The following is a 72,089-nucleotide window of genomic DNA, read 5'->3' as shown; positions in this document are numbered from 1 at the left end:
CTACTGTATTAAAAAAGTAACATTTTAGGTCTCAAGCAATGTAAGGTCAGAACTAAAAAATAGTTATGGGCAGCGTCCCCATTTTCTTTTTTATATAAGCTACTACATGGAAAGACTTTTAGAATGCATACCTTCATGTTGGAAAAAAAATATGAAACAAAAGGGTTTTTTTATAATTAACACTCTGAAACATTGTTAAATATATGTAAATTTGGGTTTTTTTGTCTATTGTGCATTCCAAAAAAGGTCAATGTTATTTCATGATAATTATTAGACTGGGAGAAAAATCCAAGGTCAATACCAGCATGATTCAAGGATGACTTCTGAGTGTCATCTTCAAAGAGCTGATCCTTGATATTCATTCAATGGTATTGGAGATACAGCTGTGTGTACATACAAGTCTGTGTGTTTATATCTGCAGCATGAAAGAAGCATGATTCATATGGAAGTTTTCAGTGGTGACTGGTAATAAATGACAAGAATTTATCTATTCTGTCATGCAAGGTTAGTTATTCTATAACAACTGTTCTTAATGTCTCTACAATTTTTACATAGGGTAAGGACCTCTTACTCTGTTTATCTTCATTCACTGTGAGAGGAAACGAGAACAAAGCTACTTTTAATATCATATTGTACCTTCAAAGGAATTAACTTCTGTTTGTAGATAAATAATGTCATTGCAAGACAATTTATACAGGTGCCTACTTTAGAAGTTCAGTTGTTGATTTTGGATGAACTTGTTTACTATCCTGTCAGAATCCAAGGCAACCAGTAAGAATCCTATTTTTTAGAAAGATAAATGTATTTAATGATTTTTTTCTTTGCTGCAAGGTAGACATGACTGTGTTTAAAGATCACAAATATATCAAGCTGAATAACTTAGAGCAACCTGAAAACCCAGAAGAATGGGGAAATGCTGCTGTGTGGATGAAATAACTCCCATCCTTTCCTTTGGAAATATAGGTGATAAGTCCTGATCATTCCATCCCAGCTTTCCTCTACGTATACTTCTCTGCATTATAGAATTGGATTGTGGTAAGTAGGCCATATATTACGTTGTAGGAAATACGTTTTAAGACACAAAGGAATATCAGGTGTTTGGTTTTATTTAATAAATTTCTCCCATGACAACTGCATTAAAAAAAAAAAACACAAAAAAAACCAAAAAAAAAAAACCAGAGTAGACAGAGTGACAAGACAAGCAATAGTGATAGGACTATAAGCGAGTAAATTAGATAGTAGATATTAGGAAGAAATTCTTTCTTGTGAGGGTAATGAGACATTGGCACAGACCCTCCTGAGAAGCTATGGATATTCCATCCCTGGAAGTGCTCAAGGCCAGGTTGAGTGGGGCTCTGAGCAGCCTGGTCTAGTGGAAAGCATCCCTGCCCATGGCAGGGGGCTTGAAACAAAATCATCTGTAAGTTCATGTCCAACCCAAGCAATTCTGTGATTCTGTTATTACAAGCAATTCTGTGATTCTGTTATCACAAGCAAAACAAACTAAGAAACCACCACAAATTCTTCTTTTGGCAGTGAAGTTCCAAGAATTCCAAATCTAAATCAGCTGAAGATGAATTTGACTTCTGTAGAAACTTAACGTTAATAAAGAAGACTCTTATGTCTTGTAAATCTGCATCATTTTGCTAAGAAAGATCTTTCTTAACAGTAGCTGGATGTTCATGATTGAAAAATCAATAGAATGTCACAGAATAAAAATCTGCAACACTATTTACTTAAAAAAAAAAACAGAATAAAAGAGCATACCTCGCTTGATACTTTGGTTTTGATTTTTTGGGTCTTTTCCTTTTAGGAATACACAATTTTTGATCCAACTTACTGCTCATTTCTCCCCATGTTTTCTATTTGATAAGAAAAATTACAGATCTTATCAAAGTCTGTGCTTCATAGTTAAAATCAATAGATCAAAATCAAGAGAAAGAATAATATTCTGCAGTGTGAATAGAAATATGCATTAATACACCTTTTATTAAAAGTAGATGGAAATAAGTATGTGAGAAAATTCACCTATTCTTTATATTGAATCTATTTGGAATTTCCATAGCAAGTTCTGCAACGCCTAACCATCAAAGTCCAGTAAAGGAAATTGTTATCATTTATTTGTTTTAAGGCCACTACATGAACTGATTGCTCACCTATATAATCATAATTTCTTCTCTTTGTTGTATGGCAGCTCTGTCTACAATTCCTTTTTTCCGTCATTCACAACCTCTATTTAATTTTTTTCTTGTCTGTACTTAGAAAACACTTTCCTTAGGTCATTGTTAATAGCATTTTTGAACAATGACACTTATGTGCACTTATAAAATAATACCAAAAAGCAATAATAGAGTGTTAAGATTAATATGAGAAACAGCTTTTCTTAAAATTCTGTCCTGTGCTGCTTTCCAAAAAGTGATAAAAGGATCAAAATTTTATCACTTGTTTCAAATTCCATCACCCTCCAAGATATATAAAAGTTGACTTACACTCTCTGCTTCCCATGTCATATCTAGCAGCTTTCTAAAGCATAACTCAGCAAGGGTTTCTCAGTGTAATGGCTTTTTTTTGTGGCTAATGACATTGAAACACATCCACAGAAACATATCAGTTTGAATTAAACTTGCACTGGTCAAAGTTACTAAAATGTTTTATTTGTAATAAAATAGTCCAGGCAATAGTGTGAAAGACAAAGGTTCAAGTGATCTTCACCTTGGTTTAAAGGAGAAATTTAAAATTTGATGTCTCACACTCTATGCAATTGCCCTGAACGGCAGTCTCTGGCTGTTCCAGAGTGAAATTCAGGCTGGGTGGAGGTGGTAAGAAGGGAGGAAATTATTTTCTTTTTCCACAGAATTGAATATTGCAATGTTGTTAAGAAAAGTCATCATCAGTTCTCTGAATCTTAACAATATCAGTGTTAATTATGTGGGAAGCTATGTGAATTCAGCCATAAAGAGAAAAAAAAATTGCAGGAGGTGTCGTCTCAGTGTCTTAATTTGACCAATGGATTGAATAGAGCAGAAGTGCCATGGAGGAATCACATATGAGGATCAGACATCTGTTCTTTGTAGTGCCCCAGTTTCCATAGGGTAATAACCCTCCATTTCCTGTATGTATTACAGCACTTGCTATACAATACAAGAATGTTAAGTACCATCCTGGGCTATGGAACACATTTATTCCAGCTGTGATAGGCTTGTTAGCTCTGCTTCCCTTTGCTTTCCATCCATTCCTTTGGCAATATCTCTTACCCCATACCTGTCACTCTTTTGACTCTCATCTCTGTCTTCCCTAATCTCTCTTCCCATTCTTTTCTGTGCCAAATTTTGTTGGCTCTGATATTCTCAAGGAAAGCATCTAGCTATTTTTAGACTTTGACTCTGAAAATATGTAAACAGAAACTTCTAAAATCCTGACTATTCAGTCATATTTAAGTAATTTTCAAAACACAGCAAAAGACAAATTTCTGAAATTATATTGGTTGTGGCCTTTCTCCCTCCCAGACAGATTCCAGGTACCTATCTAATCACACATTAAGGTGGTAGAGCTTCACAAATAAGCAGCTGTAAGGTTATCTTTAGATGGACAAGACTAGGTATTTTCAGAAAGGGAAGAGCTGATTTATGTTCAGAATGACAAAACTATTTATACTGAATACAAGGTTTCCACCACATAATGAGTAATTTTCAGAGATTAAGAATCATAAGACAGTTTTCATACTGAAAAGTTTTGTATAATATTAGCTACTAGCAGTTAATGGGTACTGATAAATCTTAAAGCCATATGTGAATACAAAGTGTTCTCTTTAGTGACATAAGTTCAGCTTGCTCAGTTTAGCAGAACAATTTATACCACAATATGTAAGATTAAATCAAGACTTTCGCAAAGACTTATGCAGCATCTTCAAAAAAATAATTGCAGTAAAGCAGTCTAAGAACAGAGTGACTGATCTAGCTGTGCCATTAGGTGTGGGAGAATACCTACAGAAACATGGCTCAAAGAGAATAAATTCAAAAAAGGCAGAACATCACATGTCAATAAGGAATGCTGTGCATGACAATGTTCAAAGGTGATATGAACTATTAATCTTGTGAAGACAATAATGCAGGATAAAGGAGGATGGTATAAAATTGTTTGCAGCCACCAGAAATTAATATAAATTTCTTCATTGAAATCTCCTTTATAATATGACTGCAAGCTGGGAAATCACTTTTACTGAATTATTCATTTTGATTAAAGAATTTCAGCTATCTGCACAGTGCACCTGTTACTTGTCAGGCCAGGGGTTATTGTGTATAGACTGGGGAATGAGAGCCTGGAGAGCAGTGCCATGGAAAGGGATTTGGGGTCCTGGTCAGCAGAAAGCTGAACATGAGCCAGCAGTGCCCTGGCAGCCAGGAGGGCCATCCCTGTCCTGGGGCCATCAGGGACAGCATGGCCAGCTGGGCAAGGGAGGGGATTGTCCTGCTCTGCTCTGCTCTGCTCTGCTCTGGGGCAGCCTCACCTCCTGTGCTGGGGGCAGCTCTGGGTGCCACAAGGTAAGAAGGGCATGAAACTATTGCAGTGTGTCCAAAGGAGGGAACAAAGATGGTGAAGGGCCCTGAGGGGAAGCCTGTGAGGAATGACTGAGGTCACTGGGTCTGTTCAGCCTGGGGGAGGCTGAGGGCAGAGCTCACTGCAGTTACAGCTTCCTTGGGAGGGGGAGAGGAGGGGCAGGCACTGATCTCTGCTCCCTGGTGACAGGGACAGGACCTGAGGGAATGGCCTGAAGCTGAGTCAAAGGAAGTTTGGATTAGATAGCAGAAAAAGGTTCTTCACCCAAAGGTGAGCCCAACCCTTTAACAAAAACGTGGCTGGGCTCTGGAACAGGCTCCCCAGAGAAGTGGTCACAACACCAGCCTGACAAAGTTCAAGAAGATTTTGAACAATACTTTTGGGCCCGTGGTGGGATTCTTGTGGGTGGTCCTGTGCAGGGCCAGGAGTTAAACTAGATGACCTTTGTGAGTCCCTTCCAACTCAGTGGAATCTGTGAGCTGCTCTGCATAAGGCTGCTCTGCATCACTAAGATGTGCAACAGTAGAAAAAAATAATAAGTATGTAACCATGTGATTCACCTTGTCCTAGTATAATGCAAAGGCGTATATCCTTCTTCACAGTAGAAACTAACGCAGTAATGAAGTTGTCAGAATCCCATTGGAGAAAAATATATGGTAAAACAATGCTATATTCTAACCTTGGGACCATACTCTCAGACATTACAAATTAACATCTATTTAACTAAATGCCTTGCAGTCATTTGAACCTCATGAAGGTTTCACAGGTGACATAATAACACTGGAGGTAAAATAGAAAATTAATATCAAATTTCACAAAAAAAAAAAAAGCCTGAAAAAATATTTCTGTTAAGTGTCCTTTTATCTACGTTCTCTGAATAACCTGAAGAAAAAATATAAGCTGGAATCTGAATAAAATTATACACAATATCTTGACATAAGGAGAATGAATGTTAAATTGACAAGCAGGTCAATAGTGAAGGCAAAATTTTATGGAAAATTAATACTTTCCCAGCAGTTCAGGAGTCATAAGGCAATCATAACCAGAGGTAACATGAATGAGAATGGTGTCTATTTATATCTAATTTGCAATGCCTGGGGTGAAGGAGGGTAAAGGAAGTGGAATTCTAAGAAGTATCAGTAAAAATAAGGCTCAAAAAATGTATTGAACCCACACTGAATCTATTTGCCAATTTGAAAAACTCCATGAGCCAGAAATGTTAGATAGGAAGTTAGTGACCCTATTTGTTTTAACAGCATTGGGTATGAAATAGCTGAATCTTGAAACCATGCAAGTGTATTATGAGACTGAAACATACAGCTGTGTTCAGCATTACTGTAAAAATAGCTGGACAATATCACACATGCCAAACAAAATTTCTTCCTCTCATATGTGAATTCTAGTTGAAATGAGATAGCAAGGCTGGATTGCACATAAAAATCAAAGAGACCACAACCTAGTATTTTATTTCCAAATTCATCCTACAGGTAATAACACTGGAGAGGAGGAAAAAAAATAGGTCTTATGTTACTGAAAAATATGTGCCTTTTTCAATGGCTTTCATCTGAAGATCTCAAAGGTTTTTATTAACACTAAGCCTGACTCCTCATTATTTTTATTTTGATGGTAATTGATATTAGTATTGAAATGTATAAAACATGCTACTATGATTCTTTGGACAAGAGTTTATATTGACTTTCTGTAGCTGTTGATAACTTCATGTCTCCCAAAGAAATCAGTGGAAACCGGTCCAGGACTCTTTGAATACTGTCATCACCTCTCCCACTCCCAAGGGAGAAGTGTCCTAATTGTGACCTTCCAGTCCCTGTAGGAGCCCTACAGGGTGGAGAGAGACTCTACAAGGCCATGTAGTGACAGGCACAAGGGGGAATGGCTTCCAAGTGATAGAGAGTAGTTTATATTATCTATTAGAAAAACTGCCTTCGCTGTGAGGGGGGTGAGGCATAGGAACAGGTTGCCCATAAATGCTGTGGCTGCCCCATCCATGGAAGTGCAGCCAAGGCCAGGTTGGATGGCACCCTGAGCAATCTGGTCTAATGGAAGGTGTTTCTGCCCATGGCAGGGGGGTTGGAGCTGGATGATCTTTAAAGTCACTTCCAAGCAAAATGCTGAGTCTATGATTCTATTCAGCATGTGCAGGTCTCCTAAACACATTAACTTTTACTGTGTGCAGTAACTGCTCCACCAATAGCATCCATTTCCTTGGATCTGGAAGCCTTTTCCCTTACACACACATCTTTGTAATGCTTTTTCATCAAACTATTAATATTACTGTTTCTCCTGAACTTTCCCTAGATTATCCCAAGATTATCTTAAGATTCAAACATGGACACTGTCATTTCTCGTTACAAGTTACCTCTTGACATCTGACAGAGTTTCTGCATTTTCCCACCAAAGGGGGATATAGTATAGCATTCCCAATTGCCCATGGTTGGTTGAAAGGGTCCATATTTGATGAGGACATATAAACAGATACTGTGGTTCAGGTGATCTGGAAATTGCTAATGTGGTAACTTTCTCAGAAGGACAAATAGGCCCTTGGCATGTTCAAGAGATAAATGTTATTTCAAATAAAGCTTTCTCTGCTGCTCTGATAAATTAAGCAAAACCATATTCAAAGGAGAATCAGACTTTTCTTAATGACATGTGCAAAGGCATCTTGCAGCAGTTAACATTTGCTAACCATGTGACCTTGAAAAGGATGATTGTTGTCCTTTCTTCTCTCACCATGTTTGACATGTCATGTTTCCTCTTGCTCATTGCACAGTGACTGCAATTAGTCTTTAAGCTCTTTACACCAAGGAGTCTCTTGTGCAGTTTTATTTGCTGTTTAATACCAATTAAGATGGATTTGTTCTTCTCTTGCCAAAGTTATCCAAGTCACTCTATAAATATTGGAAAATAAACATGCCATTCTCAGGGCTTCATTGTTTGCTCAGGACTGTTGTAACTGTTATTCAGGATGCTGTCTTAACTAAGGTTGAAAAAAAGTAAAATAAGGATTTTGGGCTTTGTGGAATTCTTACATGATGCCTAAATCATCTTGCCACTTAATCTTCTTGGGATGAAGGAGGGCTTCTTGATTGACTATTCTCAGCAGATTGACTTTCTCTCAATCTGTTTTTTTTTTTTCAAAGCTTTCCTACACTAGCAATATGCCTCTGATATCTAAACCACAGAGGAGATATTTTATTTATGCATATTCATAGGTGATTAAAGGAAATTGCACTTGTTTATTTTGCCCTTCTGAATTGTAATATTATCCATATTGATTCCTGCCTTAGAAAAAGCTTCTTAAAAGTCATGTGATAAAAGAGCAGGAATTCCCTAGGTCTCTTCATGGTTAATTCAATTTTGAAATAACTTTTATGCACAAAAGGCCCATTTTATTTGATACCATAAGAATAAAGATTCATACTTGTTATTATTTTACTGAAATGATTTTGTAATGCAAATTAAGCAGCTTTAGTATTCAATTACTTTTGTGCTAATATAAATTGTAAGACTAACATAAGCATACTATAGCTTCAGCAACTGGTATCATAAAAATGCAGCCAATTTGAACAGCTGCAGTTAAATGGTATCCTGTGGTCCAAATACTGAAATCAAGGTAGTAGTAATAGAAATGCTTCTTTTGGACACAATTGTGATAATTAGAATACCTCACAATTTTATTCATGTCACTATCATGAATAAAAAAATTTAAAAATAGGGTAAATGTACAGCAGATATAAGCCTTTGTAATGCTGTGTTCTCATTGCCGTGATGGATCAGGTCAGAGACCACAGGCAAAGGGATTCCTCTGCATCACCATCATGTCCACAGAGCTGTGGGTACTTGAACAATTCTGGGATCACCTTGTGATGAGGAGATGGATGGTGGAAAAGAAATCAGCAAGAGCTCAATGCCACCTGGAAGAGGTTCCTTAGGCGCTGTCCTTACATACTGCCTAAGCAAAATAGATGACCTGGATCATCCACAGGCCATATCGTTTTGTTTCATTTTACTTTGGTTTATTTTATTTATGCTATTTTTAACATCAGGGAGGACAAAAAAAAAGAGAGAGAGAAACATGGATTTGACTCAGAATCTCTAAATAAACATAGACTGCAGAGCATCTCAGCTAGAAAGGTCCAGAAGCATCTGGAACTAATAAGACAGCTACTGAGACTGCTCCTTATCTCATTCTGAAGCTCTCTGGGGAAAGTCTATGGTTGAAAAAAAAATGGCCCTCTGTCCTGGTTTAGGGCAAATTTGTTAAAGAATCTGCAAAGGAGGGCCCCTCCAGAAAGCGAAATCCACACTGCCCCTGCCCCCAGCCAGTTCGGGAAAAAATTCCTCGGAGAGAGGTGGAAAGAACCTGTTTATTTGACTGGCCCTGCACCCCCCAGCACACAAAATTAACAATACCCGATGACACCGCTTTGAGAAAGGTGGCAAAATCAGAAAGTCTCCATCGGGGGTGGTTGCTCTGTTCTCAGCCCCTCCGGTGCTGGGGCAGCTGCTGCAGCCGAACCTTCTGTGTTCCCGGGTCCCAGTCCGGAGCAGGTTCGAGATGGTCACAGAAACAGGAGAGGAGAAACAGTCCAGGAAGGAATGTGGACTGTTTAACTAGAACTAGCTAATAAGCAGAGGCAGAAAGCAGAGCAGAAGCAAGAGCAGAAAAAGAGAGCAAGCAAAAGCAGCAAGCTGAAGCTGGAAGTGAAAAAACAGCCTTATGTACCGCTTTTCTCTGTGTTCCTGATAAGAGAAACCCAAACAAAACTTCCACTCTTCAGAGCCGGTCTTAAAGGCACAGAACAGATGAACTGGGATATACAAGCATCATAACGTCACCCCAGGACACCCTCATTCTCCAATTTGCCAGAACTAGTAGAAGACAGAAGGAGTTAATTATAAAGACCCCAATAAGTGTTCATTCTAGAAACATTCACAGTGTAGTCATTAGCTAGCCAAGGTAACCACTGTGAGGGGCTGCATTACAGCTCTTTCCCCACTACTGATATAGTGGGATGCTCTTTAAGTAAAATTGCAGACTATTGAACCATATTTTATGGACCCATGTTGAAGCTGAGAGGAAAGCAATAACTGCCCTTATAGGCTTGACAGTCCTACAGCTTTTGGATTTAGCTATTAGCTCCTGTGTTTACCTGAGATAATGCCTCAGTTAAAGAGTTAGCAGAGCCAGGTCAGAATGAGAGTGGCTAAAGATCACATTATGGATCCTCCTAAGACACCACTCCAGCAGATCCTTGGATCTGCTGCAAGGATCATTACTCCACACAGAAAAATGCAGAATTTAAATTTTTCTCTATGTTTCTACCTCATGCTTTACACCTGTCTCCTCACTCACAAGTAAACATGCACATGACTCAAATGAGGTTTCAGTAGTTCAAATAATGAAAAATCTCCATCATGTAATTTGAGTGTTACCTGAAAATATCAGTTGCATGTACTCTCTTTCATAGTACATGAAATTTATATTAGTCTTCAAAACATTTGGGTAATTAGTTGCACATCATAGTTTTTAACTGTGTTATTGTTCTTGCGGTTTTAATAATTTAATGAACAATCAAATTTCACAAAGAATAAACTCATTTTATTTTAATTTTATACATAACTTTGACTGGGTTAAAGTACGAAGGATAATGATCTTTTCTATCATATCTTCTACATGATTTCTGTTGAAATGGAAACTTGGAAAGTTGGAAGATAGAAACTATTAAGGGTCTGAAAATTCATTCAAAATTAATTTGATTCCATATTATTCCATTTAAATGATCCTTCAACATAAAATAACTAGTTAGGTATCCTTGTGTTTTTCTTCATTTGCTATAGAAAATCCTTGATAAAACAAAGTCCCTACACTTGTCACTTTCTGTGGTACTGTCTCATCTCAGCTTGCCTGCTACACAATAGCACCTATTTCTTATTTCTGAATTATTCATTTGGCAAAAGGGGATTAACAAGGGAATTAAATATAAAGATGCCAAACTGTTGAAAAATTTGTGTTATATGCAAGATGTTAGTTTACAAGTTGATGAAGCATTTGAGTCTGAATTTCTTGGGATTAATTTCTCATGCAGGGAAGCTGCAAGCATTTAAGAAGTAAAATTCTTATAGAGACATTTTAAATCTCAGTCTAGCTCTGAATTTTGTACAAGTGAGCTGTCATGTGGGAGTGTTTTGGCTGGGTGTTTTAATCTGGTTTCATTGTGAGGAGTGCACACAGTTGCTTAGAAATGAGCCATGCTGACCTCACTGGGGTCAGCTCAGAAATCAATATAAGGCAGCCCTGTCTTGTGCTTCACAGTGAATGAAGAGCTTAGCACCAGCCAGCAGCACTGGATGGAGGCCACTTCACAACTCAGCTCTCACAGCCAAGCACAAGACTCTCAAAATCATGTCCACTGCATATACATCTGCCTCTTGTATTCACAATTGCATCATATACATCCATAGATTTCTAGCACAAGTGTGCAACAGAAAAAAAAAATGGGGAATTACCATTCAAAAGAATTATTCTTGATGGGAAGAGTGTTATGAATGAGGCTCAAAATATTACACCTGCAAGCAAAGACCATTCTACTTGCTGTCCAGTGCCAATAGTAATTCTAGGTTTAGAAAGACACTGGGGAATTCAATGGACAGCACTTGTATGACTGGATAAAATTTTGAGCAAATGAAGCTATAGAACTATGTGTGTTTATGCTCTAGTCTTCAAGCCTGCGTTATCCATTTGCTCATTTCAAGGCAAAATAGGAAAAATAATTATCCTTTCAGCAGAAAAATACTAGAGCTGTAAAAATTTCCATTGATTAATCCAGAAATTACCCAAGAACTTGAAGTATTTGTTCGTCATAACCTGTAATTTTGCTGATGGGCTGAGCGAGTCTCTAGGAGCCAAAAGGGTTCAGCTGAGGTGACACAGTAAGTGCAGAAACATGCTGCTCCAAAGCTGCAGAGAATTTCAACTCACATCGTTAGCTTCAAGGATAATGGCTTTGAACTCCAGGGCAAACTTTCCTCACAGAGAACTAACGAGGTTTTGCAATACCTCAGAACATCCTGTACCTGCTGTTGAGCTCTGAGTTAAACAAGCAGAGAGGAAAGTGTCTCTCTTGTCTTCTTCCAGTCCTGTGCTTATATATGACTATATGGTAAGTCATTTCACCTCCAGATAACAATTTACAGTTCTGATTCAAATTTCTCCTCTCCACAAATCTAAAAAAGAACAACTGAATTGAGGCATGGTGAAGATTTGGATGTTTTCTACGCCTTATATTCTTACTAGTTAATTTCAAATGTATGTTTGTAGTAAGAATGGGAGAAAATATTCAAGAGATGGATTTTTTATCAAACTACAGTTATATCAGAACAATAAAATAAAAAATGAATGCAGCTCTCTGTAAATAGGATTGAAGCCTTTTCATATTTCACTTCAATTTATTTGTTTCTTTTTCATTCTGAGTTGCATATCACAGCTAATTTTCAAAGTCAGATGCATTATAATTAAATTAATTCTTAGTGTGTCCTACTCAACATGCCAAAATGAGATTAACTGAAATTACAAAACACAGCAATTTGACATAATGAGAGAAAAGTGTACTAGTGATTTAATAAAAATGAATTCCTATTCTGTGGGAAACATCAAAATTTTGTCATTTCTGAAAGGAAATCTAATGCCTAAACTCTGTAATTATGCACCTCAGGGGTTGTTGTGGGACACAGATACATGTGATGTCAGTTTTCTAATAATCAGAACTTCACAACTTCATCTGTAGTTTTCCAACTTTGCTTGGGCAAAATGCACACACAAATTTCAATTGTCACAGCTTTAGGTTGATGGTCTTCAACAGAAATAAAATGCATTGGTCAAGGTTCCTCATGACTGCAGTCCCCATGCAAGCAAGATCTTCTTGCTTGTGTGAGGTGCATTTAGTGGGACTTTTACCTTCACGGGATGGTGACTAATGCCATTTAGTTTGGGGATAAAGAGACACCAGCATTTTCCAGGGGGTCTGGAGAAGGTCTCTTGCTCCAGACTCACAACCATGTGATACCTCCATGAATCCCACACTCGTATCTTTTGCTGTGCCCCTCACAGAGGCAGCAGATCTCCCCACAGCCTTCCTTTCTGGCTGCCTGCACACCTCACCTTCCCCCACTGCAGGCAACATCAGCAACTCCAGCTGGAACCTGCCAGAGCCTGGCAAAGGTAACAGAGACTGCACAAACTGCCAAGACCTCAGAGAAAGTGTGTGGAGCACTTAATTCACAATAATGCATAGGACACATCCAAGATTTGTCCTTGAAAATCACACCCAGATCAATTTTACAATATGACTAAGCACCTCAGAAATCTTAGGTTACAGCTACATTGGTAAAGCCTTCTGATGCACACAGTGATGTCTGGCATCAAAGCCTGGTGGCTCAGGATGGCTTGTGTCCACATGGGCTCTCTGAATTAGACTGGACATTTGGCCAGGGTCTTCCATACATCTCACAATGTACCTCTTGATACAAGTGTATATCTACCAAACTACCTTGTCACAAAGCTCTTTTCCTGGCCCCTAGAACTGGCTTAATTCTTAATTTTCTAACCTTTTTGTAGAGTGATAGCATCCAGGCTATTGGGAACAGAGCCCAGATGTGTTTCTGAACATTGATTAATAGTAATTTCTGTTAGCATTGGATGGTCTGAACAAAAATTGTGCAGGTGATTCTTAACTACTTCAGCACTCAAGATGATGAGTGCAAAACCTGGTCTAATCCCTTCACATTTGGTGCAATACCTGGACTTCTCCCTGTGTTGTTTAGTTTAAGAGAAGCTCTGAGAGACAAAATTAACCATTAGGGTTTTTACATTTGATTTCAAAATGCCTGCAGTAATGCCTGCAGTAATGGCAGGTCTGTTATTATTAGCTAGAGTGTTTTCTATATACTCTGATAACTTCTCACACATCTTGGGATGGGGCTAGAGAACTTGAGAGGGTGGCCACAGGTATGTTGTTGTCCTGCAGAAATACTGATGTGCTGGAGGTGAGGCGGCAATGTGTGAACAGGCAAATCTGGTTGGTGGTATGATCTACCCAACAGAAACAATCTCTGGACAAAACCATCACTGAATCCATGTGCCATCCATCTATTCATCACAGAATACATATTTCCTTCCTCTCCCAAGAAGAACTGAAGTACACTAACGTAGATTAGTGTAGGATGCCTTTAGAGCCCTGACCTCCTCCCAGACGCAAATAGGAGAGGTCACTTGTTTGCCAGTACACCTCAGGCAAATTCCAGGCTAAATTAAAAAAGCAAGTTTGGAAGAATCTTTATCTTTTCCACAGCAGATTACAGAGATTTCTGTTTCCCCTCAGAGCATCAGAACAGTGATAGTGACATTAAAATGGTACATTTGTCCACAGTGTTTTGATGTGACTTTGTATTTACACTTTTGCCATGCTTTATAGAACCATTCCTAGATTACACAAGTCTAGAGAATTGCTGATTAAGCTGTACAGTAAATCTGAGCCTGAAATATGAATAATTAACCACTGCAGAGGCTGCCAATAACTGCAGGGCAAGAGCTTCTTTTAATTTTCCTTCAAAAGCTGAAGGAAGCAATGTTTGATTGTGAGATTTCAGCCAGCTACAAAAGAAAACAGAGTATAGTATTTCTTTGCTTTTGAAATAACATGACAAAAATTACCAGTGTCTGCTTTGTGAGACAGAGAGTTCTAAACGAGGATTCAAAAGATAAAGAACAAATTAGTGTGATATATATATATATATATGTTTCTTAGAATAAGAAACAATAGTTTGAAGACAAGAAAAAGTAGTTGGGGGTCAAAAGAGGACAGAACTGCAGGAGGACAGGGGGAATTCCAGCTTTGGTTCAGACAAAGGACCACTGTGGGATCTTGGAAAAGCCACATGCCTGAGAATTGCCTCAGTTCTTCATTGTATTCTAAAAGCTAATGACAATAAACTTACATAAAAGAATTATAAAATGTGCAAAATATACATTATTCTCTAAGGGCATCAGCTATTAAATATGGAAGCATGAGAGTTGGCAATATTTTTCCAGTATATGTTGCATTTGAGCCTGTAAGACTCATTTACTCAATGGATAAGCACTCGCCCCTCTGGCTCCTTTTTTACTGTGAGACCAAATCAAGAGGTAATTAAAAATGTCAGGGGTCTGCACTTTAGAGATATCTTTCAAACAGTGGACACGATGAGGTAGCAAAGGGAGACAGACTTTTCACAGGCAAATATAGATTATTAGCTACTAAACTAGATTGTTTAGATTTTCCTTAGATGGATATGATTTTGTTTACCTTCTGGAGTTCATAAAATGGCAATAGGTACTTTTTAAGATTTTTGCAATACAATGTCCAGATTTCTGGAAAGCCTTCTAAGTTTATCCTAGCATTATTGTACAGAAAACATACAGGAAGAGACTGAAAGTTCAAAGACTATATTCTCTTTCCTCTGGAATATATGTGATTTTATGTGATAAATTCCTATATAGAGTAGTGTGTAAATTAAGATTTGGTATGTTCTAATACTTAACAATATTTTTCAGTAGTCTCTTCAATTTACTGCTTTAAAATCCCTGCCATGATGCTTTCTAGTACTGCATATATATTAAGAGAAAGGCTCAGCTCACTCACATCAAATTCACAGCTGGGGCATGCCATGCCGTAGAACACAAAATTGTTTCTTCTCATCCAAAATCTTCTGTTATTACTACATTAAATTGTGCTAAACCTACATCTACAGGAAAGCTGAGGAGATCGTTACTTGCTCATGGTGAGACTAAGTTGTCGCTTCATATTTTGTCCAGATGGTTAAGTGACTGAAAGATGTTAATTGTTCAATATCCCACATGAAATCAGATGTGTGGTCTCAGACTGCTAGAGAAGTGTTTCACATTACAAGAACACCACCTCACTTGGCACTTGCTGGAAACTTTATTGTCAGCCTCAGCTGATATGCAAATAGAGATATGCAGAGACTGACCAAGCAGCTATTAGGATGATGATGGTGTGTACACAAAGAGGCCCTGAAAAAGCAAGAAGCAGAGGAGAATTAAATTGCTACTGTTTATTTTATATCTGGTTCATGAATTAATAAAAGGCTTCTTAGGGCTGGAAATCCACTATCTTTGACTAAAGGATAATGTGCTTCAGAAAGGAAATCCCATTTAGGAGAAAACAAAATGAGACATCAAAGCATTTGGGGAGATCCAGCTCTGGGACATGTCACAGAACTGAGTGAGAAAAATCCCCCTGTATGGATGAGGGAATTAATTTGGGAAATTGGATATTTTGGGTCACATTTACCCTTTAGCTATATAAAAAGTTGGTAATTAGTTGCAAACAAATTATTTGTGAACTCAACAGAGAGAGAGAGAGAAAGAGAGAGAGAGAGAAAGAGAGAGAGAAGAATTGAACCAGTCTTTTTATCATTAACACTCCTATTGTTTTATTAATTACAGAAGAAACCTAAATGATAATTCACTGTAGGTAGTCTAAGGGTTTGGATGAGTCATGTTTCCATGCCTAGTGTTGGGAGAAATTGCTATAAATCCTTATTTTCATGAAATAACATTTTTTTATCAAATTGTCTTTGCTCTCATTTGTCTTCACAGAATGCTGGAATTGTCCACTGGAGGACACTGAACCTTGGTCTGTCCCTGCCTTCAGGGACCCCAAGCATTTTGGCCATCAGGCTATGAAGGGGAGCAAGCCTGCTCCCACTGTAGTGCTAAGGGAAAATTATGAAGTAGAACTGGGAAAAATAAAATACGTAAAAAAAAAAAAAAAGTCAATTTCAAAAGTCTGTCCTATGAAGATGCTGTATTTTCTATAGATTGTGTAAAAAATTCACAGCTCATCTAAAAAAACAAGAGATATAAGAGTGGTTTTCATTTTTCCTAGTCATGACCCATGGTGGGGTGAACTCAAGAGTCTCTAGCTACTAGTGAATATAGAGAAAAATTGAAAAAATAAGACATGTATAAGGTGTCTGACTCTTGATCTGTTCTCTCAGCTACAGCAGCAACCAGTTTGAATATTTCCTGAGCCAGATATTGCATCTGGGTTACTTATGGATGTATTCCCATGAATTTCTCTAAAGTCTGTTTATGTCCATTTATATTTTTGGCATCCACAACATCTTGTGGAAAATTACCTCACAGTGCAGTTATGCAACAATACGGAAAAGTGTTTCCTTCTGTTTATTTTAAACTCACTACCTGATAACTTTATTGTGTATGTGTCCTCCTGAGTTCCCATGCTGCAAGAGATCCAAGTATTCCCTGTTCTCCACAACAAATTTATGCAACTGTCACATTTCTCTAAGTTGTTCTTTCCAAGAGGAAGAGATCCATTCAATTTAGTCTCCCTGCATATGGAAAACATTCTCTATATCTATCTACCTCATTGCCTTTCAGTCCTATTTTAACTATTACAATATGGTATTTTGGTAGGGGTTTTTTTTCCCACAAAAACAGCTAATACTCACAAATTGTGTACTGTTTCTATATTAGCACATCCCAATATTTTCATATGAATATGTTTCTGTTCAGCCAAAGCATTCAATAAGACTGAATCTTTAGTAACTGCATGTGACATACAGTAAGAGAAATCCATTTTTTCATCTCTCATATGACTGCAGTTGTATTTTATTGAAGATTTTACTTATAAGCATCTTTTAAAGTTTTTTACATGTTATGAAAATTATCAAATAGTCTTAAAACTTGATGTAGCCTTATGTATGCTCATTTTAGTAACATTTCAGTACCTTTTGATAGTGTATTGATTAATCCATATTTAAGTATAAATATGAGATCTGCAAGAGATGTTTATGCTAATATTTAATATTAGTGTATCCTCTCTACATCTCCACTCTGCTTAATGCATAGGAACAGCCAATTTTGTCAACCCATAAAGTGTCTTATCAGGTTCTATCACTTCCTGTGGTAGCAATGCTATTTATAAGTGAATTAGTGAATGCAGAAAAGAAAGAATTAAAAGGAAAAAGACAAAAAAAAAAAAAAAAAAGGAAGAAAAAAAAAGAAAAATAATCCTTTCATGTTATTTATCTGAAAGATACATTCCAGGGATGAAATATGTGCTGGCAAATGGACTAGGTATAGGATTTGTATCATTTACTGGAAACCTTCTAGTAGCATAAACAAGAACTTCATCTAACTCACACTTCAGAGTCTTAAGGCTGACCTCACATGCTCTTTGTATCAACAGATGGGTCTCTCTGACTCACACTTGTTCCGTGTGCTCGGGAAGCATTCTGCCTTAACAAGCCTGAGACCCTGAGGAACTACATAAACCACTCTCTGAGCTGGAATACATGTTTCTTTTTGATGTTTGTTGCAGATGAAAGTAACAAGTACATGGGATTTGGGGGAATGCTGCTGACGGAATTTCAAACAAACAAAAAGTGATAGAGAGTTCAGGAAACTTCTCTCTTGACATCTGATTTCTCAGATTTTGAGTTTATAGGGTGTGTCTGCTATAACTTTTGGTGTCAGTAAAGGTTTTTGTCAGTGATTTTTTTTTTCTTTCTTGAAAATTAGTTATTTTAATTCAGTGAGTTAATCACCAAGCCAGAGAAGGAAGATTAAAAACTTCAATATTGGCTTTTTGGTGACTTTTGTACTATATACAAAATATTTTTGTACAATTCTTATGTCTGAACAATGTGCTCCGGTATACTTTCTCATGACATTACCAACAAATTAAATAGAAAAAATTAAAATGAAAACAAATAGAATTCATATATCCGTGCAATTCTGACCTTTTTTCCACAGGTCAAGTGAATTTAAATAACAGAGACATTTTATATTATCAGAGTTGTGAAAAAAGATCTTGACATGTGTTCAATCTAGATCATATAACTACTTCCTAATTGCCAGTCATATGCTGGAGATCAGTTCCCTTGGTTCTTATCCTTGACTTAAGAATAAAAATTGTGGTTTAGTACTTAGAGATTCACTATGAAAAACATATTCACTCTGAGAGGCCATATGGATGATTTGTGAAGATTAAAACTTATTATATGAGGCCCTAGGTTCTGTTCCAGCAGCAATCCATGACCTTCCTTTTAGCTTATTTATAAAATATGATAGCAGTTCATACTCAAATGTCCCCAGCTTAGAAGGCAAGCATGGATTTATTCAGTACAAATGGTAAGTGCATGAAAATAAAAGCCAGGGTCACTAGATCTGACTAATATAAATCCATGCCCTCAAGAAGTTTTCCCATCAAGTAGGAAGGAGTAAGTATCACTGCCTTTCTTCTTCCTTGCTGCAGTGAGAAAGGATTCCCTAAAAAATACCATATTGCTCAGGTGAAAGCCCAGAATTTTAACAGGCTCACACAGGGCAGTGCGAAACAAATCACCCAAGTGGCACAGCTCTCTGCAAGCAGCACAGTGCCTGCTGCCCTCAGCATTTCCCACTCACTGGAAATGAGCCCTCCTGAGCCTCACAACAAATTCAGATAAGGAGGGACTCCCTACAAACTACTTCTGTCCTACCCTGAGCTATAAATTTATTTTCCTTCCCACAGAAAGAAGCAATTAAGTACTACTCAAGCAAGTCTTACTGTATAGAAGTTGCTTATACCTGATGAGTCTCAAAGGGCAGGCAGAGTGCAGTCAGTCAAGAATGAGATTCCAGAATTTCTCTTTCTGGAGAGGGAGGCAAAGAAACGAGGCATAGATCAAGGTAAATTCTCTAAAGGAATGACAAAATCTTGACAGACCTGCTTTGGATCTGCTTTTCCATTCTTAAGCACCTTAATGAGGTCTTAAATTTTACACGCCTACTGAAAAGGTATTCTTCATGTAGGAGCCTACGTGAAGAATATTTTCTTTATGCTTAATAAAGAAAAACAGGTACCTCAGGAGACAGATTCATTTTGCCTATCTTTAAACATTCTTCCTTACCTATATAAGCAATTATGTGATTTCCCTTACAGCCACCACTTTATTAGGCACTTTAAATAGTGCACAAGTTAGCTGACAAATTCAATGAGTTGTATCAGGAGAAATAGCAAATAATATTGAAATGTTAAGTTCCATAGTTTGGGAGCTGGGTTTCTTCCTTTACATTTAAACAAACAAACAAGCAAGCAAAAATGTGAAACACTTGTTAAACAGAAATCTTCTGCAACAACTTTACATGAAGTATTTAAAGTGCCTTCATGGTGATAAATGTGAGTTTTAGTCTGTAATAAATTTACTCACAGTGGACAGATTATCTCACTTACTATAGCCAGAATCATTCTCATCAGGACACAAGGTGACAGAGATTATGTGCTTTAGAAGTTCATTTTGACTGCTTTATTTTTATCTCTTAACAAATACAAGCCTATTTTCATGGATGTACTATTTCCTTTTGACCTCTTTTTTCTTCTTTAGTTTAGGAGTTACAAGAATTTTAAAAGTGTACTTTTTGCTTCAGAGTTTCTTTGACATCCCATAAAGCAAGTGCTGATTGGACTTTTAATTAAGTAGAATGAAGGCAAAACAGGCTCTAGTATTAATGGGAATCACAAGATATGCTTATAATAATGAATATCTAACAGGCTACAAAATTTGCTTTTTTACAAGAAATCTATGATGATTGTCTCGTCAAGTGAGTTCTACTGTTTGTTCAGTGTCAATTTTATAGTCTTTTAAACCCTGCTAGGATTTGAACCTAGAGATGCCAAACGTAGAGTGATAAAGATTACTTAATGATTCTAAACTTCTAGGTACCTTAAACCAGGGGTTGGATACAAGAAAATTGGCAGAAAGTAGATATGTTTGCAGTAGGGTCCTGAGATTTCTGCTGCTGAAGAGATGGACTGACTCTGTGTGTGTGTGTGTGTGTGTGTGTGTGTGTGTGTGTGTGTGTGTGTACATACACAAATTAGTGTTTTAGAGAATCTGGATCTGAGGCCTTTTTTGCCTCTGTCATCTCTCAGAAGATAGCTCTGCCCCTTCTCTTACTCAAACATATTTGTAGCTATTCATATTTTTTCTCACCACAACTAAGGAAGTACTCATTCATAGCACTAATTTTATATTTTCTTTTTTTCTTCTCACCTACCTCCATCTACTGTTGGAGACATGCCTGTTGCTTTTCCCACCATCCATCTGATGACTGTTATATTTGTACAGACCTTTATACACCAGTGTCATATTTTACAACTTCAGGTAATTAATTAAAATGCTTTTTCAGAGTACAAATAAGGTTGACTGTAATCCTCTCTACAATGGACAGAAAGCTGGTACCAATGTTTACCAATCTGAAATTTTGTTTTGGAGCCTGCAAAAAATTCTTTGTAGCCAATGATAAAATTCTCATCCATAAGTGGTTTTTTGAATAGTCATAAAATGTGAATTTTTTGCATGAAAGTCAATAGTTTCCTCTGTCACAGCGAAGTTCTGCATCATTTTAATCAGACGTGGTTTGAACAAGGAGCTCTTCAACTTCCAAAAAATTTCTACATAACCTGGTTAAGGCAAAATTTTTCATCTGTTTTGTAAATCCAGCTTCTTCTTCAGCTTCCAGTTTACAAAAACTGACTTAAATCTCTTTTGAACAGCACCCTTTGATTGTGCTTACATGCGACTGAGTGTAGCTCCTGCCAAAGCTGCTGCTCCCTGCTTTCAAGGATAAAAACTCTATGCTTTTTAAAAGCATAGTTCTTATCAGGGTTTCATTCTTTGTTTTTTTCCAACCCAACCTTGATCCAGTCAATGCAATGTCCCAGTTGTGAACTTGTTAGGTGATGTTGCCTATGTTTTCTGACATAAGAGCTTTAGTCTGGGAAAAAAAACATTCTGAAGGCATAATAAGAAAAATAAGCTTACAGTACAAGGGTCCAGTATTTATATTTATTTCTTATCTTCATTTTCACAACAGCAAAGCAGATGCTCCTTAAAACAACACGGAAGTTAAAGATGAATATATTTTAAAATGGGTGCTTTATTTTCTAAGGAGTGCTGCTGCTATTTTATAACTAAAAGCAGGACTGTGAAGGTGAAATTGCAGACATAAATATCCAGACGTAGCTCAACTTTATAGTACTTTCTTTACAGTCCCTCGATTGTTTCCTTTTTTTCCCCTTTGAAATATAGGACTACTATTGCCAGCATTGCAATAAGATTGTAAATATTTTTTAAATCCTTTAAGTTTCATGAACTACTGCAAAGGTGTTCAGCAAGTGAAGGAGGCCCTTTGAGCAAAGAGGGTTCTTGAGTTCCCAACTATATGAAATTTACTTTGAGCTTGTAAATAAATTCAAGTGGGAACCAAATTGAAGACACAAATCAATGTCCCCAGACTTTGTCACTTGAATGAAGAGCATATTAAGCACTTTAATAATTTTTACTGTTTCACCTGGTGTTATTAAAGAAGTGTCCTAAGTACAAAATCAGTAAACAGTTCAAAAAATGAAAAATTTTGATGAACTGTTATTTGGGTGAAAAAATTTTGAATTTCTACCCCACTCATAGTTCTGACATTCCACTGTTTTCTCCACATTAATTCCAAGTCATATTACAAAATTTCTGTGCAATGGGAATATATACATATATAAAGATATGCACACTTAAAATTGTTCCATTTAAATATTCAATAATATTATATTTTAACATTTCCTATTTAAAAAAAAAACTTTTTGCAAGTTTTTATTTGTTAAATAACTCAAAAATATTTCTCAAGCAATTTTAACATTAAACGTCCTTTCCTTATAGCCTAGAGAGCAAATGACTACATTTTCTTTAGCTGAAATATTCTTCCCTTAAGCAAGCAACATGTGTTTTCTATTGACCATGTATCTCAGACTGAAAATTGTTGTAAATACTTCTGGAATATTAAAATTCCTGGGAAGAATAGTAATCAGGAAAAACAGGGTTTAGAACCCTTACTTCTGCTAAGAATGTATTACAATCGGAAAAATTAGCTTGGTGTTTCACTGAACTAATTTAGACAATTAAAAAATTCTGGTTTACTTTGATAAAATAAAAGTGAATGGAATAATTAATGGAAATTTTCCTTCATTAAAAAGTTTTAAAAAAATGAGATACATGCAAGATTTTCTAGGTTATTTTGATTTTTTAGAAACGGCATTTTTTCCTTACAGAAAATAACTTTGAGGAATACTTCATGTATAGGTGATATCTGGATCCAATGGCAAGTATCATGCAGCAAGCAGGCTACAGAAAGTACTCTCCACCAAAGGAACAATTTATTTCAGCTCTGTTCCCAGAGCCCTTTGAAACTACAGCCGCCTGCAACCCAGCAAAGAGAGCGCCAAGTGTGAGTGGGCACCGGGAGCCGCCGGAGCTGCTGTGCTCCACCGCCGCCCGTCCGCGGGAAGCCCGCACTTCAATCCCTTTGTTCTCTCCCCGCCTCTCAATAGTCTGTCCTTTCAAAGTGAATATCATTCTTTCTAAAACAAGAGTGTCTGTTTGAGAAGACTGAAGCTGAAGCCTAGAGTGAACATGTGAGAAATTCCCTTGCTGGTGTAGATAGTTGTCTGTTAATTAGAGAAACCAGGACAGGAGAGAAGAATGGAAAAAGTTTTTCATCTTTAAAAAGCAAATTGTGGCAACATTAATGGTTCTAGATACATTAAGCCAGGGGCTGGATACAATAAAATTGGCAGAAAGTAGATATGTTTGCAGTAGAGTCCTGAAATTTCTGCTGCTGACAAGATGGATTGATTCTATGTGTGTTGTCAAATGAGGATGGCACAGCAGAATCATAAAATTTGTCTTCAAAGGAGTTTTGGATTTCATTTCTGTTGTACTGAATTTAATTTTTTTTCATTCACTAAATAAAAATTGAAATGGCTGGCACTTGCAGGTAAATCAGTAAATGAACTGAAAAGAATCAAAATGTCATTCATTCATTGTTCTAAGATTCTTCTGTCATATAGCCTTTCTTTCACCTGTTTTATGACTCTAGGTTAGATAGAACTCCGTCCTAGAATTAGTTATTCCAAAAAGTGCAGTTCTTTTATCCCTTAGACAACTCACTATAATCTCTCAAAGGAATAAATCCACATACAATGTCATTGCAAAACATCCTTTGCCTGGAGAAAACTATTCTAGCTGCAACACAGCAAAGCTCAATAAATTTGATTTTTTCTTAGCAAGCTGATCAAAATAAAGTTTGCAGGTGACAAAATACATTTCAATAATGAATGTATACAGGCTTCAGAACATGTGAAATTTGATGTGGAGAAGCAAGAAAACAGAAGTTTTGCCAAATTATTTAGTCTCCTACTGTTGCTTTCATTTCTTACAGAGCAAGTGCAGTTGTGATTCTGATGCCTATGTGAAACTGATACTGTCTATGACTCAAAAGCTCTAATGAATGACTCACCAGTGCTGAGAATAGCTACCAAAGGGTCACTGTGGGACTGTAAGGTTCCTTTCAGGAAGCTGGGAGAATAGAAATGTGTATCAGTTCCTGCTTGACAAGAAAATACTTTGAAATAATAAAAGGGAATTTCAAATATAGCTTTTGCATAGCATTAAAATTATATTTTTATAAAACAAAAACAGTATACACATAAACACAAAAAGACTTTTAACCCAACTGTTGTGGTTTAACCCCAGGCAGCACTTCAACCCTAGAGACTCATTGGCTCACCTCCCTCTGGTATTACACCTTCATAGTGGGATGAGTGATAGAATTGGAAAGGTAAAAGTAAAAAACAACATGAGGGTTGAGAAAAAGAGAGTTTAATAGGTGAATCAAAAGCTCCACATGCACACAAGCAAAGCAAAGCAGAACAAAGAATTAACTCACCACTTCTCATGAGCAGGCAGGTGCTCAGCCATCCCCAAGACAGCAGAGCTCTATCACATGTGACATTGACTTGGGAAGAAAAACACCATCATTCCAAATGTCTCCCCACACACCTCCCTCGTCCTTCCCCCAGCTCTATATGCTGGCCATGATGCCATATGGTCCAGGATATCCTTGGGGTCAGGTGTGGTCCAGAGTTCTGGCAACCCCTTGTGCATCCCCAGGCTCCACCTTGGTGGGGCAGCACAAAAAACAGAGAAAACCTTGAGGCTCCATGAGCACTGCTCAGCAGCAGTAACAAAAACACCTCTAGATTATCAACCCTATGGTCAGGACAAATACAAAACAATACAACACAGCCCCTTACCAGCTACCATGAAGAAAATTAACTCTGTACCAGTCAAAACCAGCACACTGGGACACAAGTGCTAGGAAAAGGAGAACTGAGATCTTAGATTTTGCCTCTATAGATATGTTCATTGCACAAAGGACAATCTTTAATGTGGAAGTAGATCTATTATGAAATTTATTATTTACATCTCACTACTCAACAAAATAATGCAAAATAGAGCCAAACACCTTTGAGATTCTGAATTGTATAATATATTCTGACATCAACATGATTTTCAGTATAGCTGATGGCATCAAAATGTAGAGAGAAGCAGATGCCATAGGATGTGGACATGGACATTGTGAGGAAGAAGTTCAACTGCTTTGTTCAAGAGTCAGTGGTCCTAGAGGAAGACAGACTAAATACATTTTCACTGGAGATGGAGAATCAGATAAGAGAAGAAGTGAAGTTTGGGCTGTGGCAGATCCTGGGGTAAACAAGAAAGAATGCTGCACAAAATTCAGCAAAGAGCAGGAAGAGGGGAGGAGATGCGAGACGTCAATTCTGGAAGTTCTGTGGTGGAGGAGACAGACAGAGAGGACCAAAAGGAAAACACAGTGAAGTCCCAGTTGTCTCCTGCTTGGAAGCCATGGGAAAAAATGGGCAGGCTGCATCAGATGAAATTTCATGTGATATATTAGGTCGTGCTTTGGTTATCAAACAAAAGTCAGCACCTTGTGGGCCTTTCTCAGTAAAGGCTTTAAGGGCATAAGGAATCTCTCAGTTCTGGATAGGACTGAAGGTCAGATGAAGGCATGTAAATGACTGAGTAGGAGTCAAAGAGATTAACAATCACCTGAATGAAAGTTGACACCACAAAAGATTAGGCAGAAAGATACATTATCTCCTCGCAGCATGGATACAGGTTCTCTGAAACAATAGATCTTTCCCATCTCAAACTAACTCTCTGGGGCCTAGTAGTTCCCTAATGCTCAGAGCTAATACCATACCTCTGGTAGCTTATTACTGTTACAGCTATGCACCTAAAGCTGTGGGATATAAAAAGCAGAGCCTTGCCTCTAGCCTTCAGAAACCCTAATGTGTTCTTTCATCCATTGTGAGTCTGTGGCTGTAGCGGGCTGTGATCTCTGATCTCTGACAGTAAGCAAGCTCCTCGGACTAGAAGGCCAGAAAAGGCAGTGACAACCTGATAGAGTTTTATAATTGCATTTTGAACATTTCCACTGTAAGCAGAGGGCTCCTGACTCAGATATATTTATCTTCTGCTTAAAGAACAATAAAAAATAACAGGAAGGAAGCAACAAGTCATAGTAAAAATAACTGAATATCTCTGCTACATTTCCTTCTGCATTATTTTCATGTGAAATTACCTTACTGAAATACAGTGAGAGTAATTTGGGAGTTCTGAAAAAGAGGCCAATATTTCCAAACCTGAGTAGATGGCCAGCCTGCAATTATAAAAAGGAAATTTTGCTCCAAGTATACTGATGACAATGAATAAATGAGCCAAGCAGGGTAAACTGAACTTTGAAGGAAGCTTGAGGACAGAAAAAATTCTCTATAAGATGGTTCTGAAACAAAATAACTTCCCAATCAAAGCATCAGGAAATCTGAGGAATGCCTGTGAGCATGTGCCCACACTGAGGCCGAGCCACAGCACATGTAGGAATGGCTGGGCTTTGGATCCCTCAGTTTAAGAGACTTGTGTTCACCCATCTAACCCAACAGTGCCTTTTTATCAGGAAAGTTAAAATAAACTTTAATTTACTAAATCACAGACATTGTTCTTAAAATGAGTGTTTGTACAGCAGTTTGAGATTCTTGCCTGGCTGTATAAGCACAAAGTGTTACTAAATCGTTCAGCATCAAATGTCCTTTACCTCATTATATTTTATAGCAGTAACTTTTTATTATCATCTGATGGCAATAAAACACAACACAGGTCATCTAGCATGCTGGGGCAAGATCTTGATTGAAGTTCATTAAAGTTTTGTCTGAGTGAGAAGTGAATAAAATTTGAGCTAAGGACTTCAAATTTTCATTTCCTAATAAGGCATTAGGAACATATATATGAAAAATAAAAACTTCTAATATATATAGGTCACTAATGTTTTAGGCTCAATTGACTCCTTGACTCAATTGACAGGGATATAAGCTCTACTAAATTTTAATTAATTTGTAATTATATTTTTTCTCATTACTGTTTCTGTCCTCCACATATCTCCCTCGTTCTGCCTTTTTTATGTCACAGCCATAATTATTTTTACTAAATAGTGAAAGCTTTTGTTCAAAAATAATGAAGATAATTATTATCATTATTGGCCAATTGAATGGAAAATACATAAACATGTGATGAAGACAATTTTGCAAAGAGAATTTATGTTGTGAGGAAACTGTGTCCTCAAGAATTGATTTCTAATTTCATCCTGTGAAGCAGTAGCCCTGGAGGAGCTAAAGAACAGTTAAGTACTGGAAGAGCAATGGGAAGAGAGGTCCATGATACAATTGTCACACGATGGATAAGACATCAGTGACCTGGGCATCTCTTCCAGACATCAGCACATAGCTAGGGACAGCACTAGCTGAAGAGGGTGAGATTAATCAGGGTCCATCCATTTCCTCTTTCACATGCTGCTGGTTTGGTTTTTTTACATTCTAATATAAGTAAATTTTGTATCTTCTCTTGCAATGTGATATCACTTAAAGCACTTTTCAGCTTTTTGGCTCCACAACCTTACTCTGAATAAATACCAAAGCTTCCCTGACTTGTACCATTCAACTGAATGTGTTTTTCAACCATGGGAGTTTCCCCTCAGTCCTGATTAATGTTTTTTCTACCATCCATCACTTCTTTCTGTGGTACTGGAAGTATATGTAATCTAAAAACTCAATTAAATTAAAGTATTTTTTGTGCACTAAGCTGCCTTTTGGTCTCACTTCTCTCTGGTTGTTATTAATTTTATAAGCCCCTCATAGAGATTATTTTTTTGAGGAAAAATGAAGGAAAACAAGTTAAAAATAACTAGCAGGCAGCACCACCACAGCAAATGGTTTCTCCAGAAAACTCAAGCCATATAGAAATCCCCTATGTAGGATCAAAAAGAGCAGCCTAGGTCACTGGCAGTAGAAAGAAACTACTCAACACAGTGCTGGGGGGAATTGGTGCGGCAAAAGTTGGTAAATAAATACATTGCAGAGCAGAGACTCCGATGGAGTCTGCAGTGTGGTACCTGGAAAGAGGAGGTTCTTGGCCTCTTTCAAAAGGATCACAGCTCCATCAGTGAGACCAGTCTGTGTGCTGCAGGCACAAGCCAGGCATGCTGTTCTTTTGGCCAAGTGTGCCTGTGTCAGCCCAGCAGTGGGATGCTGTGATAGATGAGGATAAAGCATCCACGTTGGCTGAATAGCAGCATTAATCGTGGGGTCCCCAAACTGCACTATGAGACAAGCTTGCCTTCTGTTTCAAAATTATATTCATGACAACAAATCTGTTAAACTCCTCCGCTGACATGTTTTACTTTCCCAGGACGGGAACACTGTGAAGGCTGCTTTCTGGCTCAGCTTCAATTTTCATGACAGACTTCAGGCAGTGACCTAACCTAACTCTCTTTACAGGAAGCAAGATGGAAATTTAAACTATTTAGAGGAGCTTATTGATAAATTGACCACTGATATTTAAGAAAATAATGTATTTTCTGTTTATGAAAGACTATTCACCTCCAAGCTTGAAGAGTTCTGCATCTTTAAGAGAAGGAAGTTTCCTTTATGAATTAGAAATCTGCTTCCAAGGAAGATGAGGAAGCTACCGACTTCTACTGCTTATATTTCCCCCAGGGCACCCATATAGCCAGGGCCAGCTGAAGAAGGTGGCCTAGGCCACTGGCAATAGGTAAGAAACCTCTCCATCCTACAGCTATTTTGATTACTCCTCAGATCAGGATGGGGAAAAACGTGGGACTTCTATCAGATGGTTGCTTGCTGGTGAACAATGGTAGACTTTACTTAAAGAGTTCTTTTTCCCAAATCACTTCTTTCCAAAACACATATGGTGTTCACAGGCAGTCTTCACAATTCACCCAAGAGACAGGAAAAGTGTACTAGGTTAGGAGAGAAAATAATCTCCCACAATTTAATGTCAAAGTCAAAGCAGTGAATTCTATATCCCTACAATATCCCTGTTGTGCTGACTCACTAAGCAAGGGGTGAATCACATTTGTCAAGTCATTCAACAGCACAACTGTGATCAGCAGTAGACTTAACAACTTCTGTCCCCTTCACCCTAAGGGATCTCCTGTCTGCTCTTGAGAGCCTCTCCAGACCACAAGAATAATTTCTTCTCTGGGCTGACCAGGGCTGAAGGATATCCTGCCTGTGAGAGCAGGCGAGGGACACTACCTCCTGCAGATAAAAACAGCACAGCCACAGGGAGCTGCTGAGGAAAGGAGCAGAACTTGTACAGAAAAGTACCCCTGATCCATTAAGTGCCAAGCATGTTTCCAAATCTCTGAAACCCTTGTCTTTCAAAACCTGGTGTCTCCTCTTCTGCCACCCTACTCCAGGACAACAGTGAATTTGAGTAATGCGAGATGGAAAAAACAGTCGTAAATCCAAGCTGCTGCTTCTTTTCCCTCTGCTCACCAAACCTGATGGCTACACATGAGCTGCACGCTCAGTCCAGTGGGATTAGTAAAAGTGCACTGCACTCAGGCAATTCACAGCTTTGCTCCCATGAAAACAAAAATCCATTGTGCTCACATCACCTTAGTCTTTTTGTATACGTTTTTTTAATATTTAATTTTAAGGACACCCAGGCAATCTTCCCTAAGACAGTGTTTCCAGCATAAAACCTGCTTTCATGCTTCAATCCATAAGGGCTCAAAGGGTGTCCAGCTTCCCAGTTTTAACCTGGTAACAGATGTGTGTCACTGCCAGATGGTGCTTCAGTGCTCTGGAGCTCCCTGCTCAAGGGTGCCTTCACTGACAACCCACACCCAACTCTTACTGCAGCTGAATGGGCAGGGCACGGGGAGCAAGAGGAGAGATGTTACTCAACAGTGCAGCAGCCTAATGTCTGTTAAACTTATCAGCCACATAATGTTAGTCCTTCTTGTACATCTGTTATGCTCTTCCCATGGGAGTAAAGCAGGACAGACACCAGATTGTCTATTTAATGGAAACAGAATGATTCCCCCCCCCCCCCGCCTCTTTTTTTTTTCTTTTTTCCCCATCAAAAGAAACAAAAGCAAAAAACAAGTTGGGGTGTGGGGGGAAAGGGAAAATTAAGTAATTAGACAATTAAATCCCTTCAACTGCTTTGATTGAAAAATTGTGACATTTCACTTGAATTTCAGTCTTTTTAAATGTTAAGAACATTTTAGTACAAAATGATTAATTTTATTTTCAAAAAGAATTTTGTAATTAACATAATAAAATGCAATTCCAAGTGTGTCAAAATAAAATAGTTTTTCTGTGGCCCCTAAAGCACCTCTTTTAATGTGGGGCCTAAAAATCCATCTCAGATGAAAATTCAAAAAAAATTATTTCTTCTTTTGCACTAAGATTTATAGCAACACTCAACAGAGTAATGAAAAGGAGCAAACCCCCAAAAAGTTTTTGGTTGACCATCAAAATTACTTCATTTATCCCTGAGTTTTATGCAGGTAGCATTCAGAAGTTCTCATGTGGGCTAGGTCACCTTGTGATAAAGCCTATATGGAAAATCTATAGAAAAATTCTGGAATGCATATATATTTTTTAAAAGTAGTACAATGGCAGTGCTAATTTTCTGCCTATGGCATCAACATATTTTTATACCCCTTCAAACACTAAAATAGGATAATAAAAATTAAAAATGACCCTTCAAATACTAAAATAGGATAATAAAAATTGCTCTTTCCTTTTTCACTGGAATCTGTGATGTAGAAGAAGAAAATGGTCTCAATTTTGTGAACACTGAAATGAAACAAGTTCCACTGAGTGAAGCTCCATTACAGGAAAGAGCAGCAGCATCTTGAACTGGTAACTCTGCAGCCCACAGACTCTACTCTGCAGTTATGCTTTTGAAATAAATCCATGTTTTTCTTAGCTACATTGACGTTGCGACTTTTTTTCTCTTTATTTTTGGGATAAGGCAATTATCTATAGAACCAAATATGCACAGAGAAATCATGTGGGCAATTCTGCCCCACAATGAAACTGTATATGCTCCTAGAGGAAATTAAGTCAGCCAAAGCCTGTCTGACTTACCCAACCAATTATCCTTCCTCTACTAGAGGTAAATTATGAGTTCCATTCATAATTAAGCCCAGGTTATTGACATTTGACTGATATTACCTACAGTACATCTTTCTATAAGGCCCAAGCAGCCTGGAAAAGGTAGAAACTAATTCTTCTACAAACACTTCCAATACAGTGGGACTAGAGCAAAAAAATGTACTTTCACAGAGGGCAGCCAAATTTGTGATGCCTTTCTGCACAAGAGGTTACCTTTCTAATAGAATATGCCTGGATGTACCCACCCATTGCTATGATGGCATGTGGCTTCTCTGATCCAAGAATGTGAATGTCATGGCTCCAAGGTCAGCATTCCCATTGTGTCAGATTGTAGATGAAAAAGGTCAGATGTTGACAGCTCTACCTTACAAGGAGGCGCGCCAAGTCTGCCAGCTCAAGTCATTCATAACATTCAAACTCTGTTGGATAATAATGAGGAAAAAGTATGATAAACAGGAAATAGCCTGAAATCAAGAGGGCAAACCTCAGCAGACACATGCCTGATCATGTGTAACTATTGACAGCATTTTACTGCAGCATAAGCAGAGCCCACTTGGGTGTGAGGAGAGGGGATAGCAAGCCTGTGACAGCTGTTGTCTGATGGGAGAGGAGACACAGAAGTTCATTTCTAGGATGCCATTTGGGCTTTTAGTTTCTTTTCCTGCCTTGTCACAGGTTTTCTAGGGAATTTCAGTCATGCCACTATTTGTTCCTCTAATCCTTCCCTCACACAGGTGTATGTACACCACTCTTAAATTAAGGACGTGACTCTCAGGGATTCTGAAAGGATAAAAGTGTTAAACATTATAAATATAGGAACTGACATTAGCGGAGGGTAAATGTAGAAAATGTGGGAAAAGCTTAGAAAATAAATAGTTTTTCTTTTCTCTTTCTCTTTTCTATTGTTTTATACACATATAAAACAATAGCTAAAACCAAAACTAAACAAAACTTCAATGTAGAGTTTTAAATACTCTATTTGCATGCTAAGAACCACTGCTCTGTAATAAATACTTGGGCTTCAGAACTAGAATTCAGAATATGCGAAGCCAGAATCCTAGTAGGGATAATTTGTTTAGCACAGATTATTTCAACATTCCAAAATGGATATTTTTTCACAAGTTAAAGATTTAGGGGCTGTTTTCTAATTCCCCCTTATTCCTTGTCTTCGTTCCATAGCCCCAGGGAGATAACACTTCTCTCATCCATAAATTTAGCATAATAACATTTGTCCTCTCTAAAATTACCTGCTAGATACAAGGTGTTCTTTTTTGCATCCTTTGCCATTTAAATTATTATTAATTTTTATGTGTCACGTTTAGCCCCCCAGAAAAACCTGTTATTTTTTGAGGAGCACGAATCACCCCCCTAACTGATGTCCTGTCTAATCTCAGCACCAAAGGAAGGACTGTACTAACAGACATCTGATGCCATCTATAGCTGGCAGAGGGGCAGCTTTTCTCTGTTCACTGTGAGCACAGTCCCCACTGGGATCAATTTACTTTTTCATTCACAGCACACAAAAGAATGTGTGGATAGTGCTGGAGATGACGTCAGTGCAGTCAGCTGCAGAGAGCCGTGCAGAGTGCAAGGGCTGCAAACAGGAGCAGCCATCGACAGCACGCTCCCGGCAGGAAAACCTTCCTATTGGAAACCAATGGGCACATTTATGAAAGCTTTGTTTTGAAAAACAGCCAACAGCAAACCCAAACAGCCCAACACACCAGAGCAGGAAGTTCATCATGGCGTTTTCATCCTGAAATAATTTAAAGAGGACTGAGCATCAGAAAGTTTACAATTTCCAGGGAATTATTCTTTTGTGTATCTTAGTAATAGAATGCGCACTGATTTTGGTGCATGATTCAGTACCCAGGGAACAAAGCACTGTGGACAGGGGTCACACTAACCTAGCCCTCTGCCTGATCCAAAGAGCAATGCAGCTTATGGCTGTAAAGGGAGCAAAATTTACTTTGTTGCTTTAAAAAGTCCTTTTTCTTTTCCTGAATTTTCAATATAATTTATTAAGTGGTATTCATAAGCTCTAAAATTGTGCAACATTTTTGAAATCTATTTACTATACTATATAAAGGAAAGACCATTGTGGTTGTAATAATGATATTCTCACAACCCACAATATTTTATCAAGTATTCAGATGGCAGTTTGGTGCAGGTACTAATACTTTGCCTCAGACAGCAACTATGTCTGAATTTTATTCTAGTAATCAATATTTTATTTAAATTTAGAGATTTTTAAGGCTGTTTTGCTAAAGCAAATCTAAGAGAGTGCTTAAGTAATCCCTTTCCACCTCACTCATGATGCTTGGGTGCTTTAGGGGAGGCAAGCACTTCAGCAGGCTGATGAGCTGTGACCCAAGCCCAGGAAGGTGATTGCAAATGGGAATCTCTCCAGTGACTTCAACACCTACATATCAAAGCCTAAAAAGTAGAAATTCGGGGCTGAAAGTGGCACTTTGGCTGGAGTGGGAGGGTTAGCACAGCACACAGAGCTGTATCAGACTGGCTGCATGTGGCCAGCTCAGGTTAATGGCAGTGACACTGCAGTGTCCCCACGGCTCCCCATGGCAGTGACACATCCCGGCTGCTCTGAGCTCCGCGCTGGCATCGCAGGCTGAACACGGCGCACACACTGCCTTGGGGACTGATGCTTTTCATGTAGGTATGAAAGAGAACAAGGTTTCTCTGCTGTCTTCCCTCTTGTGCATCCTGAGAGGACCAGACCTCAGAGAATTGCTGAGTCTCTGTGTTTATTTGAGTCTTTGTCTCGCTGCTGACATTTACTATGAGCAAGCTAATTTGAACCAACTGGGAGGGGTAGCAAGGAAGAAAAAGAAGCCAAAACCACATTAGTTGGAATAAGATAAAGGAAATAAGTATTTCTACTTTTTTTTTTTTTTTTTTTTTTAATATGGAACTACTGGAATGACTACAAGCCCATTAAACTGCATAAAAGGCAATTTATTGACATCTTTAAGGTTTGGTTCAGGAACAAAATGAATAGAGTCTGATCCAGCATTTTCTAAAATGAATGGAAAAATCCTCATCACTTTCAGCTGAGGCGAAATCAGACTAAACCACTTGGGGTAATTTAGAGTTTGGGGAAAAAGAATGAACACCAGCCAACACAGACTGGTAGACCATTGACTTGTTAGAAATTCATTTACTTCTTGGTCTAGAGACTTCTCTGCAGTATCTGTGAGGACCTTAAGAGATTCCAGATTTTTCAGTGAAGTGAGAGAGTAACCATCACCACGTTCATTCAGAAAAAGCCTAAAGCAGAAGGAGGGAGGAAAGAATCCTGATGCTCAGCATGAAGCTGCTACTTATAAAGGGTTTCTGACTTATGTACACTGGATAAAAGTTTCAGAATGTGGCCTTTCTTCTGTATACTTACAGGCAATTCTGCTTGGAACATAACTGTAGAGAATTTCATTTTGTTTTGGTCAGTGAAATGGGGAAAGTCAATTGATGCCTTGTCTAGTGTTGCAAAGCGATGTTTCTCTTCCCTCTCTGGGCACACAAGAGTGTGCTAGGTCGTAACTATTGATTTGTTGTTTCACATGGGCAGACAAGTTGCATGGAAAGGATATTCCCATTTCAAAGGCAGGTTGCTGTTCTCTATTTGAGACAGAAACTTTGTATTTATTGTCTTACAGATTCAAGACATTCTGAATAACCTAAATTTAAACAATTCAGTTCTATTTTACACTATAAAATTATACTGGTTTATTAATAAATTAACTTATATGAAAAATACACAGAGAGACACAAATTCATTTATTTATACACACACACACACACATACATATATACATATACACCTATATATATCACATCCAGCTGGGACTTTAGCCTCAGTTGCATTTAGAGAAAGCACCAACCTCAGGCCATGGGAAACAGCATGCTGAGGGGAGACACCTAACCAGGCCATGGTTAGAAGAGTGGGGTCACGGGAATTAGTAGAATGCTAATAGAACCATCCTATTTTTGATCAGATTTCTGGTTCTTGTTCTCAGCTGGTTTGGCACCTGGTACATACAAGGTCATGTTCCAAGTTCGTGTGCACGACTGGACCTTTGCCCTCAAAGACCCCCATACCTGGCTGCATTTGCCACGCCCATGGATCTTTGGATCTTGCCCACTATACCCTGGGCTTCCCATGTTTTGTTATTTTGTTATTAAAGTTTTCATTTTCTGGGCATAGCCAACATTCCCATCCCTCATTTCACCAGCTCCTTCCAGCCAAGCCAAATTAAGCAGCCACAGTGAGCTCCAGACTGTGAGATATATATATATATAAAGTGAATAGATACACCAAGGAGGGAAATCCATATACATTTAATATAGGGAGGATTCCTGTTAAAGAGCAGTCAGGGAGGCATTCAATCATTCTGGCACTGCATGTTGCCAGAACATGTATCTGGATTTCGTGTTGGGAACAAATATCTGAGTAGATATATGTATGTTTTATTTGTAAACTGTGAACATATGCGATGTTCATATAGAAGGTGTATAGAAGCATATATTAGGGGTCGACCATATGAAAGAAAATCCTGTCATTTATCTTTTTGACATGCTGCAACACATTTTGGTTGGCATTTTGGTGCATATTTTAAGTAGTGATGTTTATCACAGTGATAACTGTGGGGGCACTTCAGCCTGCCAGAGGCCTTTGGCAGCTGGACAATATAGGTGTTTAGTGTCCTGGCAGGCTGTAAAGGTTTTTAGCAGTAGCAGCCTCAGAACCAAGCTGCTGCAGCAGGTAAGTGCTGCTGGGGTGTGAGGCTGTGTGAGAGGAGCAGGGGTTGGGGCTGGCCAGCACTTCTGGAGTCAGTAGCTGTAACACTGGTTTCCTGGAATGCAGATGCAGGAGGATGAGAGAGAACAGAGGTGGCAGTAAAATCAATGGGCTGTGTTAGTAAGGTAAGTGATAATGGAAGCAGATCATCCAAATTCAACCTCAGTGAATCAAAAATCCAGACTTTATGTAAGACAAATGTAGTGTGTAGGAGAGGCTCTCCTTTGAGCTTCTGTCAGCACCCCAAGGCAGCGCTCAATCCATTCTTATTAGTGAGTGATTCTGCAGCTCTGCCAGCAGTTGATTTTATTTGCATAACACCTGGATCCCTGCATCTGAGAATCCCTCAACGGTAGCAGCTACCCGCCCTTTCTACACTCTTGGGAGAGTCCTGCTTTTCACACTTGATGCTCTTTGAAACAAGCATTCTAGACATTTGGGGTTTTTTTTCCTTTTCTTGAGAAAAGCCATAGCTGCAGCCTTAGTACAGATTTCCCCTCTGTCTTGCATGCCTTGCTCTTATAAGCTTGCAAAACTACTTGTCTCCTCTGGGCTTAAAAAGTGCACAAATACTAACTAATGCTATGCCATAAAAATGTCTTCAGAGTTACAAAAAGAGGACTGTACCACCCCTGTCCTATTGGGAAAAATGCAGTGAATAGGCATCTCCTTCTGCTTTTGGTGACACAGGAGTGACCTAATTTACTTTTGGGCCAGGGACTGAACCTGGAGAGAGAAGGGAAAAATTACTGTCATTTAGACATGTTTCTAGCAGCAATCAAATGCTTAAACACTTAAATAGATACAGTTTCATCTGCAGCTAATTACAGGCTTAAAGAAAGAACACAGTAAGGAAAGGGATGAAGACAGGGTCCTAATTTGTCCTAGAGCCCATAAAGGGTTCCTTGAATGCAAACAAAAGAGGACTTCAAAGGCACAGTGAATGAAGCAGATTATTTATATCTATATAGGACTCTGCTTATCAATATCCCAAACCATTTTGAATTCATTATTAGACTCAGGATCTCACAGTGTTATCAGAATTAAAAACTGTATCACGAGGCTCAGACTTTAAAACAACATGCTGAGACAAGTTAGTTTTCTATACAATGACAGTGAGAGAAAGATAGAACAGAGTGATACAGATGAAATTGTAGTTACAAAAGTGACCTAGTGATTCTCAGTACAGGACAAAAAAATACTTAATCCTTGTCCACAACTCACTAGTTGCTGTTTGAAAGTATGGATGCTTCCTATGAGAAAGGAAACAAAGTCACAAACCAGCTGCTAAATTATAAGTAGCTACATTTCATCGTGTTTACAACACAGAGATATAATCCAACACGAATTTTTATTGCAAGTGACAGTAAACTTGGACAAAGCTGCATGCCATTTGTCAAACATTAGCTCTAAAAGATGTGCCAGAGCTTGTACTGCTGCTGCATGAATGCTGGAACCATGCCCTTCCCATGGGCTTGTCCATGGTGGTCAGCAGAGTGTCTCTCTCATTATGCTAGAATGTGGCTTTTTGCACCAAACATTTTGCAGGAAGACATAGATTTTTGAACAAAAATACACCAAACCACTGAGAGAATTTGTGAACAAGGAAAGGAAGATTTTGGTAGGTTGGTTAGGTTTTGTTTCCTCACAAAAATGGGGGAGGGTATTAGGAATTTGGAGCATATGACAGCAGATGAGAACATCACTTCTAGAGAAAATGTGTCCGCTCTCTTTCTGGCATGACTCCAACACCCCTTGAAATCATTGGGAATTATTTCATCGACTCAATGTCTGATACACCGGGCTCCATGTACTACACAAGAACACACATCGTTTTAAAAGCATAGGAAGAAGGGCAGTTTGAATTTTTTCATCTTCAGTATAACAATCAGTTGTGGGAACCAGCTGTCATTTTCCCCAGGACAAGACCTGCTTCTGCCTGTATCAAAAAAGACTACTATAATATTTTACTTTAAAAGAGCCACAAAATTATAATTATTCATATTATCATTTTAGATGTCATTGATCTTATTAGTTAATGTCATATTAAATCACCCTGCCAGCCCCCATACTACTTCCTCAGATTGCCAAAGGATGTTAGCAGTTATCATGAGGTTAGTTACATTCACTTCATCTTTTGAACTTTGTATTCAACCCCAAAATCATGAAGTTTAGTATTTTTCAGATGAGATTCTGAAGTATGCTTATACAGAAGGGAAAACTATTGCTGAACAAAGCAGAAACAACAGTTCACTTTGTAAATACTCTTACTTGTAGGTGAGTGCCTGCCAGGCTGCTTCTGGGGAAGGAAGTCAGGAACACTAAGGAGATTTTATACTTTATCGTCCTTCTGTTAGTAATGAAAGGTTCAGAACATTTTTTCAGAGATTTCTTAATGTCTGAAAGATGGGAGGAAATGACCACTGCCTATTTGGAAAAAGCTCTGTGAGCTTTGTTCCACACCAGACCGAATTGACATGCCAGCTTGGAATGATGCAGCTGAAACCATCCTTACGTGCACACCAGTACAGCATTCTTCTGCCACACATGGAGATTAGACTGGATTCACTGCACATACACTGCCATACTTTTGTTTGAAATTTCCATTTGATTCAGGCATCCATAAGGGTGCAAAAACTGATTCCACAGAGCTGGGTTCAGAGCAAAGTGGTACATTTACGTGTGCTGACTGAGCATGGAAGAGCAGCTGAGTGTTGGCTACACCCTCTACCACAGACATTTGAAGTTGGTGTTGGCAGCATAAGATACCTTTGGCAGCAAATGGTCTTCACACTATCAGCAGAGACGTGGTAGTTTGGATATTGCCTATGGCTTCATGCCCCAGGAAAGAGCAAAAAAGTCTTCACAATTTCTCATAACATAAAAGAAGTTAAATTAAAAAGAACTATAAATGGGATTACATACCTAGTCCTTGAAATTTTTCATCGTCAAAACCTTAACAGAGGCTGAGACTAGGCAGTGGACCTAGATTGAAATTGTTACACTGGAGAAAAGAAGGAAAAGTGATACTGAAAAAGAGATGCTAAGTCATGGCACAATAACCATCACTAAGCTAGGTAGATTGTCGTCAAGCAATTTATTATTGACAGCAATAATAATGATAATTCAAGTACACATACTTTTACATTGAAACTACAATTTACTGAAACTGAATCTGTATTTTATACAAGTAAATACCACTTATTAATACAGACTGTATATTAACTTCCTGTGTAATTACTTAATCTTATCTCTAGAATGTATACTTTTAGAATCTAGATGCACTACCTACATCATAATTATATATCATAATGACCCTAAAATTATATACTTAGTAACAACATGTACCTGTAGCAAATTCCACAATTAAAATGTTTTAAGTATAGAATTTAATTTCTCACATAAGCGCTCCAGACCTCAAAACCTGATGTAGGTATCTTAAAAAAGGCAAAAGCAGTAAATATAGAATTTCTAACTTTCTAAACTGTGGTTTTTCATTTGGATTATTACATAACTCAAATTTTATCTATTCAATTAAATACTGGCCTAATCTTAAAAGATGTCAAAAAAACAGCTGCTGTTTCTCACTTCATCAAGCAAGGCAACCTAAAAAATATGAAGAGTTTTTATTGTACAAAAAACATAAGCTACGATATAGATTAACTGTCAGTGCATTGTAAATGTTAAGTAAAGCATAAAATTGAGATCCTAAGGTCAACATTGTTGATATCCTCTATATTCTAAATTTATCAAACTGAATTTAAAAGTCTGTATCCTTATTTCCCCAGGCTTTCTTGATGCACCCATCTCAGTTTTTAGTGGTTTATTCTATAAATACTATGTGTGTTTTGTCTTATCTCACAATAAAAAAATTATTCTGTAGTAAAAAGTATCAACATCCCATAGACATTATAGGAAAGTGATCAGCCTTTTTACTCAGACCTTTTCCTCTTTGGCTTTCAGAAAATCTGTAATAGCTGACAGAAATTGGTATATGCAAGGATACAATTGATAGGGACTGCCTTGTGATGAGCTGGGAATTGAAAGAAGAATAATGTTTTAAGCCTTTCAGAACGTGGAAGCAGAAGGGTAGTTGATGTTTTGCAGACAAGACCCTCATTAAAGCAAAAGCTCTTTCATCTCTCCCATCTCTAAATACTTACATTAAACACTAGGACCAAAACTGACTTGTCTTTAAATGTGCCCATTAACAACTACCTGGCCTGAATTTTGGATTCATGCCATCTGTGTGCAAAAAATTACAAGTTTTTTTTACATAAATGGTCTAAATTCAGAAACATCAGTGTGCTGCTTTTACACAATACACCCTATACACATATTTCAAAAGACAGTTAAAATCTGGCAACTTCTTATACAAAACCTTTTATTTACATATTCTGTCTTTTGATGACAATTTGTGAAACATATACACAACTTCATGGCTGTACTTCTTCAGAAATACAATATGAGCTTTTCAATGAGACAGACATCATCTGACCTGTTTTAGGATGAGCAGAACACTGCATTGACTGCCCTAATTTTTCTCCCTTGACTATCAGTGACTCATTCAAACATAGCTATCTAAATTTTAGATTTCCCACAGAAGACAGATAAATTCCACGGCTCATCTATTCAATGCAAACAGATGTATTCAAATGGCTGACCAAATAAGCCCATTATCAAACAACATGGAGTCTGTACAATTTATCAGCTGCAAGTATTTTAACAGAGAAAAACCTCTGAGCTTTGACAAGTTAATCTGTGAGTGAAGAAACAGGTGTCTTATTTTACATGCCAAGTACCAAAACACATAAGAAACTGGACCTTTAACAGATACCATTAAATAAAGCAATTATTTGAAACATCCAGTGTTGCAGTATATGTGAAGGTGCAGTAACTGGCTCCAAAATATATCCACACGTGTTTGTTCCATCAAGTATAATGTTCTGGTTTACTGTGAGTTTGGGGGGCATTTGGGGGTTTTTTACCTATTTTTATTAAATAGGCAAGTAAACCAGTTTTTGTGGATCAAAAACTGTCGCCTAATTAATTACAGGATGCTTTGGGTACAATCCAGAGAGGCTTTTGATTGCATCCACCTTTTTCTTTATATATGAGAATAGGCACATTTAACAGTTCTACTCAAGTAGATTAAGATTCATGTGTAGGGAATTGTAGAATTAGGACCTTTCAGGTTTGCTTCTTGATCTAGAAACTGCCTATTCAATTCACATAGAACTGAATCAGCAGTCAATGAAATGAGTGTTTAAATTCTGCTGTCACTGAAAACTTGGCAGCCCAAGGGATGCTGATAACACAGTTCCAGTCCAAGCACTCTGGCCAAATCTACTGAAGTTTTTTAGCCTGTGCTATCTATCTTTTCCAGCTCCCTACTTAGAGCCATTGCATCTGACTGGCTAAAAGTCATTGCATTTTCCCCCACAGAATGGCTCAGTGGCTGGGAAAATGCTTGTATCCTCTATTACAGAGGAGGACGAAGGCAGAGGGATTAAACAATGCAGGCATCTAACTTTGTTTCTTCAAATTATCACAGAGAAAAATATTCAAAATAGGTTCTGAAGAGATTTCAGAGATTACCTAACCCATCATGATGTCCCAGCCGAGCATCAGTCATACCTCAGTTATTTGGTACCATTTTTATCTGGTAATTCTCTAACCTGTATCTTAAAATCCTTCTTTAACTGAAATTCCACAGACTGCCAAGACAATTCAAGTGCATCACTATCTCTCATGTAGAAAGATTTTCTGAATGAAATATTTCTAAAATTTGAAGCCTTTCCTTTTCTCCCCTATGGAAATGGAGAACACTTTATTGTCCTATTTTTTGTATCAGTCTCATGTCTTTGAAGCAGACATATCTTTCTGAGCAGACATTTCTCCACTTCTTTGAACATCACATTTTCTACTTTTCTGCTGATGCTACGATTCTATGAACATCTCTCAAGTGTGGCAGAACTCAGACTTGGATGTTCCAAGCTGAATAACTAGTTTTCTTTCAGCTTGAATATGCAAGTATCCAGTATATTTTAATGATATCCTTACATACCTAAGCTGAATTGCTATTTACATGTTTCAGTGTCTCAGATCAAAGCAATCAGGTTCTTGCAGAATTAAATCTTGAGTGAGAAATGAAAATCAGAACTTGTCACAGTAATTCCATGAAAATTGAGACAAACTTTATTATTGGGTACGAAGATATGTTAACTACTAATAGGATATTAATAATAGTTCAGTATATCAACATCTTAAAAATCAATCTTTGAAAAAACTCTTCCCCTGAATAAGGTGTTCTGAAGAAGAGAATAAGAGTCTAGACCTATATTCTCATGCAGTTACTCTAAAACTTACATACAGTCATTCAGAAAAGAGATTCAAAACATGAACTCAACATCCAGAGAGAGGCTTGAATGCTGCATCAGAAATGCATTAACTCTTAAAAAAAACTGCACTCAACTATATAATGGATAAATTGACTAGAAATTGCTAGAGAAGTCTGTCTCTACTGCCAAAAAGGAATTATCTTACAATACTGCACATAGCATCTATTCTGGAAGGCATTTTATGAAATTTAATGGTTGGAAGGAAAGCTGTTATGTGACTTAAGTCAGAGGGCAAAGGTTCTACCAGCAGTGCTCCCCAAACCTATCTCAAATGCATTATTAAGGATCCATCCTTGATAATATCTATTCCCAGCATAAGAAAATTGTTGCAAGTATGTATTATAACATTTAGCACAGAGTGATCACAGCTTTGGAACTGCAACTGTTCCCGAGGCTGTCTCAGTGATCACAACTATTTCTCTGGAAGGACTCAGTGGATTGTTTATTCATATGATGGACTGCCTTCTTTGAGTACCCTCAGTAGCCATTTATTGTATCAGGCGACCTCCAGCCAGGGAATAACATACAGTGACTCCAATGATTTCAGAAGGCTGAAGAAAAGCTTTATTAAGCTTTTCTTAATATATTTATATTATACTTTTTTATACTATATTATACTATATTATACTATATTATCCTAAAACTATACTATATACTCAACTATACTAAAGAAAAACCTGTCACTCTTTCAGACAGTCACAACACAGCTTTGACCTAATTGGCCAATCAATCAAAACAACCATCACCAGAGTCCAATTAACAAATCACTTCTGGTAAACAATCTCCATAACACATTCCACATGTGCCAAACAACAGGAGGAGTGAATAGAGATGAGAATTGTTTTCTCTTCTTTCTCTGAGCTCTCTCGCTGCCTTCCCCAGGAGAAATCCTGGGAAGGTTGTGCCTGCTGCTCTCTGTGAAGAGAGCTGTAGCCACAGCCCTCCATGCAAACTGACTTTAGATAAATGCTACAAATGAATAATGGAATGGTCAGTTGTAACAAATCTGGCAGGGGAAGACAAGTAAGTACTATTCTGAATTGCTTCCAGGAGTGAGAATATAGAAAACCAGTATCATAGAATCAGGGAATATCCTGAATTTGAAGGCACCCACAAAGATCATCCAAGTTCAGCTCCTGACCTGGCAGGACAGACCCAAGAGTGACACCATGTGCCTGAGAGAATTTTCCAAATGCTCCCTCAACTCTCCCAGGTTTGCTGCTGTGACCAGTTCCCTGGGAAAAGCTGCTCCATTATGCAACCACACTCTGGGTAAAGAACCTTTAGCTGATATCCAACCTAAACCTCTCCTGACACAAATTTGGTCCATTCCCTCAGGTCCTGTCACTGCCACCATAGAGAAGAGATCAGCTCCTGCCCCTCCTCTTCCTCTCACTAGGAAGTTGTTACTGGAGTGAGCTCTGCCTCCTCTCCAGGCTGAATAGATCAAGTGACCTCAGTCACTCCTCATACGGCCTCCTCTCAGGGTTCTTTACCTGTAGCCCTCCTTTGGATTCTCTCTAATAGCTAAATGTATTTTGTGTATTGTGGCACCCAGAGCTGCCCTCAGCACAGGAGGTGAGGCTGCCCCAGAGCAGAGCAGAGCAGGACAATCCCCTCCCTTGCCCAGCTGGCCATGCTGTCCCTGGTGTCCCCAGGACAGGGATGGCCCTCCTGGCTGCCAGGGCACTGCTGGCTCGTGTTCAGCTTTCTGCTGACCAGTCCTCTTTCCCAGCACTGTTCTCTAGCATTTCATTCCCCAGTTTGTCCATACATCCAGGGTCACCCTATCACAGGTGCAGAATCTGGCACTTGTCAGATGGGTCATTGTCCATTGTCTGGTTGGAAAAGTCTCTTTGTGGGCTCCCTCTACCTTGAATGGGCTCAAGAGCTCTTCCCAATTTAGTATTGTCTGCATCTTAGGATACTATTGCATAAAAAGGGCAATATAGAAGAAATCCATTTTAACTCTAGAAAGGTAGAGCCCAACCAAGTTGTTGGAGGTTTTTTACACCGAGACATGTTTTTTAAAGTGATAATAATAGAGGCCTTATGAATAGGTGGCAAAAGTTAAATTCAACCACTGTTCTTGGTCTTTGCCATTTCTTTTTCTTGAAATTTCCACCTGTCTTATCACCAAGAAGTCTGGACAGTAGGTGCATATAGATTTTAGGTCACTTTCCTGCATTACTTTGATAATGACTTAAAATATTTACACCCAAAATGATTTGCAGTTAATAATAAAAATATAACTCATAGAGTCATAGAAACAGAACTATCAAGGCTGATAAGGTTTGTAAACTTTTATCAGTATGCACTTTATTTTAAAAGACCCATCCAAATCAAGATACGTGGAGATGTTTACAAAGCATGAAATGTTATGTTCAGATTGTCAGCTGGTATAAATTGTAACAATTTCACTGGAATCCATGCAGCTGCACCACTGCATATACACCAGCTGAAACTCTGAGACATGCCAGTGGTCATGCCTAACCACATATTTATTAATGTGGATAGCAGACACTGCAGGGGAATAGTGTATCTCCCACCTAACTAGGTTCCTAATGACATATAACAAATACACAGATATGAGTACGTTCAGAAAAAACTGCTCAGAACTGTTATCTACTGCTTATTTCCAGGACTCAAACACAAGATTTCTGTTAGGTTTGGAAGGCAACTGAAGCAATTGAAATCCTGCTGCGCATGAAAAGCAGATATGATCTTTGGCTTTTAAAATGAGACTGAAAAGAGTAAACTGAGATTTGATAAATTCAAGAGAAATTACTAGCTCCATCTCCCAAACCCACTCTTTTCTGTCTGCACCAGGTCTTCTGTCTCCTTTATTAGCCTTTATATCACAGAGTTGTTAAAGGATGTTGAGGAAAAAGGGCAGTTTTTTCTGGATTTTCGTTTTGGTTTTTGGTTTTTTTAATTACAACATTCTATTGATTTTCCTTTTCCTGGCTTTCAGTTTTTTTCAGTTTGGAAAAACACCAGTTATGAAACAGGATGTATGACACGGACTCAAAATTCATCATCTCCTATGTCATTAACTGGCCAGACTGCATTACAACTTCTGCGTTAGCAGGCAGGTCTACATAAGCATGCCTTTAAGTGATGGATCTTGAAATTCATCCTGGCATGGGGTTAAGTACAAAACATTATGATTCACTGTACATTTCACTGTACATTAAGCTTGCCTAGAAAGTAGTCAGTATTTTAATGTTCAATTATATCCTCCTAGGCCACCACAATGGACTGCCAGCATGTCTTCCAAGAGAGGAAATTAAATATGCACAGAATCGTTTAAAATAATCAGTACTATAGGAAAAGAGAATTGCTGCTTAGAAAATCTTTAGCAAAAATATTTATGGAAACTTTCAACACAAAATTATCAACACAAAATTCTTACTTGTAGACACTCTAACCTCCTGCCCAGTACTGGACTCAAGGTGAGGCAATCTGGAGCAGAAGAAAATGCTCTTCTCCTCCACCTCAATTCTTAACACTTGTGGAAAAATGGAATAATAGTAGTAAATTGCTGAACTACTTTGCTCCTTTCAGGTTTGTACTATAGGTAAAATAAACAGCCTTTCCACTGACCTGGTGTTCCTGCTAGTGACTCTGACTTCTGCAGAGTAGGAGAATGTGTGGTGTCCACAACAACAAACCAACAGTTAGGTGGTACCACGGTGTCAGGGTCACACCAATGGTTTATACACACCTGGAGTGTTCCCACATGTCCCACATGCATCTTCTAAAATAATTTTGGTTGCTTTGGTCCTCAATCCCCACTTTTATCACACTAGAACTTGTACTGGGAGTTTAAGTAATGTGTAAGCCCAAAGTGATGGAAGAAATAACATTTCTTTAAAGATATTTGACATTTGGATCTGATTTTTGTGCATGGGCTTGACATATTTTTGCAAATCTGCAGCATTATTAGAAGAGCCATGACTTTGTTCTTGAGCCATAGCCCAGTGTTGTCATGTCAACATGTTCTTGGCAAGCAATGGGTGTTCATTGGTTATTTAAAAGCATTTCTTGAGGGCTGAGAGAAATTTAAGCAACCCATATATAAAGAGCTTGATCTAATTTCTTTAGAAAAATCCTTACATGGTGATGGAAAACATGTCATCTAGATAGTCTCAACCCTAAAGTCATTCTAGCAAGGGAAAAGCCCAGAGTTTGAGTGTTAAAGGTGGAAGCCAGAGGTAAGGTTCCTAAGGGCAAATCTGGAGTGCAATGCCTATGTCATTGTGGTATGCAAGTCAAGACAAGCAAAACCACTGTTGGTACACTAATTAATGTGAAGGTAAAAGAGGAGTTTTGGAAATCATGTATGAAGCATACAGCAATGTTGATAGGGGTATTTGAGAAACACTGAAGATATTTCTCAAACATCTTGGCATGGCGTAAAGAGACACATGTGGGTTTTCAAAATGCAGCTTTTATTGAACAGAAATTTTAATGGAAAATTTTCACACTAACTCAAGATTATTGCAATGATCACAACAGAATTTTAGCTTTTTAATCCCAGGCACTGGGACCGCCAAGGCTGCAATGAAAGATAAATGTGCCTTGACAGCAGAGCTATCAGGCTGCTTGATTTTCTCTTTTGATAGGTTTATGTTTCATGCCAATCAATCCAGCTCTACTGTGCAGCATAGTCACATTACCTGTATAACGTAGCCTGCTGAGAGCCTAAAAGCACTAAAGAAATATAGTGACCTCTAACTAAAGCAGGCAAAAATAAGTTAAGTGTGAGGATGGGCAAAGATTTTTTTAAGATGTTTTTTCTTCTGTAAATGATTTTATCTAATGGTTCAGATATTCAGAATATCATCAGATATTCTGATGATAACACATTTCCCCAGGGGGAAACATATGCTCAGTGCACTCACCTTGGGGTTTCCCACTTACTCATTGCAAGAATAAAGAGAAAACTCTCTGGGAAGATGTCTCTAAGGAGTAAGATCTCACAGTGAGTGATTCACAACACAGTACATTCTTTTGTTGAAAAAAAGAAAGCCACAGACAACAGCAAATATTAGATCAAATGTTGAAGTAAATTCATAATTACTAAGTCAGATTCTCATCTCAGTTAATAGAAATGTGCATTCAGACTGTTTATTTGTGTGCTGAAGCTGCTTTGGATTTACTCCATTTTAATTAAGATCAGAATCTCACTCTGTTGGCTTAGATTTTTTTAATAGCTAAACTGTGCTTACATACAGCAAACAGATGAATTCATTTCCGGCCCTGTTCATTTAATAAAAGCTTCAGCAGCCCTCAGTACCTTAATCTTGCTCCTGGAATCAGGACAGTGCTTTGGGGGTATACCTAGCATATGCTGCAAATCAAGTTATCTCACTCAAATGTAATATTGTAACAGCCCTGACTTCTAATAATCAGTGAACTGTAAAATCTCAGTGCAGGTTATCTCAAATGAAAATTCCAGAGACAGAAACAGTTTGGAGGTTAATGGGATTATCTGAAGTCTCAGGATGAGGGACTACAATATAACTTTATGCTGGATCTGCAATACTGGGTGGACTAGCCAACTTGAATTCTTTTTTACACCTCTCCCACTCTTGCTATTTCCCTAGGTTCTATGAAATAATGAGAGGCTTTTGACAGGTACTCTAAAAATTAATTCTGACAAGCCATCTGCAGTATAATATAGCTTCTTCGTCCATTTTAGAAACAATTCTCCTTCTGCAAACGCTCACAAACATGTCTAGTCCCATTGCATTGTTCCAGCTGTGCTCAGCTATCCGAGTGGAATGGAACACATCGTGTATCATAAATCTGAGTCACTACATGCTCTGATGGTCCTGAGTTTATTTTAAGGAGCAGAGGATAACAGATGAGAAAAACAAGCAAGATTCAAAAGTAAAGGGAGAGCAACTGAGAAGCATTGCCTAATCCTGGCCCCAGGTCATGCTCTGAAATACCTCATGGCTTTGGGAAAAAGAGTCATGTCAAAATTTTCTTCAAGCATGGCAGTAGAGTGTCCAGCTTGGGGGATCTGAGCCTATTATATCTTGAAGGATCAAAAAAGTTGGACACAGTTTAGGAATAAAGAGGCAGAGTGAAAGCTGTGGCTAGAAATGGGCTGGAAAGAAAAATCAATTATCTTAAATAAAAACATGAAAGTTGAAGTAAGCTTACCAGTTTTTCCTAGTAAGCATATCTAGTAATAGTTTTTAGTGCAAAGAAAAAAAACAGGAAAAAACTGCTATAATTAGAATAGCATCTGGTCTGGCAAGAAATATCCTGTGAAGGTGAGAAGAAGTGTCTGAAGAAGAAAATCTTCTAACATGGATCAACTGCCAACAAAGGTAGTTTCCACATTATCAGTACCTGATGTCCTCCTTCTTCTACCCCTCCTTCCCCTACATCCCAGTGCAGATGGTTTCAGTTCCATTACTTGTGACAAATGCCCGAGCATTGTGTCTGAATTCTAGACAAAAGAGGGCAGAAAAATACTCTCAAGTTCTACAGAAACCTTTTAAACTGCAGTGAAATGACCATAAGAAATTACCCAGTGACCATCTTAAATTATAAAAACCAGATAAGGTACAAATTAAGTCTTTGGTAGAAGCCACAATGGATTTGAATTAATGCGCTAAAGGTTTGACACCAGAGACAGCAGGAGTTTAAACATTTTTTCCGTCCCTTCAGATTACATCTGCCGATTGTTTATTCCATTCAAATAAAATGTAACACCACAATTGTTTACATCTCAGTCAAACGACAGCCACTGAAAAAGTCCAAGGCATACACTGAAAGCTCAGGGTTTTAGTACTACAAAGAAGTGTCCTGCAGTCCAGCCAGGACTGCAACAGAGCACAGCTGTAGCAAACCTGCACACTAAGCATTTAAATCTACTGGCACATTGTCTTCATCTGGGTCAGACAGACTGGTTCTTATCTCCTGGCTTGATGGGCCAGTGTAGTCAGGGGGACAAATTTCAGCCAGAGTTCTCAGTATCTTCAACCAGAATTATAGTTTCTGTACTTAAGGGTACTTTAAGGCTTTGCAGAATGGAAAATGAGCTTCCCTCTTCAGACATGAGCTTCCATTTCCTTGTGGTCTAAAATCTAGGTAGGAAGATGAGCACTGACAAGCATCAATGTGAGAAACTGGCAGATAAAGCAAATGGCCATATGATGGTATATAAAAACCATTTTTTTTAAATATTAATTTCAGTGATGCAGGCAAGCTGAACTGGGTGCAACAGCCATTTCTGACTCTCCCTTTCTCCTCTGAAACAGAAGCAGTGTGCGTGCAAATGTAAAGCTGGGATATGTATAACTTTATTTTCCGCGCTGTGCACATTTGCATTTTTTAGTAGCAGCCTGTTTGTCCTTATGTCTATGCAAGGCAACGATATCTCAGATGTCTCCAAATGTCCTCGCTGTGGAACAGGAAGCAGCATAGCTGCATCAACATGGCAGAACTAATCAGTCTGGGCACCGTGCCCTGCTGACGCAGCTCTCCTGTCTCCAGGACCCCAGCTAACATCTCTGCAAGGCACAAAGCACATGCTGCTGAAATTCAAATACTGTAGTCATGGGGACAGACAGAGAGCAGCAAGAGATAACAAGACCTTACAGGCTAGTGGGTCAGACACATAAAGGGGAAGGGGGAAATTTATCAAATATTATAAAATTATTATTTTTTTAATCTGAAGGAAACTGTGCATGTAGTTCGCCTGGAACCTTCCCAAGAGGTTGTCCGAGCTACTAGCTTAGGATTAGTGTGCCAAGTGCTTTTTTCGCTCTTGATCATACCCACTACATCTATACAGCTAAATTTAACAGTGTCAGGACCCTTTCCTTGGCTCTGAGATCAGCAGCTTGGCCCAGATGTGTCCATGCTGTGCTTCCAAAGTGCAGCTGCCTTCAGGCAGTCTACTGGAAATAGATGCCAGTCTGTGCTTACTCCCGGGAATTGCTCAGAGGACACTTGTTGGCTCAGGTCAAAGTCATGCTAGGAAATATGTTAGGAGTATACAGACAGTGTCTGAGCCCTGGAACTGGTTGTTAGCATAGGTGTTGCACTGAAAAATGATTGAAAATACTCAATGTATTTGAAGAGTGACAGTTCAGCTTCTGCGTGGTAAGCACAAAGACCAATGTGTTCACACTAATTGCCACAAAACTCAGTGAAATCCAGACACAAAACAGCAAATATAAAACCATGAGTTCCTACCCTGAGGTAGACTCAATGCTTTCTGAAATGTGCTGAGTGCATCTGATGTTCTTTTGAACTCAGGAGACAGTACTTTTCAGGCTTGAAATATTGACAATATATGAGCCAAGAATGATTCACACTATCAAGGACCTAGAAAAAAGGAGAACACATGAGAATATGACAACAAACTGAATTTGGAACACTATCACTTTTGGTCCCAAGGGGAAAAAAAAAGAGATTGCTTACACCATAAAAATTCTGTAGCACCAAAAAAAAAAACGCAACATGAAATTTACTTTGTCTCCCAAGTGAATTTTTTTTCTCTTGCTCAAGACAGCATTTTTCTTTATAGCAAATATAAACACAACCACTAATAGACCAGCAATTCATTTTTTTTCAGACTCTATACAAAATTCATAAACAGGATTATGAGCTAGACTTAAATTTCTCTCCAGTAGCCTAAGAAGTCCTAACTTAAACATTACCATAACTCAGGCTTCTATTTAACCCCATGATCTAGAGTGTCATGGCTTTTAAAGCATAAGCATATTTAATATCAGTATTTTAAGGTGACTCAATATGCAGTATTCCAGTGCACCTGATTAATAAACCTTTTTTTGAGCAGCCATGTGCATTCTGTATTGTATAAGAACAGCAAAAAAGACCAGAGGAATCTCACAGGAGCAGGATAGGAATACTGATGTGGCATTGCTGTACTTGCTTGCCACACAGAAAAGAGGAGGAGAACTGCTAGGAACTCCACGCTCCCATGCCTCAAAAAGCAAAAGGATTCTGGGCTTCTGGACAACAAATTGAGCCTCTCATCAATGCAAATATCCTTCACAACAGCTTTGATTGTGCTGGAGCCAATTCTGCTTCTCCCTCAGTTCAGACTCTGAGGTACAACTATAAGATGATGTAAAATGATCTAAACTCATGACATCCTTGATGGGCATATTCTGTGCTTTCTTCTGCATTCTTTGAACTTGTTTTATATACTTTTTCGACACTGATTTCTGAAAATCTGAGCACAAATTCAACTGGATGGCAGAAATTATTCTCTGCTCACTTGCAGTGAAACCATAATGAGGAAGCCAGGTTATGAGGGACTCCACAGCAGAACAAAAAGCAGCAAGGTTTTTCTCAGCACATGTAAGAGAGCCAAAAAAAAATGTCTCAATTTTCCCCACGTCTCTGTGTCTCAGATCACATGACAAGAACAATAAGTTGTGGCACAAAATGGAATAACAATATATCCTTCATCAACCTGAGGCTGAAATACACCCAGATAAAACCTATTTTTAGCCTGCCTTGGACACCAGCCAGCATGAAACAAGAAAGAATAAGACTGCAATAAATGCTGGTAATGTAAATAGGAAAGATGCTGTAGATAGAAAAAGAGGACCTTAATTCATACAATATGAAGTTGCCCCTTAGTGAATCCATTCTGAGAAGATTTTAATAATGGTGTCATCCTCATTCTTGTCATTGGTATTGCCTTGTTTGAACTTAGCCTTGTTTGATGTTTTTCAGTCCACCTTGTATTGCTTGGAAGATGCTAGGCAGCAGATACCTTTAAGGAGCCAAGGACAGCCCCTGCCAACATGACAATGGAATATAAGCTGCTTTTTGAGAGCCTGATTATAATGAGACTGTTTCCCAAGGCTATGTCCAGCTCCTAAGTACCAGAGCCCCTGATCCCACACCACACATGCACATAGAGAGACGCACATCAATGTGTTTGAAATAAGGTGTCTTAGAAAAGAAAGGAAAAGAGATCCACTGGCCCTGCTTTCTCTTTTCCTACTTGTATGGTCCAGCTTGGTGTTTCTATACATTTCCTTGGTTGTATTTGCCTTTCCTGGCAGCAGGACTACACAGCTTTGCTATCAAGGCACCTTTGCATCTCCAGAGTGGTCCCCTCCTGGGGAGGGACAAGGCAGAGGGATTTATCATGAAAGAGAGAGGTGCTCTGAGGCAACTCACAGCATCCAGAAACCGCTATTATGAAACTGGGCACTTGATTTACTTTTTTTTTTCAAACATGAAGGTCTAGCTTGCCGAAAATCCTCTCTCTGGCAATAACCAGTACCAGATGTCCAGAGGAGCAAGACTGGCATGGGGTAATTAAAGTATACACTAATCCTTGCACTTCTCCACTTCTTCATGATAGTTAAAATTTGGATTAAACCCTGAAGCATAAATTTTTTTTCCAAAACTTTGTAGTACTAATTTTCACAGCTCTAAAAATTCTTGTAGTGCTTGATTCTTCTTCTCTGCTTGTGAAATTCTTGGTCTTAAAAACATCCTGAGACAATGAGTTCCGGGAGCATGGTTATTTTATGTCCTAATTGTATCCTTTCTAATTCTAATTTCTCTTCAGTTTTCATTAAATCCATGTTTTGTCTCTTCATAATTTGATGGGGAGACAAAGTCCTGATCTGAATTCTTTCAAGATTTATCATTTCATTTAATTTTATATACTTCAAGTTTTTTCAGTTTATTGTTCTGCTTTCCAAATAATGACAGTATTTTTAACCTCTGTTCATGTAAATCATTGTCATGCAATTTCTCAACTCCTTCCCATTCAGCAGTAGCATCCCTGATTTTCTGGTGATACTTCACAGATACTCACAGACCCATGTCAGACTACATCACTAATGTGAATGGTCTGTTCTTGCCCTTATATTTTACAATGTTTAGAATTCATATGCTAAAATAGGATTTATTTAAAGCTACTTTTAATTTTTCTTTTCTAAATAATAAACTCATTTGAAGAAAAAGCTGATTTTACTAACAAAGTAACATTACAGGCATAATATACTGCCCTCTCTATATAAAGAATAACTTCATAAAACTTTTCAAGGACTGATACAGGCCATTAGCAGTGGAATGTAAAAATAAGGCAGGAAATATCATGTCATTATTGCAAGTCAGGTAATGGTCACTAGAACCAGTCCATTCCCAAATACACCTATTTTAAGCAGCAAGACAAGGCAAGAGGACAAAGCTAATGGGCATTCAGTATGATAGCATGGATTGAGCTGAATGATTTTCAGCTGGAATGCATTGATCTCAGAAAGCATTAGAGAACTCAAAGTCCATCCTCTTTACTCATCTGTATGAGTCATCCTCATTAAATTCAAAGGATCTCAGAACATCTGTGTAACTGTAAATTGAATTTTAACACTCAAATGAGCAGTGACTCAATACAGCCTTCACTGCCTGATACCAAACCCAGCAAGTGAAGAATTGCCTGAAAGCAACAAAGCAGTACAGAAATTTGACTTAGAAATGTCAGACTCAGTATATGACAAGTTTACAAATTTATTTCCTGTAGATTAATAAAATACAGCTTTTAAAATATTTCAAATATTACAACTATCAAAATGCTGGTATAATAAATTTTGTACAGAGAGGATTAAACTTTGTTTTCTCAAAGGTACAAGCAAATAGACACCATAAAAATGTTAAACAGAAATATACAAAAGATAAGGATCTAAAGAAAAAATTAGTACTATTGAAAATGACCAATATTTTCAACAGAGTCCATGATATTAAATGAACCAGAGTTTTCACTTTAATGCTCATCACATTTGAGGTTTGATTTATTGGTGAAAAAATTATGTCAAGTAAAACCTAAATGTAAGAGATGTTTGTACTTTTGAGTGTTATATGCAATAATAAAAACATTTGTAAATGTCAAGGGATCAGATTTGTAAAAGTATTTAGATCTAAACATCAAAATGATGATTCAGGATACCTATCTCAACTCTGAAACAATAAAAGTTAAGTACCAAGAATCCCTCTGAAAATCTCATGGTTTTGACTGGGGTATTTTGGGGTTTTTTGGTTTTTTTTTTTAACCGGAAGATCTTTAATATCTTGTCTGTTAGAAACAGAGCCACACTGGTCTTCAATGTATAAACTTTTTTTATAAAGTGGAGCTCCTAAACTACTTTATTCACACAGTTCATTGTATATGCACTCACAATTTTGACCTTGGCTTTTGGTTCATCGGTGGATAAGGCATATGTTCTTGCAACCAGTAAAGCTTCATTCCTGGCTATAAGCATGCAAGGAAGTTAAACAGTGGAATTTGGTCACCTGCAATTCTCAGACCATTTCCAGGCATGCTATGGCTTTGCTTTCCACAAACGCTAAACTTGAGCTCAGACCACAGACTATTTCCTTTAGGCATTTTGGACACAGTCACACCACTGCATGAGGTGAGTACCGTGGGCATGAACTTTATGTACAGGGCGCCACAGAAATGTCCTGGCACTGGGCACTGCAAGGTGCTGGGCACAGCTCATGAATTATAGGATTGTCACAGTGAGATTAGAAACCAGTGGTTTGCTGGTTTTTTTTTCTATTTCTCCTATCTGAATTTTATTCATAACCAGTGCAAACTGCACAAATAGTCCAGGAAAAAGGGACTGGCATCCAGTTCTCTCTGATTTCAGAAATGTGTTATAGCCAGTAGAGAACTGTGTACTCTCTGCTCTGTCCCTTTTGCTACCTGTTGTCCCCATCACCACTGCAATCATCAAGCCCTGACTCATCAAGGGATCACTGGATGGATGGGGGAAGCTGCTTTATATTTCAATCACCCCCAATAGTAGAAATCTTCAAGGCTCAAATTTCTCACCTCTCACTTCTTCCAGTGACCACTGCCTGACACTCCCTCTGCTCTTTGCACTGTAGTCATCACTGACCTGTGTCTGATCAGAGCATTTCTGGCCGAGGAGAGATTTCCAGGACCAAGGGTTTACATATCCTACTGAGGGCTCACTGAAATGCTGCAGAGCAAAAGCAGCATTTTGGTTCTTAGTTCCTTAAACTAGAACTTGTCCATACATACTACTGCATATTTAAGTTTAGGCATGGACAAGCCTTTGTGGTGCTGAATGATTTTTTTCTCATCTCTGAGCAGGGCACTTGCTGGAATATGAACAGCTGAAACCCTTCTTTTTGCTTTGACATGTCGTTTTCAGGGAACTCCATTTTCAGCACTAGGGTTTAGGGTCTGGCTGTAATGCAGCCATTTGTAATGTAACTCTTCTCTTTGCTGTGAGAGTCAGAAATCTTTGCTGTGAAAGTCAGAAATCTTTGAATTTCTGGCTTATGCTCCTAAGTTTGGTTGTCCTCCAGCATTATCCTTTGGCTTCCTGAATTCTATTATGTCAGGACCAAGTATTTGAAAAGGGACATATTGACCTTGCTCTGAGCTTTGGTCTGAGAAGGATTTCTGTACTTTCAATTATTGAAAGCTCCCACTCCAACACAGACTAAGAAAGTCATTGTCATTATGGCCACTCATATTTAGCAGTTTCTGGGTGGATTGTCATATGTAAGGCTGCATGCAAACAGAACAGAACATAAAAATTATTACAGCATGGCTCTGAAAAATAAAACTCTTTAATTCTCCTGTTACTAAAAATGTGAAAACACAGAAAATGACAATGTGATGTCCTAGCAAAACTTGACCCCAAAAAACCACCCATTCAGATATATTCATCATTTAATTCTGACAGGAAATGATTTTCAGGACTCATTCATGCTTGAAATTATTCAGTTTTGTCGAAGAAAAATCCTGTTTATTGCAAACAAGATATTTCCTCTCTTTTTTTAACTGAGAAAACATGTGTTTGTTTTTAAAAGGACAGTTTTCTCTGTCATTACACATGCCTTAAACCATGGAATGAACATTTTTCTGACTGTTTTTTTTTTTTTTTTGTACTACAAAGTCAGTAGTGATGACAAAGCCATTTCCTGCATAATAAAATCTATTAGTAATGTTACAATACCTGATGTAATTAAATAGTTAGAATTTTACCAGTATATCATAATTTAAAGCTGCTAATGGTAACACTGGAAGACACAATTCTGTCCACAAACTAATTGAAAATTTGAATATTTTTTCTCTATTGGGTCAAATATTCTCTATTTTCTCTATTGGGTCAAATATTGCTTACTGGGGGAAAGTACTTTATACATACATTGTCATTAACTCTTTCACTTTGCATAATAGATTATCAGATACTTTGTCACTTTTAAGAAAATTTTGGAATTATGAGGGATTTGTTTTGTCATTGTTACCTTCGTGGGAACTGAAGTCTCTCTACATAGAAATAGTTTGCCTTCAAGTACCTTATTTTCTATTTTGCTTGCTGTGTATTTTAGCTAACACAATTACTCTGGCCTGATTCAGCTACTTTCTCTGCAAAATGTTGACATTTCAGAATTCTAAATATCACTAAAATGATGAAACTTTGGAATATAGTTTATCTGCATAAAAATACAGTGTACCAAAAGCTGCAATGAGTGCAGTTAAAGGCATTAAGGACTCCCTATGCCAGAATTTTCTCCAGCCCTTAAAAGTCTAAAAAAGTTTATATGCATTCCTAATTGAAACACTGGAAATGGAAGAATAAATTCTATAATTTAAAAAAAACTTCAGAAAGACTGCAGGAATTAACTGATATAGATCTTGATAAAAATTCATTTCAAATTTATTGCAATGGAATAAAAAGCTTTATGCCTGGGGTTTTTATTTACATACTCTAATTGAAATGCAATAAAAATTATGCTTGATAGGAAATATTTAAACAATAGTGAAACTTACAATAACCAAATTATACACTGGAATCACCATATATACAGAGAAAAAAAGTCCAATAACAGCATTTCCAAATTATCCCTATTAAGGTAAAATGTTGACTGTGCCTTCTCATGTGTGTTTGTATTAATTCTCATGTGTGTTTTCCACCCAGCAAAGATGACAAACCTACGAAATCTAAATAATAACACATGAGAAATATTCGCACCCTGTGAATTCTGTCCTACTCATAGAGAAGAGATGTGAAAATTCCACTGAAGTTAGAAATTTATGTCACCTGAACACTTAAGGCAAGGTTAGTCCAACAATTTCTGCCATTATAATTTGATATACAGGTCCCATCTTTATTCCAATCTCCTGAAATTGCATCCTGACCAAACAAACCCTGTGGTGTTGCAGTTGCAGTTTTAGATCTGTGGAGCAGAATTGGGTTACAATAATGCAGTCTGGAAGCAATAGGAGGTATAAATTACTTTGACTCTATAGTGCTGATTGACATAATTATGTGAGAGAAAAGATAGAGAAGATCTATTAGGTCATCTTGTCCATTCCCCATGATACATTGTAATGTCTCCAAAGAAAATGTCATTATGTGCTGTGACACGGACCTGGCTATTACGAATGCTATTAATAATTGCTGTGGCATTTTTAATTCTCTTGCTTGGGTATTTTTTTTTTTTGTAATCTGATAATAGATGCCTTGCTCTTTTAGAATATTAGCAATATGTGCAATATGGTTGTATAAAATGTAATAGAATGTCTGATTGTCAAACAAAATTATAATGTGTCAAGCCATAAACTATTTTGGTGTGACCATAGTGTTAAAATGTTACTTTATGAAAAACAGAAACAGCAAAATTGTTCAAAATTTATGTACTTGGGTCTGATCCCACTTCTCATACAAAATAGAAAAGAACTTCTAATCTTTCCTGTTGTCCATTCTCCATTCTGTGGAATTAAATTTTTCAGGGTTTTAGGGCTGACCAGGCTTTGGGGATCTGCACCCTGCATGCAGAACAAAAAGTTTAATAATTATTCAATATTTTCTACATAAAATTTTAAAAAATTATGTCTAATTTTTTTCTTCTGGTGTTGTCTACTCTGTCCCTTTTGGTGGTTGCAAATCCAGACAGTGTTACAAAAATCACCCTAGAAAATATTGGTCAACCCGATTTTGAGTTTGACAGAAAAGATTTTTACCTATGAATCACCCAGCAGTCAACATTTGGCCATATATCCTTGTGGGATTAAGACTTGTTCTACTGTGCACAGGCATGTGATGCCAGCAATTCCACATAGTTCAGGAGATGAGACACAGGTCTGGGTCTTGGGTTCAGGATTTACAGCTCTATTAACATCCTGTCTACCATTAGACAAGTCACCAAGGTCCTTCATGCAGCTGTTTAATCTCTTAATTTGTATATTTCTTCTATTTACCTTGCAAAGTTAACATCTAAGTTGTCATCAGGTTACAGGGGTTCCACACTGTTGTCTCCTTAGTGCTAGAGTCTCGTACCTCCCTGGTGTTTCCTGAGGGCAGCTCCTCCAGGCACTGACTCTTTCTTTTTCTCACAGTAGCCAACTGACTCCAGTTCCCTTCTCAACCAACCAATGCACTCTTTTATAACACTCTTCTCATTGGCTACAGCTGTGGCCTGCTAAAATCAGGTCTGCTCCTAATTTCTAATAATTGGCTCAGCTGAAACACCTTAGGGGTAAGATTACTTTCTATACTACCTTTATTTTCTTATATTCGATCCCCCTACACATCTAAACCACAGCCAATCCCTGGGTAAGGTGTGGGCTGGCACTTACTTCTCTCTTGCCCCAACCACTGCTTGCTGTGGTTCTTAGAGAGAGGAAATAGAACCGTGGAAGGGCTACGGTTGGATGGGACCTTGAAGTCACCCAGGTCCAGCCCTTCCTCCTTGGGCAGGGACACCTTTCACCAGACCAGGTGGTAGAAATACAGCCTCCCAGGCAGGGATCAATCCATTGCATGTTCCAGCTGATATCCTTGTAGTGCCAACTGGACATCTGGTGTGATGGGACGTGCAGATGACATCTGGCTACAGTTTAGCCCGTCAAGATGATAGTCCCAGAGTTTGGTCAGGGACTGCACTGCAGATTGCTTTGCACTGCAGATAACTAACAGGACCTTCATAAACTGATGTATTTCTGTCACGAGTTCTTCAACACATGAGTAGGAGGTACAGGGCCCCTGACCAAACTGGATTACCAGGAGTTCTCCAAACAAGCTGAACAAGATTAGTGCTGCCATTTTTCTTTGTAGTCTGCATTATTTGTTATTTGATCTTTTTCACCCCCTGATGAAAATTAGAGATATCTTTTCACCCCTGATGTAAATTAGAGATACATTTTATGTGAAAAATTAGATGGATTTCTATGCCAATTTCAGTGAACAAATTTTTTCTAAGACAGTTTTTGTTTGTATTCTCACCAAACAAGAAAGCATAATGACCATAAATTTAACTGATGATAGCCTGATAATTTTCTATAAAAAGTGTAAGTGCATTTATGTGTGCAGGATCTTTATTAATACTTATGAAAAAATTACTAGATGCAGCTAAATTAATTAATAACTTATTTTAGAACATATTTTACAAAAAACCATTAAGAATAAATCATTAACAAGCAATGTCACAGCTAGCTGTTATAGCTAATTTTGTAATCTAGATTTCATTAAAAGTACGCCCATGCCTGATTAATATATGAATTCACATGGTAACATAGCATCCTTTAAAGTACAATAAATTCATTAAATAATAATCAGCTGTACAAACTGATATAAAAAGACAGTCTGAAACTGAAATGTAAAGCCATCTGTAATGGAATGATCAAACAGTCTTGTGCTAACTAGTTTGGGAAACACAAAGAGCAGCAGAAAATTAGTGAGCACAGCTTGTCTAAAATAAGTACTAAAAGTTCAGGCATAGATGTCATCGTTAAGGGCTGAATTGAGTAAGTTATGTGATGGCTTGTTTCTCCATCTTTTGCTAGGCCACAGAGAAAGAGATTCTTAAGGAGGTGACTGAAGACAGCAGACAGGGTAGGAGCTCCACATCTCCTACCAAGATGCCACTTGGGAGAACATCTCTCCTTCTACTGACTACACAGAAGGACTGTGGAGATTATTATGTTACTGAAATACACAGTTTAAATACTTTGCACAAGTCAGATGCTGTGATTTCTCTACTAATCATCAACTGCCTGCGGAAATTGCTCCTAAATCCACCATTTACCTGGCTGCACATGCTACTTTGGAGCTATTTTGCTTTGAGCTAACCATGCAGACTTTTGAAGACATGTTTTTTAAAGCAAGCTCTATGTGCTGTCTCTAAGACTCACTTTTAAAAAGCTGCAGTCAATTTTATCAGTTGAGTGACTTTGAAGACCAATTTTTATGAAGGATTCTTTCAAACTCAGGCTGTTAATTTATTACGTGCTGATCAGTAATATGAAAGAACTCTGTGTTTCGGAAGTTCGATAGTTCTTAATTATGAACAAGCTTTGAAGCACCCAGCCATGCATGACAGACTTCCTGATGCCTCCCTGTCTCTCTTCCTGCAGCCTGAGCTCTTCCCTCCAACACTCATATTGCCTGGAAGGGTTTGCCTTTGTTTTTAAGATTTTTTTGAATCATCTGAAAAATTCAGAGTACAGAACGTGACAGATTCCCAGTATGATTTAATATGACAAATCATATCTTGTGCAATATTGCAAGTCAGGGAAGGTTAATTAATACTTATGTCAGAGCTAGAGGACTCCATGTTGTGTGTGGTTGTCCTACCTTCAGCATAGAAATTAACAATTATCCATAAGAAATACTGAGCCACTTTTTGATCCTGCAGTATTTGACTAAAAATCCAGAGTGCATGTCAGTGATGCCTGATGCATTAGTAACAAACCTGGCCACAGACTGTGGGGGAATTCTCTCAGAAATATATATCTGAACAATCCCAGGTTATAAATCACTGACCAGCAAACTTCTTTCATTGAAACCATCAATTAATGGGGATCCTGCAAAGACAGAACGAACTGGTCTAGGCATCTTGTTTCAACTGAAAATCAATTAGATTTTAAATGACACTAAACCACATTCTCACAAAGAGCAACATTTTTGTTTTCTAACTTGCAGTATGGTGTTGACAAAGACCTGGATTCATTCATTCTACTCTATGCATCTAGTATAAGGCAGTAATCTAAGTTTCATGTGTAATTAGCAAAGAAAGAAACAAAGCCCAAAACCCATGAAATCAATATCCCTCTGAAAAATCTCCTTTTTTTGCAGTGGCTATTGAGAGTGCTTTGATTAAGTGCACTACTTCTGGACACCACAGATGAGCAACCTTCTCCCTCCTTGTCCTTTTTTCATTGTCTAGGTATGTCAGGAAAATCAAAATTCAAACAAGTCACCTATAATGGAATGGTACTTTTCAAAGAAAATAATTTGGTCAATGAAAGTAAATTTCCAAAATGAGATGGGATGTCAGGACCCCACCTAAACTAGGAACTCTTAGAGGAGGGCAATGGGGTCAGAAGTTTGCCTTTTGTCTGCTGTATTACTTTCTTCCTGCTATTTTTCAGCATGTGAGAATGGTTAGTCCTGCACCAAAGCACTTGGATCCTACATCTGAGCATTTCCATCTCCTAATTGTTTTCTGACTTAGAAAGACTGTAATAAATGTGAGGGATTCAAACATGACAGAGATGAATGCTGTGTCACAATTTGGCTAGATACATATTATAGTAACTTTGAAAAGATTCCCTCTGGACAAACTCATGCACTTCTATGTGTTTTTCCTTTCTTTGCTTCTGTTCCCTGCACCTCTACCTCCAAGCAGTGAAAAAGGAAAAGACTGAGAAATAAATCTTTTCCTCACATATTAAATTTCTTTTAAAAAATATTTTCCAAAACAATTGCATGAATTATTCATTACCTCTCTTTCTTTTTTCCTATTAATATCAGCTTTCAGAGCTCTGTTTGTTTGGGATTTTTTATGCAGTCCTTTTGGTGCTTTGCTCATTTCCATTGATGGGGTGTTATTTATTTTGCAAATGGAAATGCCTGCAACTAAACTATTAATCCTAGAAAAGCTTTTATGAAATTATTTCATTTCTCAGAATAGTGGAAATGCAAAAAAAAACCTTTCACCTCTCTGAAGAAGGATACAATGCTTAATGATTTTCAACATGCATTAGAGAGCTACAGTAAACTAGACAGAAAGAATCTGTCAATATTTGCTCCCAGTATGGGCTAGGCCTAGAAGTACTGAATGAAGCAAGAAATCCATCTGCAGGCTTTAAACCAAGGCCATGAGATCCAGCATTCCTCCATATGGATGAGTGCCATAATCTCTAAGTTATAGGGTCACCATCCATCTCTCTTTCTCAGGTGGCAGCATAAGAGGAGCAGCTAAAGAATCCTGCATGATATCTCACATAGGGGTGTACAGTCTTCCCTCACTCCCCATTTCAGCTCCCATAACACAGATTAATGATTAGGACAGGCTGCTATTCTGAATTGTCTCAAAGAGAAGAGAGCATTGTGCTTCTCAATGATCTGCCTTTCAACCCAAGTTCTCACACAGATGGAAGCCTGAGGATGCTGTTCTGTTTTTCTCACCTTTCAAAGAGAAGAGCAGTCCCACTATGACTTTTAAAAGGAAGATTGTAATTACCTGTTTTGAACCAAGGGCTCCAAGGTGCAATGCACTCAATACCAGATTACAGTGTAATGCTTTTTTTCTCATTATGGCTAAACAGAGCATGAAATGAGTGAATTCAGACACAGCTCTATGTAATTTCATTTGCTCAGCATACAGAGACAGGGCAAGTAGGAGAGCAGAGAGATGCTCTTTACCTCTACTCTGCCTTCCTGTGGCATGCAAAGCAGAAAAGCTGTAAAAGGGAGGATCATATCCATCAGAACCAGGAGTCAGCTGTAGCCCAGAAGGGATTGACACTGTCATTATCATCCGACAAATAGTTTCAGCAGGAACTGCTGCTTACAGTAAACTTCCAGATGTTGGGGTTAAAAGTTATCCTACAGAGGAGCATGCAGTTCTCCAAGCTGTTGGGCTCCAAATCCAGCTGTGCATGTCCAAAGCCTTGCCTCATTAGCACACTAAATAAGTAAAACCTTCGGTCAGTTACCACATTTCCTCAGAAGAGTGGTTTAAAGGGAGCACAAGCTCCCACTGTGGTGTCAGGAGAGATGAGAGCATTGCTGGCTTCCTGTTGGTGTCATCTGCTCATAAACAGAGATCTGCCTCCCTGCTCTGGCAGCCAGACACAGACCACACTAGGGAAGATGATCTGGGATTTCAAAGCCTGCAGCATTTGTAAAATAAACAGAACTACTGTACAAGCTCACTGGACAGTTGTGCCCCTTACTTTCCTGCATTTTTCTCAAGTTTCAGAGTATTGAGTTACAGCTGTTGTCCTGCCCATCTCACAAAATGCTTTTGCTATTACCAGTAGGGAGAGGTGACCCTGATCCTGACCCTGACACTGCCCCAGGCACGAGGCCCATAAACCAGGACAGATTTTGCCTATCAGGACTCCTGGTTGATTTGGGGCTTTGCCAAACCCTCACAGCTGCTGTCAGGCCAGTCCCAGGTGAAATCGGGGGCAGCCAGCTGGGAGGCACAGGGACAGCCCCAGCCTGGCTGGGAGGCCCAGGGACAGCCCCAGCCCGGCTGGGAGGCACAGGGACAACAGCCCCAGCCTGGCTGGGAGGCCCAGGGACAGCCCCAGCCAGTTGCCTGGCACCTCCCTGGGGATGGGGACAGGCCATAACCAGGCCAGGCCCATGGCCAGGCAGGGTGGGTTTGGAGAGCAGCAGCATTGCTGGGCCAGGGACTGGTGCCGGAGAGCTGAGGGCCCATGTGTGCAGCTTTGTAAATGCTCGCCAGATGCAAGAATTCATTTACTTGTGCTACTTCAAGTGAAATAACCAAATTCTAGTAAAATGGTCCCTTTGAAAACCTGGCTCAAATTTGACAAAGCAATAAAACCATCATCATTTATGTCCTGCTATCTCCTCCCTGTGTTTTGTTTCTTGATCTCAGTCCAGAAGAAAGAAGCAATAAGCATAGTGAACACATCATCAAAATTCTCTTTTACTTCTTGTTGTCAGCAGAGTGTGGGGAAAAACAACTGGGATTTGGAGGGTTGCAAATGCCTCCAAGAAAAGGTAAGAGTTTTTCTCAAGATAAAAACCACTTAGAGGCTATCATGTCTGCAGAGAGGAATATAGCTATCATTCATCAGCCACAACTCAGAACAAAGTGGCTGGAAACTTAGGAAAGGAAATCACAGACCACATAATAATAAGAAAAAATATATTACCATTGTGTTCAGCAGTTCCTGTTTCTTGCAGGTGCTTTAGGAATGTTTCAGGTTTAAGCATGTTCAGAAGAAATACTAAAGGTGTATAACAAGTAGAGTTCACCCCTCTGAATATAAAAATGGGAGCCCAAGATTTTGGGATTAACAATCAGACAATTGATATTTAGCTAGTATGGAATTACTTTCAGAATACAATAGTGCTTGAATTTCCCTTAATTGTCAAGGCATTCTACAATAGAACACTTAGAGAAGTCATTAATTTGATGCATCTTCAATTGTTTATTTTTCAAGGGTGCTCAGTACCCTGCCATTAGAGCAGTGGCTGTGCAATGTTAAACACAGGCCTTGGGTTGTTGTAAACAGTTTGAATCACAGAATGGTTTGGGTTGGAAGGGATGTAAATCATCTGGTTCCAACCCTCTAGAACCTCCTGTGCTCCAAAATGTCACAGGCTTTCTGTAGATACTCTGTTTTACCTGTAAATCTCATGTGGTTGTCTGAGATGCTCTCAGGATGTCCATTTAGGGAACTGAATTGTTCACCATCATGAGCATTCATCATTGCCTAAAACTCTTATGGCTGTGAGATGAAGAGCAAGTCATTTGCATGCAGATAAGAACTCTGACAATTGCTAACATCCTTTTGAGAAAAAAAAATAGAAAAGGAGCCAGCAGGATGTTAGAACTGTTCTAGATAATTCTTATACAGGCATTAATAGTGGAAAAAAGATGGGCTCCTGAAAAGAGCACATCTCACTCTCTTGTAACTGAACAAAATCATAAGAGGCATTCATGTCTATTCTTAGCTGTTCCTTACCTGCTTGTTTTGGTTCTCCCAGAGAGATCATTCTCAGCAGACACATGGCATAACCTTGCTCTAGAAAATCTAGAGTTTTAGCTGATCTCCTACCTGGATGACCTATTCATAATGCTTACTCAAAAAGATAATAAACAATTGGCACCAAAATCTGTCTGTAGGGTTGTGCAGATATGGTTCTTCACACACAGGAATACTGAAAGTCAGGGTCTCACTGCTTCTGTTTCAGCAGTTGCAGGGCTTCCTCAAAATTTGGTCTTTGCACTGTAAGGAGGGTTTGGAAACAGAACCTTCATATTAGTGATGCAGTAAATATATTTCTTGTACCTCTAAACCACTGAATTCTTACAGGACTCCTAGCAGAAACTGAAATGAATAAACGTGCAGAAAGTGCTAATCTGCAGAATGAACCATGAGTGGTAATTTATGCATCTCATAAACAGCTAGCGAGCTGTTACTTTACAAGCTCTATTTTGAGGTTTCATTATCTCACAGAGATAGGCAAATCTGCAACCTTTCACTCATTCAGCAGTCTGCAGTGCTTACTTGTACAAAGTTCAGGAGTTTGAATAAGAAGGTGCCACTTAAAACAGGCAATTATTAGGAAAAGCAGCGTGGTACACAATTAATCAGAACAGTACTGCAGGCAAGAATATGCAGCAGTAACTTGCAAGAATAGCCCAGGATGCCTCAAGCAGAAATAGAGTTTAGGCAAGCAAAACCACAGTGAGCTCAGGTTTGTGGTCAATATTAGCATACACATTTTTCAGCCAAACATCTCAAATAATCTTGAGAGATGTGAGAAATTGTACCATCACTTGTATCCTTGAGCACCACTGATGGCCCTAGCAGTCATTTTGGTAGTCTTGAAACAGCCTGGAGAGTGGATGACCTTTCAGCAAAAGTTATTAATTCCATTTGATCTAGCCATGTTCCTGACAGCGCCTGCATGATTAAAATGGTCATAGTTTTTTAACAGACACCAGAGGTTTCTCTTAGACATTGTCCACAAAATCGTAATTATACTTCTTTGTGAGGCGACAGAGATAAGCAAAAGGTCAAGGATGGAGTCACAGCATCTGGTATGATATTCCATGCACTACATTAAGTTATGCTATTCCAAACTCACATATGGTGACACCTTATTAATTTTAGTCAGGCAGTACTTTGCTGGATCTTCAAACTCTCACTTCTCCTGCTGAAGCATTGAATAGGAGACTGTACAGTTAATTTTTTTTTTTTAAAGCACTTCACGAAATGTTCATGTGATTTTCAGTCAAAAGGGAAACAGGCATATATATATGCCTGTATGTGTGGCCATGTTGTGTGTAGCAATGCTCAGATATACACACACATGTTCATCTGTATACTTCATTACAGAGCATTTTTTTTAAATTATGTAAAATACAGTTTATCTAACAGTTTATAAACTAAATGAGAAAAAATATCAACAGCTTGTGTGTGCTGTTCCTGGATTTACAGTTGTTCATTGGCTCACTGATGGGTGGGAACACATCTGCTGTTTCTATTCAGAGTTGTTAATGAGCTGTGTCGTCTAACCCCCATAGGTGGTGGTCAGTAATAGCAGAAAAGGGTGCTTCACTCACTGAATAAAGATTCTATTTTCTTATTAAGTCTGGGTAACTGAGTTCTTATCAAGGGGAGAAACTGACAGCCCATTGTAAAATTACTGATAACACAAACTGGTCTTCAGAGTTTTTATTCATCTTTCAGTGTCACTTCATAGCTTCACCCCTCCCATTCTTCTGATTTTCTACCTCTTCCACACAGAAAGTGTCTTCATGTTGGATTGTGCAGTGACTTAATAAAATGGATTGTGACTAACCAGGTCTAAACGCTTTAGAAAACTTTTACAAATGTTATATGTTCATCTTGCTCTTCAAACCCAGCCACTTCTACACATAGCCCTAGTGTCATCTATCCATCAAAGGAGGAGGGTGATGTCAGGACAGGATTATCACAGACTTTCTCTGCACCTCTATCCCTGGCACATGAGAGACTGCCATGTAGGGTCTTTGAAGGCAGGATGAACTCTGGGACTCAGGGTCCAGGAATGTGCCACAAAAGTAATTCCCAGCTAGGAGCATGCATTTTACCAGTGGTGCATTGGGCTGGAATTCCAGGAAGTGTGAATGGCTTCTCCCTTGCTGCTGTGATGCCACAAGTCAAAACAGGTATTATACGGCATGTGGGACCAAGAAAATTCTCTCCATAATGCCTCAAGTGAAGGCACATGAAAATCTTTGATAATGACAGTGAAGCAACTGAGCAAGTCCCATGCACAGACCAAGAGAGCTGGCGGAATTTGGTATGTGAAGAGAGCAAAGTCACCAAAAATTTCCTTAGATTACATTCACACTTGAAAGAAGATGGAGGATTATAGCAAGAACTACTGCTCTCTCATGTAAGAGTTTTATAGAAATTTGCCTTGAATATTCACAGCATTAGAACAGGTACACAAAGGGGCTCCTGGAGAAAATCTGTCAAAGCTGGAATTTTACAAAAAATAGTGATGATAAAAATTAACTAAATATATAAATGTTTTATTAGAAATTCTTGTTTCAACACCTGAATTACTTCTAGCCTTCCACTTTTGTGTGACATCACAAAAGTCCAGGCAAAGTAGAAATAAACTGCTGGTGCAAATAAAAACCTATTTTGTTGCTGAAAATACCAGTTTGAGCTTGTTCAACATGTGAGCCAGGCTCAACCTCTACTTTAATTTTTCAAGGTACATTTCCAAAATGCTTCATAAGATGCTTTTAAAAAATTAAAATGAAAATCATCCAACCCCAGTCAGCAGGTTCCGATCTGCTGTAATGGAAAGCAATTATTTTTTCTCTTTTCTTTCAGGTCACCAAATTCAGGCCCCAAAACACCACTTTTTTATAAATCAGTGCATAGTTTCATTACCCAGTACCTCTAGGGCACAGCAGTTTGGTAAAAGCATATATAATTTCTGAAGGGCAAAATAGTTTGCCACTAAGCAAAATGTGCAAAAATTGCATTACTTTGGAGGTTTTTCTCCTGGATTTTGGTTTAAGTTAAATGTGTTGGAAGCATTCAATTTCTGCTCTTAATCCATTTGAAATGTGTTTCATAGACAACTTGTCAACCTCTTGTATGGGCTTCACTGGTGAGAGTGTATTTAGTAAAACAACTGTAACAAAGCAACTGCTTTGTGGTCAGGGCAGTTATATTTCTGTCAGGTTCTCTTTCTGTATTTGAATGATGACTATCTTTCACTTCTGCATTGAGACATTTACTAAAATCATAAGGATTGTCACGCTGTGAGACATTCACATGCTGTGCTGTCCACTACATGTCTTCTGAGGCTGTGTATTCCTTTTGTTTCTGTAATTATTTTTGCAATGCTACATAATAAAAACATTTGCAATATCGCTGTGCAGTCACCTAAAATACTCAGACATAGGTAGAAGGGTAGGTTTGACATTATAAGAATTTATATTAGACAGCCATAAATATCTTCCAAACAAAATTATATCCTGGATTTACAGTTGTTCATTGGCTCACTGATGGGTGGGAACACATCTGCAGTTTCTATTCAGAGTTGTTCATGAGCTGTGTGGTCTAACCCCCTTAGGTGGTGGTCAGGAATAGCAGTTTGGTTTTTTGTTAAAGTCTTTTTTTGTTAAATGCTGGGTTTTTTGTTAAAGTCTGTGAATGTTGTGAAAATGCTGTGAAATAGGATAAGTGTAATATAAGACTTGGATGAAATTTTACATTCAAAACATCTTTTCTGACCTTTAGTAAGTGATGAATTGAAGAAGGGTGCATAAGTCATCTCTCACACCAGCTTTCCTTCTGCATCTTGCAGAAGCTGGGGAGACGGCCTCAAATCTTGTGCTTGAGCACTGCCTCCAACCCTTGGGACACTTCAGATCTAAGGCTCCACCTGATCAAAATTCACCTGTCTTCACTTGGCCTTGCAGTTCCATAAAGCAAAGAAGGCATAGAAGAATATGGAGACCTCTTTCTCTACAAAACTCAGGACTGTGACTGTTCAGAGTAGTTTGGACTTCTATTTGAAAAAAATTATATTAAGTTGACATTTAATTTTTTGTTCCTTTTTTTACAGGTTGAAAATAATTTTTGTCATTCCAAAAACAAAAGCCAAAATTACTAAGAAAAATTATTCAAGAATTTAAGGATTTATTGTAATTTTAAAATTTCCCTTTAAAAAATTGTATAACATTCTCAAATGAAAAAAATACCGATTTCAACCAGCAATATATCTTGATTGAAATATTTTGGTTACTGGTGGAGCTATTCAGAAAGGCTTCAGCAGACACATTTGTGGAAGTCTTAAAAGACATTTGTGCTTTATGTAACTTTTGTTGTGTAAAACCCTGCCTTTCCATCATGACCACAGTCTATACAACATTTTCTAGAGTCCAGGTATTTTGGGTTGAAATCTTCAGAAGCTGGATACAGTGGAGTAGCTTAAATCAGCAGGACCCTTTACAAGCAGTAAGTGAGATACCTAAATGGTTTGCACAGAATATTCAGATTACTGTTTTACCGAGCCCTTCAAGATGACACCACTACTTAAAAATCTTCAAAGCTGATTTTATGCAAGAGAACACAGCTGAAAAAGAGACTGCTCAGAAGCCCTTAACTGCAAATCTAATTGTTACTTCATCTTGTGTGACAGTTAAACTAAATGGAAACACACTGGAACATCATAAAGTAATCAATTAAATCATGCTTTCACTGTAGAACAGTAACAAAAATCTGTAAGATATTCAATATTTGCTGATAGCTGATATTCTTTTCTTCCTAGAGAAAGCATCAAATTCTATCAGCAAAGTAAAAAACAGCAAGTGGTTTTCTTTTAGTACTGGAAGTCTCTTAAGGAAGCACATTGCAAATGAAATATTACAGAAGGAACTCATCTAGAAACTGAAAAGATAGAGCTGGTTGTCTGTAGAAGTCATACATTAAAATTGGAGAGAGCTCAGAAGGAGCTCTGTAGTTTTCAAAAGAGCTTCCAGTCTTACTTTCACCATTTACTGTAGTTAGGAGTGGAGCCACGTCCCTGATCAGAGGCAATTCAGGCACCTGGAAATTGTATCAAACGAGTCGCCATAAAACCATGACTGCTGAAATTCTCTTAAATATAAATTCTTACCAGTAGAACTTAGTAACTTTGTAGACAAAAGGTATCCAGGAAAAAAAAAAAAACCTTAGGCACTCACTAAGATACCCAAATGTAGATGTCTAAGTGTCCAAAATGTAGATGATGTGTCTGTAATGATTCAGCCAAGCCTCCATGTATGGGAAAGCTCATCGAAATGGCATTGTGGACTCTGCTCTAATTTATCATAATGATATCACCATCTTCTCATTTTCCTTTCATACCTTTTGAAGCTAAAGGCTATTTCTCAGGGAAAGGAGTTATACAAGTAGCTGGGAAAAGAATGAGAATGTCCTGTTTTGAGGTAGACATTAACACTTTTCAGATGTATTTCAGGGGCCTATTGTGACTGTGTGTCCTGGATGTCCACCAGCATCAAATTCCCAGCTCTAGACAGAATTCCACAGGGCTTTTTTTACCCATTCTTTGGGAGCTATCAGCTGCTAACACTGCCTTTGACTATGTGCTAAAAAACAAGTCCTTATTTTTCTGTGTCTTCAATCTGTTACAATCCTACTTACATTTACAGAACTGGCCACATTCCCTCCTTACACCTTGATGTTTACAGCTTCAGTCAGGATATTTTTTCTATTTTAATTTTAAACTTTGATCTCTGGCATTATGGTACTGATGCTCCTGGTCAATGTAACTGTACAGCAATCTGAGGAAACCATGTGCAGTTTCTCTAGTAATACTCAAGGGTAATACCCATCCATTGAATCCATTAAAATCTTGAAAATCTCGAAATCTTGAAAGCTCAGAGAGGTGGAGTTCACTCTGCAATAGGAAGCAAAACTTCCTTGGTCTCGATAGTCTGCAACAAAGGGCTCTCATCTCTCCCACCTGCACTGAAAAACTGTACTAATGTATTCTCAGATACTGAGATCCTTTGGGCAGTCTTCTCAGCTGTGTCACAACAATGTGAAAAATTACTGACCACAGTTAGTGCCTAGAAATCCCTATGAAAGAGGTACTAAAGGGCAGTGACAAAAGCACCAGCATCAGTCCTACTCTTGTCATGCCTGTTTCCTAAAAAGTGCAGAACCAAAATGGACCACCACTGCTGCTGAGAGTTTTAGTTCGGTTATGCCTCTGGTTAACCTGCAGAACTTCCATCTGGTTCCTTCCTATAACTTCTCTGCTTGATGGGAATCATAGCTTCCAGCTAACTTTCAGAGCCTGCATGTCACATTTCAGTAAATCATCTCATGCCAGGGATAAGGACAGAACATATTGCATGTCAACACTGTAAACTGTAAGCAAGTTATCGGTATGCAAGGTGTAAATCATCGCCTAAAGGGGACTTTAGCTTTATGTTACAAATCCTCCAGGTCAAAAATAGTTCATGGATAGGAAAAAAAAAAAAGTGAAACTGATCTATCTTCATTTAGTTAGCCTTATTTTCATCCTTCTTCCATTCTTTACTGTTTATTTTTCTCTTTATTTTGTTTTGAGGGCTCTGAACTTTAAATCTCTTCCAGTAATTTATTATTGATTTCATGTACCTTTAAATTTTATGCTTCAAATAATCCCTTTGAATGTCATAGGATTTTGTCCCTTTAAACCAAGATTGTGAACCAATATGCAGGGATGACTGTACTTGACCTAGTTAGGGCTGAGCTTTCTGTTACAC

The 72,089-nt window shown here is 38.2% G+C and overlaps 1 long non-coding RNA gene across 1 annotated transcript; it reads right to left on the bottom strand.

Moving 5' to 3' along the window:
• Positions 1–48,647: 48,647 nt before the first annotated feature.
• Positions 48,648–58,680, bottom strand: LOC135446377 (uncharacterized). The gene is made up of 3 exons (XR_010439774.1): positions 58,525–58,680; positions 50,484–50,615; positions 48,648–49,795 (listed from the first exon to the last, which is right to left on the bottom strand). It is a non-coding gene; the product is annotated as an uncharacterized LOC135446377 (long non-coding RNA).
• Positions 58,681–72,089: the final 13,409 nt, after the last annotated feature.

Source organism: Zonotrichia leucophrys, chromosome 3 (assembly GCF_028769735.1).
Source record: "Zonotrichia leucophrys gambelii isolate GWCS_2022_RI chromosome 3, RI_Zleu_2.0, whole genome shotgun sequence".
Lineage (NCBI taxonomy): Eukaryota > Metazoa > Chordata > Aves > Passeriformes > Passerellidae > Zonotrichia > Zonotrichia leucophrys.
Note: the sequence above shows the minus strand (reverse complement) of the source record. Positions and strands in the feature narration are given on the sequence as shown.